General features: G+C 37.1%; 1 protein-coding gene across 1 annotated transcript; it reads right to left on the minus strand.

Annotated features, from left to right (window-relative positions):
• Positions 1-29,397: 29,397 nt before the first annotated feature.
• LOC112796869 (laccase-7) lies at positions 29,398-47,018 on the minus strand. Its single transcript, XM_025839528.2, has 6 exons — positions 46,830-47,018; positions 46,262-46,413; positions 36,075-36,319; positions 35,061-35,189; positions 30,083-31,042; positions 29,398-29,880 (listed from the first exon to the last, which is right to left on the minus strand). The coding sequence occupies exons 1-6, from the start codon at positions 46,923-46,925 to the stop codon at positions 29,690-29,692; spliced, it is 1,773 nt and encodes a 590-aa protein (XP_025695313.1). The 5' UTR covers positions 46,926-47,018; the 3' UTR covers positions 29,398-29,689.
• Positions 47,019-72,089: the final 25,071 nt, after the last annotated feature.

The following is a 72,089-nucleotide window of genomic DNA, read 5'->3' on the forward strand; positions in this document are numbered from 1 at the left end:
TTTTTTGACTAAGTCAACTCAAATTTTTGAAAATTATGAGAAAAATAAAGAAAAGATATTTTTTATTTTTGAATTTTTAATGATGAGAGAGAAAAACACAAATATGACCCAAAACATAAAAATTTTGGATCAAAACACAAGATGCATGCAAGAACACTATGAATGTCAAGATGAACACCAAGAACACTTTGAAGATCATGATGAACATCAAGAACATATTTTTGAAAAATTTTTGATGCAAAGAAAACATGCAGGACACCAAACTTAGAAATCTTTAATGCATGGACTCTAACAAACAAAAAATGCATATGAAAAACAACAAACAACACAAAATAAGAAAATATCAAGATCAAACAAGAAGACTTGTCAAGAACAACTTGAAGATCATGAAGAACACCATGAATGCATGAATTTTCGAAAAATGCAAGAAAAAATTTTAAAAGCATGCAATTGACACCAAACTTAAAAATTGACTCAAGACTCAAACAAGAAACACAAAATATTTTTTATTTTTATGATTTTATTAATTTTTTTGGATTTTTATTAATTTTTTAAAAAATATAGTTTGGAAAAACGAAAAAGAAAAGAAAAATTTTGAAAAAATTTTGAAAAGAAAATTACCTAATCTGAGCAACAAGATGAACCGTCAGTTGTCCATACTCGAACAATCCCCGGCAACGGCGCCAAAAACTTGGTGGACGAAATTGTGATCCATACTTCTTGTACTTGTATGAAATTTAATAATTGGCTCTATTTGAAGTCACAACTCCGTTCAACTAACCAGCAAGTGCACTGGGTCGTCCAAGTAATACCTTACGTGAGTAAGGGTCGATCCCACGGAGATTGTTGGTATGAAGCAAGCTATGGTCATCTTGTAAATCTCAGTTAAGTGGACTCATAAAGTCAAATGTGATTAGATTGGATAAATAAAAATAAATAAAATAAAAAGGGATAGAAATACTTATGTAAATCAATAGCGGGAATTTCAGATAGGCGTATGGAGATGTTGTGCTCCTCTTGAATCTCTACTTTCTTATTACATTCATCCAATCCTTCTTACTCTTTTCCATGGCAAGCTGTATGTAGGGCATCACCGTCGTCAATGGCTACTTTTCATCCTCTAGGGAAAATGGTCCTATGCGCTGTCACTGCATGGCTAATCGTCTGGAGGCATCACCCTTGACAATGGCTACATCACATCCTCTCAGTGAAAATGGTCCAAATGCTCTGTCACAGCACGGCTAATCATCTGTCGGTTCTCAATCAGGTTGGAATAGAATCCATTGATTCTTTTGCGTCTCTCACTAACGCCCAGCCTTCAGGAGTTTGAAGCTCGTCACAGTCATTCAATTCCGGAATCCTACTCGGAATACCACAGACAAGGTTAGACTTTCCGGATTCCCATGAATGCCGCCATCTATCTAGCTTATACCACGAAGATTCTGTTGGGGAATCTAAGAGATATGCGCCCGGCCTAAGGTAGAACGGAAGTGGTTGTCAGTCACGTGCGTTCATAGGTGAGAATGATGATGAGTGTCACGGATCATCACATTCATCAAGTTGAAGTGCAACGTATATCTTGGAATAAGAATAAAAGAGACTTGAGTAGAAAATAATAGTAATTGTATTGAAACTTGAGGTACAGCAGAGCTCCACACCCTTAATCTATGGTGTGTAGAAACTCCACCGTTGAAAATACATAAGTGAAAGGTTCAGGAATGGCCGAGAGGCCAGCCCCCTGAATGATCAAAAGACCGAATGGTCAAAAGATGACTAATACACTAGTAAAAAGTCTTATTTATACTAAACTAGCTACTAGGGTTTACATGAGTAAGTAATTGATGCATAAATCCACTTCCGGGGCCCACTTGGTGTATGTTTGGGCTGAGCTTGATCTATCCACGAGCTGAGCCTTCTCTTGGAGTTGAACGCCAAGTTATAACGTGTTTTGGGCGTTCAACTCCGGGTTGTGACGTATTTCTGGCGTTTAACTCCAGACAGCAGCATGTACTTGGAGTTGAGCGCCACTTTACGTCGTCAATTCCCGAATAAAGTATGGACTATTATATATTGCTGGAAAGCTCTGGATGTCTACTTTCCAACACCATTGAGAGCGCGCCATTTTGAGTTCTGTAGCTCCAGAAAATCCATTTTGAGTGCAGGAAGGTCAGATTCCAACAGCATCAGCAGTCCTTTGTCAGCCTCCTATCAGAGTTTTACTCAAGTCCCTCAATTTCAGCCAGAAATTACCTGAAATCACAGAAAAACACACAAACTCATAGTAAAGTCCAGAAATGTGAATTTAACATAAAAACTAATGAAAACATCCCTGAAAGTAGCTTAAACTTACTAAAAACTACCTAAAAATAATGCCAAAAAGCGTATAAATTATCCGCTCATCAAAAGCCCTGTTACAGTTCTAAATAAATTCCCGTTGATTTTGAATTTGTAACTTGCAGTTCTTATGTATTCCATAGTTAATTATACCCATTTCTCCTGAACTCCAAATGCTAGTAGCCCCTTTTCTATAAAATCACATTCTAATTTATTGTATGCTTTATTCATTTCCTAAATCATCTTATTCCCTCCTTCCCTTCCTTGTTAGCCTATGAAAAGCTTCCTGCACAATAATAATGTTATCTTGTATATATCTTCCGCCTACAAATGCACTATGAATTGGAGATGTAAGACCCAGAATTTTTGAAAAGTCTTATTATGAACTAATTTCAAATTATATATTTATTTACAATTTTAATTTTAGAAATTGTTTTATTGAAAATAATTAAAGGCAGTTTTGATTAATTTGGTTTGAAATTTGTTAAGGTTTTTATCCAAACTATATAATTATGGATTATTTTTCTATTTACAATTTAAAGTCTTAGAAATTCAAAAAATACTGATGTTTGGCTATTTAAAATAGAATTTTATCAAATTTTATAATTATTGAATTATTTTCTATATTTAAATTATAAAGTTGGTAGTTAGAAATTAATAAAATTTTTATATTGAATTGATTTAAATAATTTATATTTATATAATTTAATATTTTAAGTTTTAATGATAAAGAAAATTAATTATATTACCATGTATTTTCAATTAGAGTAATTGATTGAGAATCAATTAGTATTTTAATACAACAAATAATATTTTAAAGTAATTTCTTAGAGATTTAATTTATATTTTTTAAATTAATATTCTATGCCCCAATTTTATTAAAATTACCTTACTCTAATTACACCTAAAATCCCCAAATTGAAACCCTCAATTGACCTAAACCCTACTCATTCATCTCTCTCACCCACCCACACTCACATAGCACACACACAATGCACCCACACACACTGAAACAGAAAAGAAAGAAAGAAGAAAAGAAAGGGAAGAGAGGAGAGGGGAGTCATGGGAAAGGGAGAAGGGGGAAGAAGAGGGAGGCGGCGCGGTGGGTGTCATTGCCACCGTCGCCGTCGCTATTGACAGCGGAAGAGAGGAGATCCGAGAGAGAAGAAGAGCGCCGGTGGAGGAGGGGGGAGCTTGAGCCATCCTCGTGAACTGCCACTGCCTCGCGTCCGTTGTCATCTTCACGGGGTCCATGTCACCGCCGTCGTCCTCGCCGTAAAGCCCGTAGCCGTTGCTGCAGCTGTCCACGTCGTCTGTAACACCCTAATTACCCTAAACCTTACCTCGCGTCGTAAAGAAAAGGTTAATCAAAGGTTATGACAGTCCTAAGCTTATATATAAGATATATAGAAGGAATTTATATTATCTAGAAGCCCGATGAAGGAATATAGCTCAAAACAGGATTTCAAAAGCGTAAAGCATACTAACGAAGCTACTAACTTGAAGCACAAGAAACAAGTATAGAATAACCAATCATAGTATAATAGTAAAATATTATAAGACGCTAGCCACAACTCGCAGAGTTTAAGCCGACTAGCCGTATACAGACCATGTATGGAACTCGACAGTAAAAATAGCTTATACAAATTTTGTTCTCTCAAATACACGCCCCTAGCCAAAACAAAGTACAAAAGTGAGAGACATATTCAAAATACATCAAAGACTCAAAAGAAGTATCTGAATCTTCCGCTTCTGTCACAAACCAGACAACTCACTGAGGTGGGTTGCGACCTGCATCTAAAAAACACAACAAAATATGGTATAAGAACTGGTGGTTCTCAGTATGGTAACAGTGCCCAGTGATGTAGGATATAAGACCCCGGGACACCAAAGGCAATCCTAGACTCCATATCCATCACAAGAATTCAAGCTTAAAGCATACTAAACCAAAACCACATAATATGTAAATCCTTAACACAACTTAACCATAGTACTGTAACAGGGTAATCTATCTTAGGGAATTTCTACTCTATTCAAACACCGCTATCCTATAGCCTTCACCACCCATTCCTCCACGCGATCCCATCGCCCCCGCCTTCCGAACCTCCTCAACTCTAGTAAAGCACAAGTATATACAATACAAGTAAAACACAAGTAGAAGCATATAAGGAAATTAAGTCAAATAGCAGGTAAGCATGTTATTCAATTAGGCAAGCCATTACAAGTAATCAAAGCATATAAACTGATAGAAAATGCATATGATGAATGCCTACCCTACTGGCTGTGATATCACATTGTCGGTTCAACTACCAACCCGACACATCTCCATGGAGATGTCGCCCTTCGGATTTTCTCTTATGGGAACCCCGAGATATAGTGTCCGGATCACTGTCCAGGTACCGGCACCTGCACGCCCTATAGTTCCGAAGGGATGCGAGCGAGACCTCTTGCCTCTGTCCTCACATATAAGTGCAAGAGGGACTAACCACCGTCCTTATGCCGCCGCTGCTACCTCGACAGGCGGGATTAACCACCGTCCCTGCCAGGCGCATAGCGTCTCATAATCACAGTGAAAGCAACATATCAGTGGTTTTGGAAAAACACTTTCAATACACATAGATCCATCATCTCAATCCAAGTCCTCTACTCATCTCAACCACTGTCCATTCATAACTCAGTTTCTAAATATCAAAGTTCATTATTCCTCATCTCATGTATTCAATCATCCTTCTCCTGACGTCAAACCATTCTCAGCACACCAAAAACCTAGGCCTCCATTTTCTAATCTATCATAAAATCATGTACTAGGACCCTTAAGTTATGTCCCATGTTTTAATACCCAAAACTAGGCCCAAAGGTCTTAAAATGGTGTTATATAAGCTTACAACCTTGTTGGGGAAGTAGAATAGTTGAAAACGAAGCAAAATTTGAAAAACAGGGCGTGTGCGTCCGCACAGGGGTGTGCGTGCGCACGCCCAGGAAATTTTTAAAGGTGTGCATGCGCACAGGGGTGTGCGTGCACACAGGGGTATCAAAACATAAAAGGGTCTGTTCACTCGCACCACCTGTGCGACCGCCCCCAACAGACTGGCCTCCCCATCGTGCCTGACGTGAACGCGTAGATTGAAAGCTGCACAAATGACGCGAACGCGTGGACAACGCGTACGCGTGGCAAGAAAAATGCTGAATGATGCGTACGCATGACATGCGCGATCTGCATAAATTACAGAATACGCTGAAGACAATTTTGGGCCGCGTTTTAACCTAGATTTCGGCCCAGAAACACAGATTAAAGTCAGAAAATATGCAGAGACTCAAGATAACCCAGATTTCGGCCTAGAAATACAGATTAAAGTTAGAAAACATGCAGAGACTCAAGATATCAGATCACCACACAATTTTAGGTTTTGATATAGTTTTTAGAGAGAGAGGGTCTCTCCTCTCTCTTAGGATTTAGGATTAGGATTCCTCTTTAAGGAATTAGGATTTCATCTTCTTCATTCACTGGTTCAATGTTCCTTTTACTTATTTTCTCAATTTGGTTTATGAACTCTTTATGTTTTGATTAATTTTCTATTTTAATACAATTTGAGGTATTTCAGTTATATGATTTTTATTTAGCTTTCTATATTCTTGGCTTTGGTTGATTAATTAGTAACTCTTGAGTTGTCAAACTCATTGTGATTGATAATTGATATCTTTGCTGATTGCTATAACTCTAGTCTTTCCTTAGGAGTTGACTAGGACTTTAGGTGTTAATTTAATTTAACCACTTGACTTAGTGAGAGCAAAAATATAATTCTCATCACCATTGATAAGGATAACTGGGATAGGAATTCTAGTTCTCAGACCTTGCCGAGAGTTTAATTAATTATTAATTTATTTTTCTTGTCAATTAAATTACTTATACAACCCTTTTGAAAACCCAAAATATACCTTTGCATAACCAATAATAAGAACACCTCCCTGCAATTCCTTGAGAAGACGACCCGAGGTTTAAATACTTCGGTTATCAATTTTATCAGGGGTTTGTTACTTGTGACAAACAAACGTTTGTACGAAAGGATTTTCTGTTGGTTTAGAAGCTATACTTACAATACGATTATATTTGTGAATTTCTTTACCGATAGAAATTCGATCATCACCTATCCTATGGGTCACTAGCCTAATTGTCCATGAATATTATATACCTGATAAACCACTATTTTATGATAAATCTTGTGCTTCAATTGAATGATTTTATCAACTCTTCACCTAATTATTCATATGAATTTGCATGGTTTTACAATTCCTTACTTAGGATATGACATATGAGAAAACATGTTTCCTATGCTTTAAAATAATCAAATTTAATTATCCTTTATTACCATTCGATGCCATGATTTGTGTGTTGAGTACTTTCAGGTTTTATAGGGCAGGAATGACTTAAAGGATGGAAAGGAAACATACAAAAAGGGAAGAAAAGCACAAATCGGAGTTTTGGAGAAACTGGCAGCGACGCATCCGCATGGACGACGCGAACGCATGACGTGCGAAACACAACTGACGCGGACGTAGGACTGACGCGACCGCGTGGAAGAGCAAAACTCCAGATGACGCGATCGCGTGGCCCACGCAGACGCGTGACGTGCGCGATCTGTAGAATTTGCAGAAGTCAGCCCCAGCGACTTCTGGCCCCTTTTGGCCCAGATCCAAGCCCAGAAAACACAGATTAAAGGATTATAAATGGAGGAATCCATCCATTCATGGGGGAGACCGGATACTGGATACTGGATACAACATACAACATACATTCATAAATAATTTTAGATGTAGCTTTTAGAGAGAGATGTTCTCTCCTCTCTCTTAGGATTAGGATTTAGGACTTAGAATTTCTTTTAACCTTAGGATTATCTCATCTTCATATCAGGTTCAATATTCCTTTATTTTGACGTCTCTTATTTGTTAATTTGATATGTTGCCAAATTGGCTTATGGACCATTCATTTTATGATTTTCTCAATTAATACACATTGAGGTATTTCAGAATCATGATTGCTTCCCTTTCTTTATATAAATAATTTAGATTTTTTTTACTATTGGCTTTGGTTGATTAAGTGGTGACTCTTGAGTTGTCAAACTTATTGTGATTGATAATTATTATTTTTGCCGATTAATTTAGATTCCTATAACTCTAGTCTTTCCTTAAGGAGTTGACTAGGACTTTAGGTGTTAAATTAATTCGTCCACTTAACTGACCTTCATAGTTAGAGGTTGACTTAGTGGGAGCAAAAGTATAATTCTCATCACCATTGATAAGGATAACTAGGATCGGACTTCCAGTTTTCATACCTTGCCAAGAGTCTTATTAGTTATTAATTTATAAATTCCCTGCAATCTATTTCTCTTATTCAAACCTTTGAAAAACCCAAAAATACTGTTTTCCATAACCAATAATAAATCATACTTCCCTGCAATTCCTTGAGAAGACGACCCGAAGTTTGAATACTTCGGTTTATAAATTTTATTGGGTTTGTTACTTGTGACAACCAAACGTTTGTACGAAAGAATTTTTTGTTAGTTTAGAAGCTATACTCACAACGCGATTATATTTATAAAATTCTTTACTAGCAAAAATTCGTTCGTCAAAATGGCGTCGTTCCCGGGGAATTGCAAACGTGTGCCTTATTATTGGTTATTGTAAATATTTTTCAAAAAAAAATTTTAGATTTTTATTTTAAAATTTTTATCTTATCTTATCTTATTTCAAAATCAAATTTCAAATTTCAAATCTTTTTCAAAAAAATCATATCTTTTTCAAAATCTTATCTTATCTTTTTTTTTCAAAATCTTATCTTATCTTTTTTTTTTTCAAAAATCATATCTTTTTCAAAATATTTTCTTAGTTTCTATTTCTATTTTCTCCTACTACTATGAACTCTCACCCCTTTGGCTATGAGTCTGGTTACAATAATGTTGCAAGAAGAGGAAATTATAATGACAACATGCACCAAGGATGGAATAATCAAGGATGGGAGGAGCCACAAGGATTTGATCAACCCTCATGGCAACAACCACCTCCAATGGACTATTAACAACCGTTCTGTGATGCATATCAAGGCAATGGCTATGGTGAGCGCTCTTTTGATTATCAACAACCACCACCATATGCCTATGAACCCCCTCCTCAACATGACTTTGGACCACCATACTCACAAGCCCCTTTCCACCATTCACCTCCATATAACCCTCAACCACCATACCAACCACCTTATGAGCCATATGAACCATATATAGAACTACCCCAATTTCAACCCAATTACTCCCAAGAACCATCACATCAATATTCACCATCTCCATATCCATCAATCCAAGAGCACTATGATCCTACTTATGATAGCCGAGCGCAACAAGAATTAAGGGACCGTCTCAAGAAAATAGTGGAAAAACTTCATGTAACCCTTCGCCAACTGGATCAAGCGATAATTTGATTACCTTCCCAACGTTCGGACATTCAAGGAACCCCCATGGCTTCATATGGAGAATCTACTGAAGAACGTGGCATGAAGGAGAAGTTAGAAACTCCGGTGGACAGTGAGCAGCACGATTTTGTATTGGAACAATTGGAAGAAGCTACGCCTGCCATTGAAGAGAAAGAAGTGGTTGAAGACTTAGGAGATGCGGAACCTCCATGGGAAACTCAAGTCATAGAGCCTCCTTCTAAGACGTTTACAATTGATGTTAAGGAGGGTGTACAACCTCCAAGGCATATCATGGTTGAAGACTTTGAAGGAGACGATCAAGAGATGGATTCAATCATTAATGAATTCTTGTCTACATTTGAATCCTCTCCCATTGAACTTGATATGGAGATTAAAGAAGAAGAAGCACGACCTCACATGCCCTTGGTGAACAATGAAGAAGAAATTGAATAAGAAGAAAGCTACCAAGAGGAAGAGGTTGAAATTGAAGAAGCTTGCAAAGAGGTGGAAGATGTCAAAGAAGAGCACAAGGGAGTGGAGCTTGCACGTTCATTAGAAACACCTCCCCTTGAGTTGCCATCATCCTTCACAACATTCAAGTGGGTAAAATTTATATCCCTTAGCTTTCTAATTCCACTTGAATATGGGCTACTGGAGACGGATGGTCAACTTAGAGCTCTTTGTGGCATTAAGACTAAGAAGAAGATGGTCAGTGGTAAGAATTGTCCTGCAAGGTTCATTATGGTTGAAAGCTTTGAGTTTAAACGCAAAGGTTGGTGTAGAGCTCAACTGAATGGTTCTAGGAAGTTGTTTGGCCGCTTTAGTGAGAATTAAGATTGCCTGCCACCCGGTTGAAACGCTAATGATCAACAAGAAGACGGGTGCAAAAGCAAGGTTTGGGACCCCGGAATTCAATCTAGAAATCAATACTCTTGGGGCCTTGTCACTTGCTTTAGCTTGCTTGAAGGCTTTCTGCGCCTAGTTTGGGATTCCGGAGGCTGTGGGAATTCCAAACACTGGTGGAGACTCTTGGATGAATACAAGCACAAGCCACCATAACAAGGAGCTCACCAGAATGTCCAACTTAAGGACTTTAACTAAAAGTGCTAGATGGGAGACAACCCACCAAGGTATGATCGTTCCTTTTCCATTTTAGTCTTTTTTTTATTTTTGATTGAACCTGGAATTTTCGCATGACATTCATTGCATTTTGCATTCTGCATACTGCATTAAAAAGAGAGAGAGAGAGCACGCAACGCGACAGCGTCGCTGACGCGTCTGTGTAACAAGTGCATTAGGAAGAAAAGGAAAGTGAACAGAAAGTCGTGAGAAAGCATGGCTGGAGGTGTGCCTTTGGCACAAATTGCTCTACGCGATTGTGTCCCCCACGCGCTCGTGTCAGTTGCGAAAAATGCCTCCCACGCGTCCGCGTCACTCACGCAAACGCGTGATATGGATATCGGCGTAAAGATCCAATGCCCAGACATTTGGGCTAGAATCATGCGGCTGGTGTGCGTTTAGCACAAAACAACCCACGCGTACGCGTCCCTAACGCGAACGCGTCACTTGCACAACACCCATCTCACGCGAAAGTGTGAGCGACGCGATCGCGTCGCATGGATATTATGGCCCCTAAATTAAACGAAGAGTTGCGCGAGAACGACGCTGGAACTGTGCGTCTAGCATTCCAGTGATGCGTTCGCGTGCTTCACGCGTCCATGTCACCCATTTTTCCCCCAACCCACGCGATTGCGTCAACCAAGCATCCGTGTCAACCCTATTTCACCCTAGTCACGCGATCGCGCGCCCCACGTGTTCACGTGGATCTATATTCACTAACCCTAAGTCACGCGAAACCCTATCCATCGCGCCCCCAAACCCCAACCTCCCTTCTCCTCTCTTCTCTGCAACTCCAAACACCAACGCACCCAACCACCTTGCTCCAGCCACCGCGACTGCCGCCAATCCACCCTCGACCACCCAGGCCCACCGCGACGCCCCCTCTCCTCCTTCTTCCCTTCTTCTTTTCACCCTCCTCCGCCACTACCCCCACCGCGGCCAGCCTCAGACCGCCGCAGCCCACCTCCGCCGGCCACCACCACAACCCTCACCCCCTCTTCTCAACCATACCCACCCAACCCTCCACCATTCACCCCTTCCTACACCCCTGCCACCGCACCTGCTCCACCACCACGCCGCCGCTGTTCCCCTAGCGCCGCCACATCACCACCACCACCTCTCTGCCCTCATCTCTGTTCTATATCATTATCCTTTACACACCAGGTTTCGCCATTCTGCGATTCCTCCTTACGATTCTTTAGTTTATTTTCCAATTTTTATTCCGAATAAGCTAGATAGAGATGCATGTTTGTAGTGGATTTTAGGTGGTTAGGTAGTTAGGATGTGGTTAGTGAATTTAGGCCTGATAATTGCGTTGTTCTTGTTACCTGTTTATCTATTCTGTAATTTTAATCTGGCTGTAATACTCATCCTGTTCATATGCTATCCTTTCATGTTTGATGTTGTTGTTACACTATTCATTACTGTTCATGCTATTTGTAACTCCTTGCAGCACTTTTATTCTCATATGAACTGCCTTTTTCTTGTTGTTTATTTCCCAGAAACATCCAATTTTAGCCGGAATGCTGCCCAATTTTCTGCAAATTGTTTCCTTTTACATTCCGGAATTGGTTTTGGCATTTTTCAATTTTGCACTACTTAGCGACAACCAAACCAATTCTTGAATGCACGGGCCAGCATTCTTATTCCTTTTGATTCCCTGGTTACTAAATTCCATTATTGATGATTTCATGTTGGTTTTGCACCTTTTCTATCCATCTGAATTCTCATCAATCTCGCTTGCATATGAGTTGCTTTTTCTTTTCATTTGTGAATATTGTTAACTAGAAAACCGTTTCTCATGCCATTTACTTTGACTTTCTTTTTACTAACTCATTGCTTTAACCTCCTTTTAACTTATTAACCATTCTAACTTTCTAACCAATGGCATGACTACTGTTTTCTTAATTAACAAAAATTCTACATATCATATATTCAACTCACTTTATGCTTTTACCCCTCTTTCGTTCATCTTTTGCCTTTATGCTTATATTGCTATTATTCTATTTGCCTACTTATTTTTCTGCTTTAATTCTTCAATTATATCCTGGAACTTCTATTTTTCAGGATGTCTGATTCTCAAAGCAGGGGAAAGGGCAAAGTGACCACTGGCAAAAGGAAAAGAGGCGAATCCTCTATTTCCATCCTTGGCATCTTACATGATGATTCCTGGTGGGAGAAGAACTTTACCCCGCAGGAAAAAGCTGATCAGTTGGTACCTGCAGCTGACCCAGTTAGATTTGCAAGCAAATATTGTGAGCTGAAGTACCCAGTTTTTGCCACATCCAGGAACCTGTACCTGGAAAGGACACTCAAAATTCCAGAAGAACTCAAGCAGTACACTTCAGACCAAATTAAATAGAGAGGCTGGTTCTTCCTAGAGAGAAACTTGACTGAGATCAACTCATCATGGGTCAGAGAATTCGACTATAACTATTTTCTATCATCCCTAGATGCAGTACAGCTCAGAGGCAAGCAAGTTCTGGTTACTGAGGAAGCAATTGAAGACATCCTCCAGCTTCCACCTAAATCAGATCAGCCAGACGGTTACCAGAAAGCTGTGGAGGATATGAGATTCATGAGGTTTGATTGGGATGCAGTGAAAAGGGATATCACTCTTGACCCTACTGTTCCATGGGTCATGGGTAAGAGCACAGTGGTACCCAAGGGAATTAGGCTAATATATCTGAATAATGAGGCTCGGCTATGGCAACAGATTCTGAGTAACTATGTGATGCCGAGCACTCATGAGACAGAGGTGCCAGCTGCTATGATTACCCTCATCTGGTGTGTGATGACGGGTAAGGACTTATATCTACCCTGCTTCATCCGGCATTACATGACTAGAGTCCATGTTAGAGGCACCCTCCCCTTTCCATTCCTGATTACTTAGTTGGGTCACCGAGTTAAGGTACCTTGGGAGGTTGCTGATGAAAAGCCACCCGCCGTAGACTACTGGAAGATCATCCCTCACAGTCGGAAGTTTCAGGCTTTGGGCTACCGACCTCCATTTCTCACTGACTTTGCTGAGGCAGCTACTTCTTCAGCTGCCCCTTCTGCTTCTACTGGCCCAGCACCACCCACTGCACCCCCACCTGCTCCTGAGCCCGTCTATCTTCTGGTGTACCGACTCTTTGACCGCTTAGACCAGATGGAGCGCCGCCACCAACAGCACTTTGAGAGGTCTGAACGTCGCAACAGGCGATGTTATGATAGGTCTGAGCGTCGCCACAAGCGGCGCTATGAGCACCTCAAGCTGATGATCCAATCTGGTGGCGACATCCCCTCCAAGCCCGACACCCCCTCCGACACATCTGAGGAGGAGGTGAGCGATCATGAGGAGGAGGCACCTACACAGGCTGAGCAGGGAGGACCCGAGCACACTGTACCACATCATGAGGAGCACCACCAGCTACAGACTGCTGATCCAGACATTCCTCTACAGACAGAGCCTCTACTTCAGCAGACCGCTCCTCCTACACTCACAGAGACTGCAGACCCTCAGCTTACCACTGAGACATCGGTAGCCCATCCTTCCGGAGATGACACTTCCTCACATCCAGTTTGAGTGAGCATCGAGGACGATGCTATTATTTAACTGAGGGGAGGTCGCCATCTCTGGCATATATTAATATTTCTTTTGGTGAACCACTACAGACTCTTATCTTATTTTGTTCATTTTCTGTATTTTATTTGCACATTTTTTCTCTTTTACTTTTATTGTACTTTTGCATTCTGCACTTTGGGCTGTATATATCTTGGATATTTTAGCCTAACCTGCACCTTAGTTTACTAGTTATTTATTAAGTGGATTAATTAGTATAGTTTATCCTTTTTAGCATATGATAGTTGATTTGATTGAAAAAATAAAAAGAGTAAGCTAGGAACCATATTATAGTAAACAATCCACACACCTTGTATATATAGCATTACATGTTAGTTAGTTAACAACATTTCTTCAAGGAGAAACACTAAGATTTTAAGGGGCACCTTAAAGATTTACATTGAGTTGAATGGAAACTCTTAATTTCTACTTGCATGACATACATAACTGATATATGATTTATGAGCTTGAGAACACATAGCCTGTGAGTTTTGAGCTTAATTGTGTGGTTACATTCAAACCATAAATTTCATTCCTGTGTGTTTTGCCCTTCATTTTCATTCTGGTGTTCTTTACTTTGCTTTAATCTATATATCCAATATAGAATATAGATACATACCAAGAGATTATTAAGGCCATTATTTGTATTTATACCCAGTTGTCCCAAATAAACCTACCTTTTATGCCATCCTTGTTAGCCCCCTTGAGCTTTTTAATCCCCCTTCATTTTATAACCACATTACTAGCCTTAAGCAGAAAAACAAAATAAAAATTCCAAGTTAAATCCTTGGTTAACTTAAGATAGATAGTGTGTAAAAATTTAAGAATGGGAAATTATTTATGGGAACATGAGATGACAGAAACAAAGTAGGAATTTGTACTAAATAAAATGTTTCAATAATTTGGGAAGCATGCTCATGTGAAATCAAACAATTAAGTTACCATGTGCATTTAAAAAAATTATTCAAATAAAGGGATACAAAAATTATCCCGAATGCTATTACAAAAAAATCAATGCACATAGGACAAAAGTCAAAAATAAAATGCATGAGCATGTAACACAAAAGTGGAAAAATTTGGGTAGGTAGGTAAAGCATTTTAAATTATATAAATTATGTATATGTTAGGTGAGATCTTAGACTAATCAAGGATTCACTTATTAGCTCACTTAACCTTATACATATACCCTTACCATTACCCTGGCCCCATTACAACCTTGAAAAGACCTCATGATTTTTGTATGTCTATATTCTATATTTGTTGATTGGTTAGATGAAGAACAAAGTTATAGAAAATAAGGATAGAAAGAAGAATAAAGCGATTAACCCAAATAAACACTGAGTGACTGGAGAGTAAACACAAAATCCAGTGAGGGTTCAATAGCTCATTCTCATATGTCCATGTTTAATTATTGATTGTCTTGCAAGCTGTGAACTATCTTAACTCAACTCAATTGTAATTGTGCTTTAATATAATTTGGACCTAATTGTACAAACATGATTTCTTGAAGATATGAATTAATTTGACTACATGTATGCTTTATATATAGGTGAATAATAACTAGATTTGCATGACTCATTAGGTAGTTGCATTTAGAGTAGATTGCATTACATGTGATCCCACCATTTTACCTTTATTCTTTTCTCTTGGATTTAGCATGAGGACATGCTATTGTTTAAGTGTGGGGAGGTTGATAAACCACTATTTAATGATAAATCTTGTGCTTAAATTGAATGATTTTATCAACTCTTCACCTACTTATTCATATGAATTTGCATGGTTTTACAATTCCTTCCTTAGGATATGACATATGAGAAAACATGTTTCCTATGCTTTAAAATAATCAAATTTAATTATCCTTTATTACCATTCGATGTCGTGATTTGTGTGTTGACTACTTTCAGGTTTTATAGGGCAGGAATGACTTAAAGGATGGAAAGGAAACATACAAAAAGGGAAGAAAAGCACAAATCAGAGTTTTGGAGAAACTAGCAGCGACGCGTCCGCATGGACAACGCGTCCGCATGGACGACGCAAACGCGTGCTTTGCATGAATTAGCATCGACGCGAGCGCATGGACGACGCAAACACATGACGTGCGAAACACAACTGACGCGGACGCATGACTGACGCGACCGCGTGGAAGAGCAAAACTCCAGATGACGCGACCGCGTGGCCCACGCAAACGCATAATGTGCGCGATCTGCAGAATTTGCAGAAGTCGGCCCCAGCGACTTCTGGCCCCTTTTGGCCCATATCCAAGCCCATAAAACACAGATTAAAGGATTATAAATGGAGGAATCCATCCATTCATGGGGGAAATTGGATACTGGATACAACATACAACATACATTCATAGATAGTTTTAGATGTAGCTTTTAGAGAGAGAGGTTCTCTCCTCTCTCTTAGGATTAGAATTTAGGACTTAGAATTTCTTTTAACCTTAGGATTATCTCATCTTCATATCAGGTTCAATATTCCTTTATTTTGACTTCTCTTATTTGTTAATTTGATATGTTGCCAAATTGGCTTATGGACCATTCATGTTATGATTTTCTCAATTAATACACATTAAGGTATTTCAGACTCATGATTGCTTCCCTTCCTTTATATAAATAATTTAGATTTTTTTTTACTATTGGCTTTGGTTGATTAAGTGATGACTCTTGAGTTGTCAAACTCATCGTGATTGATAATTATTATTTTTGCCGATTAATTTAGATTCCTATAACTCTAGTCTTTCCTTAAGGAGTTGACTAGGACTTTAGGTGTTAAATTAATTCGTCCACTTAACTAATCTTCATAGTTAGAGGTTGACTTAGTGGGAGCGAAAGTACAATTCTCATCACCATTGATAAGGATAACTAGGATAGGACTTCCAGTTTTCATACCTTGCTAAGAGTCTTATTAGTTATTAATTTATAAATTCCCTGCAATCTATTTCTCTTATTCAAACCTTTCAAAAACCCAAAAATACTGTTTTCCAAAACCATACTTTCCTGCAATTCCTTGAGAAGATGACCCGAGGTTTGAATACTTTGGTTTATAAATTTTATTGGGTTTGTTACTTGTAACAACCAAACATTTGTGCGAAAGGATTTTCTGTTGGTTTAGAAGCTATACTTACAACGCGATTATATTTATAAAATTCTTTACTAGCAAAAATCTGTTCGTCAATACTACATAGAGGAAACCGAAATCATACCTTGGCCAATTTCCAATATGAATCAAATGAGATTTCAACCAAAATTCAACCACCAAGGTAACTCCAACAAGCACCAACAAGCTCCAAACTCACAATAATCAAGCTATATACATATAAATCACCACAAAATCAACCTAGGGCTCAACATAAACATAATTTCACAAGAGATCAAAGCCTCTTACCTTTCCCAATAGATTTGGATGGCAAAATTTAAAGCTAAGCAAGGATTAGAGTGAGCTTAAACACCAAGAATCACAAGAACTCACTTAGCCATAAACCCTAGGTACACGAAATTTTGAAGAGAAGAATTGGAAGAATTTCGAGCTTACCTCTAGAGTTTCTTGGATTGGTTTTGTAGAGCTCTTCGCAAGGAACGCGTAGCCACTGACGGCATGCAAATTGGAGCTCTATAGCTCAAGAGATGAGCTTGGGAAGATTGAGGTGATTAGGTTTTCTTCTTCCTCTCCTTCCCTCTCTCAAATCTGAAGTGTGTGTGTTTATGAAGGCTAGGGTTCATTAAATGAACTTTTATATATATTGGACTTGGGCCCAACTTGGGCCCGGTTCAACCCGTTAGCGTTTTTAGCCCGTTTAGCCCAACTTCGGGACAAACCTTTAAAATTAATGCCCGGTTTTCTGTTTCTAATGTCTTTCTAAGCTTTTTGACTGTTTCAACTCTTTCTTACACAGCACTAAGCAGACTTCAACCGGTTCAATCGATTCACTGTCGGTTCGTAGTTTTTTACGGTTTTTTGCAGACAGTACATTTTCTGACTCAGAACGACCCACTGAGTCCAAAAATGATGTTTAAAACCTCAAATTCTTACTCTAAATTTTTAGAACCAAATTTGGGTAATATAACCACTTAATTAACCGGTTAGATTAAATTGCGGTTCTTACATCGTCATTGTCGCCGAGGGGAGCCATCATCACCGTCGTCTGTGGGTGAAGCAGAAGAGAGAGGTTCGCGAGGAAGGTGGCTGCGACTAGTCCAACCACCACGCCCAGTCGCCGTTCGTGTCGCCGGTGCCGTCTTTGTCCGAATCGCCGCCAGATCCGCGGCCGTCGAAGATTCAGGCCGAGCCTCTGCCTCCATTGAAACCCATAGCTGGTAAGGGTTTTGAGTTTGATTTACGTTCTTTTGAGTTTTTGGGAACCTTATCGTCTCTTCATGTGTGTCTCAGTCGTCATCGCCAAAGTTTTGGTCGCCGATGTAGCTTGGGATGGCTACCGCCAAACCGGTTCAACGACCGCTGCTGTTTCGTTTTCTTATTACAGTAAGTATTTATGTTTCAAAAATCCCTGTGTTAGTATTTTGTTATGTTTGGTTATAAACTCTAAAGTTATGGTAACGTAGGATCATGTTCTGAGTGTTGCATGTCACTTTTAAGTTGCTATGATTGCTGCGAAAGTGATTAGGGCTGAGGTTTCGGTTGCCGTTGGTTACGGGCTGAGAGAAAGAGTTCCGTTGACGCGTTTGGTTTATGATTTTTGCTTGTAGAGGTAGGGGCTTTTCCTAAAAACTAATTTATTTTAAATTGGAATTGTTATAAATTGATATGATGTGCGAAATATATTTTTGGTGATTATGTAAGTCTTATGAATTGTCTGATTTGTCTAGGATGAATATGGTTGTCTATTTGATTGAAATATTGTCTGATTTTGTAAAATTGGAGATTTTTGATTGGGTTGATTTGAAATCATTTTTAATATTTGAAAGTCTAAATTTTGTTTTATTGGAAACGGATTTGGTCTTCAACTTGTTGGAAAGGATTGAGAAGAACTGAAAAGGGTGGCGAAGTCCAAGTTTTAGGGGAGGTGCTGCCAAAATTTCTATAACATCTGAGGCTTTGTTTGAAACCTTATTTTAAAAATAATGAATTATGCTTTGAATTAAATTATTGATAATTATTTTATTAAGAAAATTATTATATTTTGAATGTGATTTATCTAAGAAAAGAATTATGTATTAAAGTCGATTTAAAGATGAAAATACTTATGTTTTGGAATTTGATTAAGTAAGCATATTTAGAGGAGTTTTAGTGGATTTAAAAGAAACGTGAATTTCGATTGTCTAATTTCACTTTACGACTTTTTAGAAAGTTTGAAATATTCTTTGAAATTTTGATTTAGCAAAACTAAAATAATTTCCAAGCCTTTGGAAACGCTTCAGATTTAAGAATAAAATTGAAATTGGTTTTCGGTTTAAATGATTTGGTTTTGGTTTAAGTAAGTTGGTTTTGAAAATCGTTCAGAATATTTGGATACATGACTTGGTTTTGGTTTAAATTCTAATTTCTTTATTCAAATCAAGAAGTTACGGTTCTAGAGGTTTTCAATGAATTTAAGAAAATGAGTTAGGTTATTCTCCCCTAAAATCTTGAGACACTGCTGAGAAATTTTATGACTAAATCCTGATTTATAATGAATGATTTTGAGTTTTTCAGAAGAGATTTTAAATTTATCTTGGTTTTGAAGTCGTTTGGGAGTTTTAGAAAGATGTTGTGGGAAGTGGCTCTGTTTCAAAAGGGAATTGTATTGAGAAAAAGTGGTCCTTGAATATGTTTGTTATTGAAAGTAAATGGGGCAAGAATGGTTTTTTTTAAATAATATTTTAAGCCTGATTGATTGTGGATATTACTGAGATTGTTGATAAGTCACTAGCGCCTGGCAAGGACGGTGGTTAATCCCGCTTGTCGAGGTTGCGGAACCGGCATAAGGATGGTGGTTAATATGGCTTACGTGTAGATGTGAGGTCAGAGGCAGAGTATCTAACTCACATCCTTTTGGATCACAAGAGTGTAACCGGCACTATATCCATGGGGGGATCCCATTTATATTCGTGACCGAAAGGCGACATTCCCATGGGAATGTGTCGGGTTGGCAGTTGAATCGAAAATGTAAAATCACAGCCTGTAGGACAGACATTCATCATATGCATCTATGTGACATTGTTTGGGTGTGCATATTGTAATTAGTTTGCCTATGTGAATAATTATGTTTAACTGTTAATTGCTATACTTGATGTAACTGCTTTGATTGTGTTTGAAACTCTTTACTTATGTTTGTGACTGAAATTGTTTGGATTGTGGTGATTGGTTGATGATTAAGTTGTTTGGGCCGGGGATCGTATTTGATAATGTGATAGGCCTGAGGCCGTGGCTGATATGTGTTTGAGGTCTAGTTTTGTATAAAATATCTGACTGGTTCAACATAGACTTAATGGACCTATGCTTGGAACAAAATGATCATTTATACAGCTTAAGTAACTTCATTTATGTTTGTGGTCTAGTAAGATATGAAAAATCAAACTGGTTCATGTAACACACTACCACATAGAACTTTACGCTTAAGCCGTAAAACAGAGGTGGTCTGGTATTACGACCTCTAAAATAATATATATAATAATATTGAAAAGGATACAGTATACAAGGAGACTTGAAAAACGGATAAAACAAAATCGCAAAATAAAAAGCGCAACGCTCAGGGAACAAGATTACTTGCGTGCGAAGAAAACTAAAGATTCACAAGCGTACATAAACAGAAAGTAGAAATAGAGGGTCAAGAATACAAAATAACAAGCCCCTCACTCAGCCTGCGAAGCTAAGGCTGGCCAGAAAATATTTACATGTATATATACATAACCCAAATTCCAAAATACATATATAAAATACTAATTCTCCATAGACCTCTTAGAGGTACAAAATAACACAAGTATATATGTGAGGAGAGTCTATACACATATAGAAAAAGTCCAAAACCCCAAAATTGATCTACTTCGCTGCAAAAGCTCCAGACGCCTACCGAGGTGCCTCTCGATCTATCGAAGGTTCTCAGCATGGTAAAGGTGCCACGCACATAAGATATAAGGTCTTGGAAATGCCAGAGGTAATCCTAGAATGCCAACACTCAGATTATAAAACCTAAAGAACTAAAGTAGAAACCATAAGTCAAGGTGGTTTTTTTATGATTCCTAACTTAACCAAGTCTTAACCCTACCTAAATCTCTAACTTCCCTATCTATCCTCCGTTCCTCCAATTTCAGTGAATTTACAGGGACAAACAAATAGAAAATGGCAAACACAAATAGAATACAAGTAACATAGATAGCAAGTATAACAATTAGCATATTAAAATCATTTAGGCAATCTCAATTAATGCACAAGCAAGCAATTCAAATAATATGCACATGATGTATGTCTATCCTATGGCTGTTGATATCAACTTTCAGTTACATAGCCAGCCCGACATGTCCTGGTAACTAACCATGGGCAGCCCCTCTGTACACGCATCCCCAAGCTCAAAAATAAATCATGCGACAGAACCCAAGCTGACATGGGGGAGACAACACCCTAAGCTCAATAATATTCCATGGGATGAATCCTAAGCTGACATGGGGAAGACAACACCCCAAGTTCACAATTATATATATATGCATGCCCATCGAGGAACCTGGGAAGTTACAGTGTCCGGTCACATCTTACGTACAGGGGGTCAGCGAATGTCTCAATCATATTCAATCATAATTAGGTTACATCATTTATTCATTCATTAACTCATATGCATCTCCGGCATACTTGCAACATTATCGTACCTCATCAATAAATTGTAATCATTTAATAATCAATCATATTTCATTACTCTCAATATTGCCTGATTCTCTTAACGGCCTCATACATTACTTTCATCATCTTATTTACTCAAGTGTGCTCTTCTTACCAGAAGTTATATTTCCTAAATCTTTCTTCAAACCCAAGTTAACTACTTCTCCATAGCTTAACCTCTTCATCATACTTACAACTAAGGTGTAGGGTCTAAAAGAGTAAAAATAGAGGTTTAGAGGTTTAAAATTAAGCTTTAAAACATAAAAATCCACTTTGATGAAAACCGGGGTCACACGTACGCCTGGGCCACGCGTACGCGTGGGAGTGCATTTCTGAAAGGTCACGCATACGCGAGGGCGTACAATTTTTTATTCTCGCGTACGCGAGATACCCAACCCGAATAGGTTAGTCGCATCACGTGCAGTGGTCATGTACGCAAGTTATGCAGAACAGCAAAAATGCTTAATGCTGCAGAATTTTCAGCTTTGCAATCCAAACTTTCGACACGCATAACTTTTTGTTTTAGAACATTTTTCATCCTTTCTTCAAACGGCGTAAACTTCACAGATCCAATTTTATATAAAACAAGTTTGAAACAATTTGGGGGTCCAGAAGCCGAGTTATGGCTCGCCGAAGTTTGGCCAAAAATCAGATTTTTCATAAAATCCTCAAATTTCTATCTTTACCAATTTCTTTTACCAAACTCAAGCCTTTACCACTCAAATGACACCAACCACATCCAACATAGCCCATATCCTATCACAACCATTCATACCTCAAATTATTCATACTTATTCCAAAAATCTCAAGTATACACACACAAATCTCACTTTATCAATATCTATGTATTCTTATTCATTTTTCTCATTCATCATCATCAAAATCATCATTCAACAAAATATTTTACCACATCAACTACATTCATGCCATAAAACAAACCAATTTATCATTCCTCATCAAATCAAACATACATTGTCAACTAAATTACCAATTAAATTCCAACACTTATAATTCAACTTATCCTAAGTTGTCTAGCCTAAGTTTTCACAAGACATTATATATTAAATACGAGAAACCAAAACCATACCTTGGCCGATTTCTCTCCTAAGCCAAAGACACCCATATTGGCAAGGTCACAAGCCTCCAACACCGAAACCTCAGCACCCAAGGCTTAAACAAGCATCCAATCTCTTAACTTGAGTTCCAATCTCACATATACACTACCTAACACATATTATCACATTCACATGCACCAACTTAATGCTCATTCACAATTAACCAAGGGATTCACTATGGTTTGAAGATCCTTACCTTGTATGTGCCTTAATAAAATAAAAGCCCGCTAATTCTCCAAGCTAGATTGACCCTAGAACATCAAATTCACTAGAACCTCAACCTCTAAGCTACTAAATTTTGAAATTTAGAAGAGAGAAATTGAGAAAGAAAACGTGACTTTCTTATCTCACAATATACTGGGCTTTGTAGAGCTCGACGCTACGGTCACGTGGTTGCAAACAGTGCAGCAATCGGAGCTCCAGATCAAAAGTTATCTTGATTTTATTTAAGGGTTAGGGTTTGTAATTCTCCTCCCTCGCTTCGTGTGTTTCTAGCATTCTTCAATGAAGAAAAAAGAGGATGAGCTGAAACTCATTTATGTTAAGGGATTGGGTTGGGCCTTGGCCCAATACGAGCTTGGTTCGCCCGGTTCGGCCCGTTCGGCGCCAAATTCTTTAAAATTAGTATTAAAATTCTTATTTTAATTAGTTCTATCTCATTAAACAATAAAATTCATATTTTTAATTTCTCTAATTAATTATTAATTTATGAGCTAATTACTTATTAACTTCTCGAGTTTTACATCCTATTCACCTAATTAGGAATTTTGCCCCCAAAATTCAAGTTCAGTTATCTGAGATAGGTGCAGCAGTCGTTTCTCCTCTCGGGTTCAAGTTCTTAGATGTGTTCTTCCATCCTTGTCTCTAATCTATTTTATTACTACAATTGGCCCAATACCTCTTGGTTGTAATCCCTTAATCTTAATTGCTCACTGATCCTAATCTGTTTAAGTAATTGTTTAATACACGTAACCTCCTTCTTCGAATGATTTAGGTATTCTCTTATCTTATTCGTACCACCCTCTTTAATTGTCTCTATACCATTAGAACCTCACTCCGAATTTTGTCTAGTCTTTCTGTTGTTTCAGCTCCCTATCCCTCCGGGGTTAATTTGATACTGATGTGATTAACGTACAGTGTAATCTTACTATTTCCAAAGATATGTTCCCATCAACTCCCTTGATGGATAGTCCTCTCCAATAGGTAGAAAGTAAGTAGGCTTGTCATATAATTCACAATTACTCAATGGCATCAACCCTTCGATTACGACTCATAGTTTTCGTACTGAGGCGTCATTACAGTATCTCGATGGTTATGCCTAAGAATTGTATGCGATGCTTAACTAAGTTCGAATAGATATAAATCCTAAAGGTGATTGATTTACACAAACAGTGCTTGCTGGAAGATAAAAAGATGTCCTTTGTGGAGATTGAAGCAAGTATTAAAGATTAGCAAAAATGCACAAGAAGGGAACTAAGGTGTACTCCAAAGAGAGGAGTCCAGGCTTAATAGAGAGGGGATGAAGTGCATTAAGTTAAATAATTCTTAGTTGATTGTCAATGGAATGCAAGTTTGCTAAAGAGAGCAATCTCACTTGTAGTAAGCCCCAAGATTCAAGGATTTATACGATTACTCTAGGACAGGCTCAAGCTCCTTTTGGAAGAAACGAGACTCACGCAAGTAGGAAAAATAGGATTGGAAAGTTAATTAGTTCATTACTCAAGAAGGAATTTAAGATAGACTCCCAACATAAGTCACCAAAGGAAAAACTAGGTTGACTCATTGAGATCTGTTAATGTGCTCCCTCACATATCATTCATCCTGTTGTTATCTTCTTTTCCCTTGACATAACTGGTGCTTCATACCGGGAACACTTGATTGAACGAATTCTGTCTTCTATTTCACACTCCCTCAAGCTTCTAAGTTCTACCAATTCTAATAGTGTCGTCGCACTACTCCTAACAGTCCCAATCCCTAACCTATGACTCAAGTTGTATGCTTATTCTTTCAAGCCTCTTCTACTACATAACTCTAGTTATTATTCTCTAAGAACCTAGTCACTCCATCTAAGCCAACCAAGCGTCGTTTTGTCTCACCAATTGAAAGTCATCATTCGATCATTCCCTTGGGAATCACAATTTTCATAGTTCGGTAATGCATTATGTTGAGTACTACAGGTCATTATCATGCAACGCGGTTGGAATTTCAATTACTAACTCACCGTTACCTCTAATCGGAGCATCTGTGCTTTCAGCACCATCCACTGCCATGGTGTACACTTGTCCCACTTGCAAAGCTCTTCTAGCTTCCTGACTCTTCCTTTCCGAGCAATTCTAGGCTATATGCTCGACTCTCCTACAGTAATAACATAAATCCCAACCAACTCTACACAGAGTGTTCGGGTGATACCTTCTACACCTCCTACAAGTCAAATCGTCTTGCAAAAATTGATCCTGTTTTTCGTGTCCTCTTTCCTGGTTGTTGTTATTATTGAACCTTCGGAAGTTATTTTGACCTTGTGGAATATTGCCGCCACGCTTGAAATCTTGACCTCTATGCACAAAATTTCTTCCTTGATCTCCCCTAACAGAGGCTCAGTGATCACCCTTATCTAATGCTGCCTTTCTCAGAAAATACCTTAATATCCATCGGTGCAACAGAGCTTAGAATATCACTCTGAAGGCTTCCCTCGTATTTGATACATTTTCATTCAGCGAAATTCTCAGGAGCTCCTTGACAGATTCAGAAAAAGCGACACAATTCCTCAAACCTATTAGTGTATTCCTCAATGATCATTTGGCCTTGTTTCAGCTGCAGTAACTCAAGCTCCTTGGCATTCCTAGCTAAACTGGAAAAATACTTTTTGTAGAACTCTGTTTGGAACACTTCCCATGGTACCATAGCTCAATCTGGCTGCAGGATACGTCGTGTTCCCTGCCACCAATACTGGGCCTCACCTTGTAACTGATAAGTCTCGAATTCGACCCATTGCTCCTCGGGAACCTGCTGAGCCTGTAGTGCCCATTCCATCACCTAGATCCAGTTATCTGCCTCAGTGGAGTTTATGATTCCTTTGAAGGTTGGAAGGTGAACCTTCAGGAAAGAGGCAAGCATCATTGGACCCTCATTGCCATTATTCCCATTGTTCCCATGGTTTATTTATAACTCTGTAAAACAAACAAAGCTCCTAACCTTCAACAATAGAGGTTTAGTGACTTATGATAAAGAAGAAACTGATCCTAATGAAGAGAGATAGTGTACGATCTGATTCCCTCTTCTGTGAACCTTGTTCACTTATTTATAACCTAAGTTCAATCTAAAATTCAAATTCAAAACTAAGTCTAATTTTATCTTGAAGAATGATAAGATAACTTCCTACTTGAATTCAAATCAAATCTTAACAATAGTTCAAATCTAATCTAGAAACAAATTCTAACAATAAAATCTTTATCTTCCCAGAAGGAATTAACAATAATTAATCCCTTGCATCCTGGGAAGTTGAGGAGTCGAGCGTCGGGCATGTGTAGGAAACTTCGGCGTTGGCTAAATTGATCTTCCAAGGACACATGGACGCCCAGCTTTGGTTGATGGATGCTAGGAGTATGAGCTACTGAAGAGGGGGATGTCGGGCGTGTAGTGTAGCTGCCGGGCATGTGTGTTGGGCCTCCGGGCGTTCATGTCTGAAGCCTGGGCATTTGGTTTTGCTTCTTTTTAGGCTTGGTTAGCCCTTCCTTGGATCGTATTTGTATTTTCTTTGTTAAAACTTGATTATTTTGAGAAAAAAAACTCTTGAAAACACAATAATACTAAACATAATCCCAAACAATTGATTAATTTTGAAATTCCACTAGAAACATAAGAAATTTGATTAAAATCTAAGAAAATTAATGAAAAAGAATCCTAAAAACTACTAAAGATGCCTAGGCATCAGTTGCATGTAGGATTCGTGCGTATCACATTATATGCAAAAGTAATTAGGATAACAGTTATTTGAAAATGAATATTTGTTATGATTTAAACTACTACATTTACTCACAATAATCTGCAGACCGCTGGTCGACAAATCTCTCTTTGTTCTTTTTCATGGTGTGAGTATACTTAAAGGTCTCCACCATCGTCACATCACGATCCGTCGACTTAGACCGCACATATTGAAACAATATGTTAAATCAAGTGATAATTACATTATATGTCAATGATAAAACAAACTTAACAAAATAAAACAAGTTACATACCAACTTGACCTTTGTCTTCATAAAAGTTGCTAACCTGTCAGTATACTTTTATGACCTGCCTGATGCCCTGTTGGCTCTGTGTGTGGCTCAGTAACTTCTGAACTGTCATCAGTCTTCCAATATATGTAGAAAGCCTTCTTAATGTTCAGGCGGAGCCACTGAGTAAGGTAGTTGTGCCTCTCATGTACGTCCTCAAGCATCTGTTGAAGCTAGCGAGTCATACGATGGTTGAAGATCTTCTTAATGATGGCATCGTAAATCTTCTCTCATATAAGTTTCTCTTGCACAAGGAAACATTTAGCACTATTTAATCGAAATAAAATACCTAATAATGATAGAAACTAACTAAAGTTTGAATATGTAGAGATTTTACCGCCTACTTATAAAATCATCGTTCTTTGGTCTCAGTAGAAATTTTCTTGTAGTTCAACTAGGGGTGGTTGTACATCATCTTAAACACATTCACTTCTATGTATACGTATTGTTATCCGATACAAACCTATCAACAAAAAACTTAAGATTAGTAAATATAAAATAGGTTTAAGGACTTCAAAATAAATTTCATTTGAAACTAAATAAAATAGTACTCATGAAGTCAAACCATGAGATCAAATCATCATCCTAACTATGGTCTCACGAACCTTAATTCCCAAATACAAATACAAAATATATATCATGATTTATTAATATCCGAAGATGTCTTTTCTTTTTTCAAACTTCCACAACATTAATAACTATATCAAACTAAATTTATCAAAATAAGGCACAATATAATGCTCAACTATTACATTCTCTTTAACAAATTTAGGATCAAAGTCTATGTAAATCTCGAAGATAAAGCCAGATGCTCAACATAAACTTAGGGTTTAACTACTCTAAGGCACATTTGGTAGGAGAAAGGTCATCTAAGTTGTGAATTTTGGAACTAGCACCCATATTGAATCTCGGTGGAGGGAGAAGGTTGCTCATTGTGGCTGAGGAGAAAACTCTATTCCCACTAAGGATGGTCATGATGTTAGTTTCAAAAGCGGCTAACCTCCTCCTCATGGCAATAATAGCCTTGAAACCTGCAGCTATGTCAATTGTAAAAAGAAAAAAAGGAAGAAGGGGAGTTAGTAACATGGTAAAGTCAAAATAATAAAATTTATTAAAAAGAATAAAGTGCATTAAAAAGTATTAAACTTTACCAATAGCGCTTCCAGCAGCATATTCGTTACCTAGGATATTTCTCAGGTTAAGGGGTCGTTCATTCCACAGCTCTAGAAACATTTGGATGCTCGTCTTTTCGAAAGCACTAACACCATGAAGTTAAATTTTTGGTGAAGATACATTATAATTTCAATAAAGGTTAAATCTCTTTCATCTTCCAAAGTCATGAAAAAAGGAGTAGTGACTTCTACTTTTTCAACTTTAAAAAAAAATTTCTTTGAATATGTGATAGGATTCCTTGAAAAGATTAAAAAAAGAGAAAAAAAAATATTTTTCTTACTTGAAAAAGCGAAGAGCGTTAGTTAAATTGATGAAAATAAAGAAAGAAGACGACACTTCTTTTCCTGTGAAATTGCAATAAACACGTAAAAAATGGAGAAGTTTCTGACACTACAAGAAAATAGAGTTATTTTGACACTTTATTTTTTAACACTATAATTAAATGTCAAAATTAATATATATTTTTGATAAATATCACAAATGCCAAATTTTCTATATTTTCTTGACGAAAAATTTGACTGTAGAAAATTACTCTTCAATTTTGACACTCATTTGTTTGCAATTTACTCTACTATTTTTTTTTTTGGACTCTGTTAATTTTGACATCACACTGCTCTCAGTTTAGGATTATACTACTCATTTTTTATCTTTAAAATCTCAATTTATTCTTTAGTTTCAAGATCACATCTCATTCTTTGTTAAAATTTTTTGTTGAGAATATTTTATAGTCAATAAGTGTCAAAATAAATAGTATTTTTGACAATTAATAAATATCACAGAAAATATGTTCTCAAAATTTTCTAACAAATTATTTTTGACAGCCAATATTTATCAAAATAAGATTTAAATTTTTTTCACAATCGCTTATATGTTAAAAATATTATTTTTGACAAAACTTTTATTAACATATTTTCATAGTTAAAATAGTGTCAAAATTTATTTTTTTGACCAATTTTAATTTTTTTTTACACATTATAACCCTTAAAAATAATCTATATTGTTGTAGGGTGATGAGATAAGAGATGGAACCTCGGAGTTTCTTCTTGAAAAGTAAAAGGAGACATTTTAGAGTGTAAGTAGAAGTTGCAGTGAAGTGTATTAAATTGAAAAATAATATGGCATTGATTGATGGAAAGAGAAACTACTTTATAAAGTTCAAGAATCAAGGGTCATAACTATTCAAGGAAAACTGAAAGGTTTCCTCAAAGATTTTTAGCGTTTAAGATAAATAAAAAACAAACTGTTTAAATTTGATCCGTTAAACTCGGGTATCCTTGACAAAGTCGTTAAATAAAAAAACCCGAGTTGAGGCACTGCTCTAGACAAAGATAGCATATTGAGAACGCGACTAAATGAGAATACTATATTACGATCTCACTAAAGGGATCTCACTAAAGGTTAACAGGTATGTCATCAAAACAAATAAGTCATTAACTCACATAAGTGCTAAATCATGGTATTAAAAGTGTACATTAAAAGCAGTAAATGCCTAATAATGTTACACTGGTAAAATAGAATAATGAAAAAAGAAAACTCAGGAGATAACATATTATTCACTTTATCACCTCAAACACTACATAAGTATCGGAATACTTTTGCAAGTAACCCCAGTCTAATATTAACATTACTCAAGTTAGGGTATCCGAATTTGATAAGCTCGCTCGTTACCTTTGCAAAAGGTAGGAACAAAACTAAAGTAGCAAAATAGCAATTTTGCCTTTTATTATCATAGCATGGTATGAAAATCCTTTAAAATGCTAAAAAAAAAAATATTAAGATAATCGAAATAACTAACAACAAATTCTTAGAGAAAACAAGACGTGTTGTTGGTTTCAAGCATGCACTTGTACATGTTGGCACTGATATCGCATTCAGGCATATCAATGGGTGGTGGAGGGAGTGAAGTTGAAGGAGTTGGTCCATTTTCAACCTCAAAAGTCATGTCTAGTCCCCATTCCAAGTGATCATCCACATGGCAATGTACAAACCATACCCCTGTAAAATATATATACATTGGGAAAACAATGAATGCATAGCTAGCCATATTAGTGTGTTACATAGTTACCGTAATACTATTCCAACCTTATTAGTTGGTTTATAATTTTATGAAACTAATGCAACCACAGACACTTACTTTTTGAACTTAAAAAGCAAATCTTAAGAACCGAAAAAAAAAGGGAGAATAGAAAGTAGGTACCTGGATTATTTGCTTGAAATCGGATGACAGCCCATCCTCCAGCAGACACAGCAATTGTGTTGCGTATTTGAGGATTAATCAAATTATACTTTGCTTGATCAAGCCTAGGATTGAAATCTCCAAAGCCTTGAGCCAAAACATAGAAACTATAACCATGAATGTGCATGGGATGATTTATCTCATAAAGAAGTGCTGTATTTTGATATACAATCTCCACCGTTGAATTGAACTTAAGTCTCTTCGCCTTGGTTGATTTGGGAGCATACATGATTGCCACGTCATCACTTAGACTTTCGTTTGTGAAGTCAAACCATACTGGATGGTCAGGAAAATCAGTAGTGAACACGCCACTCATATTGTAATAGAAAGCTTCTAACATCGAGAACCTTCTTCCTTTAGGAAGCACAAAAGACTCGTTGTTCATGCTTGCAGAATATTTTTCTCCATTGGGACCTGAACACGATGCACCCTCGGGGCAATGTTCTAAGCCCAATCCAACAGTGATGAACATTCGCTCATCCACGTTAAGTGGCACAGGGACCCAATGTGGGGCCCCCACTAGGCTTGTGAGGTTACTATAAAACGTAAAAGCCGTTGCTGTGTCGTTGACGACTGGTAAAACTGGCATCACGGGTGGTGTGGTGGTTTCATTTTCATCATTGCCGTAAACGACAATGCCACGTGTTGTCGTTTTGTCAAACGCTGGCACACCGACATTGTAAGGAGAGGCAGCCATGTAGTATGAACCGTTGGATTGGTTTGCTGTGAAAAGAGCATCAACGGTTTGTCCAGGGGCAATGACAAGGATATCCGTGTGATATGGTACTGTGTATGAAGCATCAACGGCAACCACTGTGAAGCTGTGATTTGCTAATTTGAAGAAAAAATGGCTATCCAGTGCAGCATTCATCATTCGGAGCAAGTAAGTCTTTCCTTGAGTCACGTTCATCTTGTATGTCTCTGGAATATAATCATGGTGTGCATGCACAGTTACTTATTATACCAAACAAGACTAAATACAAGTGTTGAATTAATGATTAAACTAATAAACATATATATCATGTTTGAAAAGACAATGGTTTATTTAATTTTATACAGTGCAAGTGCAAAGTCATATCATAGGATTTTTTTTACATAAAATAAAAAAATCTAAGTTACAAAAATCTCCTAAATTAAATTGTTACATGCAAATCCCCTTTTACTATATGTAAACCATACATAGACTAAACATCATAAATGGTAGAACCAAATCACAATTTTTTCTCAAAGAAATTTACGTAAATCATGAATGTAACCCACAACTTTGTCTTTAAAATTTAGTAAAAATTTTAAAAATATCCTTAAATTTTATTTTTTTTATTTTGTTTTAAAAATTTTCGATTTGTATCGAATATATCTTTAATAGCTAAATTTTCAAAAAATTTAAAACCAATCCAATAAAAATACATGAAAATTATACTTGATTTACTTGTTTTGAAAGTTGTTTTTATAAAATTATTATTGAATTGGTCATAATTTTTTTAAAAAAGTTAGCCATAGCCATCATGGGTATAATTGATGCAAATTGAAAACTTCTATAACAAAATTGAAACAAAACAAAACTTAAAAGGTATTTTTAAAATTTTTGTCAAACTTTAAAGACAAAAAATATACTTTATCCTAATAATAATAATGGTAATACCTACTTAATTAATTATGTGAGGAGACATATTTATAGAAAAAAAAATAATTAAGTTATTTTCTTTTGGCATATGATATGTATTCTAAATCAAGGATTTTATTTTCGGTCAAAATATCACCGTGACTTATTATTTAAATATCAGTAGTCATAAAATTTGATAATATGTTTTAAAATTTTTAAAAAATAATTTTAGTTATTAGTATGACATTTAGCACATTTTAAATCACAAAATGGATAGTATAAAAATACTGATTACTTCATGTAATTTTATGAGTGCTCAAATATTTCGCATAATTAGGTATTAACAGAATATAATCTAATTTAATTCATTTTTTCTAAGCTAGTTATCATTTAAAATTGTTATAATGTCGCAATTTCTTATAAATAATTTATTTTGATCGAATATTATTTGGGAGATCACTGTAATTTATAATGATTGATCTCTAAATTTTTTTTGCTATAAAAGATCTAATATTTTATCATGAAATCTCTTTTCTAAAAAATTTAAAATTATAAAAAGAAATACATAAATAATTATATATCTAATACAGTGAATACCATAATTAACCATACATCTTTTAAAAAATATAAAATAGTTAGAATAATATTTAAATAGTTTAATTACATATACCCTTTAAACAAGGGTCTCTTTAGAATTGGGTTTAGGGATGGGCTGGTAAAGCGGATTATTGAGGAAGATGCAAGGGAGCTAGAGCTGATGCCAACACCTACAGAAATAAAGGAGGCAGTTTGGGATTGTGAGTCAACAAAGGCTCCAGGCAGTGATGGATATAATATGAACTTTATAAAGAAGTGCTGGGAGGAATTAGGTGGCGAATTCACTGGAGCGGTGTCAGGTTTCTTCCAGTTCGGTAAACTGCCTAGTGAGTCGAATGTCACTTGGGTGGCGCTGGCACCAAAGTTTACTGGTGCAAGAGAAATAAAGGATCTAAGGCCAATTAGTATGGTGGGGTGTGTCTATAAGGTAATTTCTAAGGTGCTGGTTCGGAGAATGAGGAGGGTAATGCCGGATCTTGTCGGTGAGACTCAAAGCGCGTTTGTGAAAGGCAGGAAAATACATGATGGAGCTTTGATTGCCTGTGAGACTGTGCACTGGTTGAAGTCAAGGAAAAGGAGTTCCGCGATAATCAAGCTAGATTTCCAAAAGGCTTATGATAGAGTCAAGTGGGCTTTTGTGGATATTGTGTTACAGAAGATGGGGTTTGGTCAGAGATGGAGGGGCTAGGTCAGGGAATGTGTTTGCTCTACCTCTATGTCGGTTCTTATCAATGGATCACCGTCGAAGCCATTTAAAATGGAGAGGGGATTGAGACAAGGAGATCCGCTATCACCTTTCCTGTTTGTTCTAGTCGTGGATGTTCTGCATAGGATGATTGGTGAGGCAGTAAGGAACGGACGTGTCTCTCCGTTGTTGGTGGGGAAGGATCGTATTGAGTTGTCTCACTTGCAGTTTGCAGATGATACCATTCTATTCTGCCCTCCTGAAGAGGCGACCATAAGGAATTATCAGCGACTGCTGCGATGTTTTGAACTGATGTCTGGCCTGAGCATAAATTTTGAGAAGTCCAACATTATCCCTGTCAACTGTGATAGGCTGTGGGTCAGCAACATGTGTCGGTTATTGGGATGTACAGAGGCGTCTCTACCGATAAGATATCTGGGCATTCCCTTGGGGGCAAATCCGAAAAGGTTGAAGACGTGGAAACCAGTAATTGACAAGGTTGAGGGAAAGCTGAGTTTGTGGAAAGCGAAGACTCTGAACAAGGCAGGCAAGTTGGTCCTAATTAAGTCGGTGCTTAGTAGCCTCCCTATTTACTACCTCAGCTTATACAAGATGCCAAAGGCAGTGGCTGAGAAGCTGATTTCTTTACAACGACAGTTCTTGTGGAGTTCAGATGGGGGAAGGCAAGGGTTACCCCTTGTAAAATGGGAAGTTATTATGGCTCCAAATGGTCTGCTCATGTACCAATATGGATCCTGCGGTAATGCTGCGTGACCAGCCTGTACCCACCCGAGGAGGTCCTTGGAAGGATATCTGTCAGCTTCAGGTCTGTGAGCCGCGACTGCGAGAAAAGATGATAAGTGGTTTGTCCAGGGTGCTCGGGAATGGCAGAACGATCCGCTTTTGGGAGGATAGCTGGTTGCCTGACGGGACGTTGAAAGCTAAGTTTCCTAGACTCTTCTCGGTCTCAGCCCTTACCGGCGCCTGCGTAGGAGATTGTGGGTTTTGGGATGGCTTGGACTGGATTTGGAGCTTCCAGTGGAGGAGGGAGTTGTTTCAGTGGGAGTTGGATCTGGTAGGACAGCTTCATGAGACACTACAGTCAGCCAAGCCTCCAAATGACAGAGAGGATACAGTGACTTGGAAATTTGATAACACAGGTGTTTATTCAACGAACTCTTTTACACAGATGTTGCAAGCGGAAGCCCTTCCGGCTGAAGTTACAAGTTATAGTTTCACGCGTGCCATTTGGAAAGGGTTCGTCCCTCCAAGGATTGAGCTCTTGTCTTGGTTTGTGCTGATTGGACGGGTGAACACTAAGGACCGGTTGTGTAGCATACGTGTTATTGATCAGAATGATACGCTGTGTGTGCTATGCTCTAAGTCTGAGGAAACAGTGTTCCATTTGTTTCTTGGTTGTGATATCACCTGGCAGGTGTGGTGTGCTTGGCTGCATGCGTTTGGTAGAAGTTGGTGCCCTCCCGGTAACCTCAAGGACCACTTCGAAAGCTGGATAAACATGGCAATATGGAAGGTGGAGAGAAAGAGGTGGTTTCTTGGATTATTTGCTGTTATCTGGACTATCTGGTTAGAAAGGAATAGCAGGCTGTTTCGAAATCACAGTACCAGTATGCGGGAAATTATAAATAAGTCATTTGCGTCTGCAGAGGAATGGATTGGCAGTGAACCCTTTAGTTGTTGACACAATGTTGAAGTTAATCAGGAGTTGTTTGTAATTTATGTTTTCATAACCTTGTGACTTTGTTTTTGCTCCACTCTATTGTGTTGAGCTCCCTTTAATTCAAAAAAAAAAAAATGTGTACAACTTACATAAATTTGGTAATGTTAAAATACAAAAAAAAAGGAGTTAAACTACACATATATTATTATATAAATACATAATAATTAATTTTAGTAGTTGAAATAATATTTTTTTTTATCAAAATCAATAACAAGCTCAAACGGTTTTGCAACTTATTTCTGATAAGGTAATACGTAAATGAAAGTTTTATATGTATATATTACAAATTAAGCATGAGAGGGAGGCAACGTACGATTTTGTGAACAATTGTAGAGATCACCCGGAAAGCCATTTATGGTGTAAGCATTTGAATAATTAGAACCATGACCCTCAGCGAGTGCTTCTATCTCGATGTCTACGATATTACCATTATACCAATCACCTGCAATTTAAAGGAAAATATATCCAAAAAATATATTTCACTTATAGTTTAATTAATTTATATTAAAAATATTAGATAACCAACAATTTTTTCTTTGTATTTGAACTAACACCAGTCAATTTTCTTTTATCTAAAAATTCCCCGTTTATATATATTCGTTGCATAAAATGCTGAAATTTGGAGACGGATTATTAGAAACAATATTCGTCCAATTTGAAATTGACGTCAATGCAAGTTGCAGAAATGCTAGTTCATGGAGAAATTATTAAAATGCTTACCATAATGAAAATATATCAAATTTATCTCACCCAAAAAAAAGACCAAGTTTATTATTATTATAATATATATTCAATAAATAAAATAATAAATTAATAAATAGATAAATAATGAATACCTATACTATTATTATGGGTGATAATATATAGTTAACAAATACAACCTACACCTCACGACCAAAATAACTCCTCTCACTCTTTTGGAATTATTCTCATGTTTCTATAGGGATTAAAAACTTATTTAAATTTTTATTTTTTATATTTAAATTAATTACTACTTTTTTATTTAAAATAATAATGCAAATTGACAATAATTTAGTACATGTGAAAGTTATATGCTAATAAAGGAAGAGTAATGCTAGAGTCTAGGAAGCTAATAATCTAAAATTATTTAATTTAATTTTATTTAATTTAATATTTATAATTACACACTCACTAAAATTAATATTATACATTTATTCAAACAATAATTAATCAATATAAATAAAAAAAAATTATAATTATTTTTGGTTCTCAAACTTTGACTCCTAAATATTTTCGTAAAGAAAAATAACATAAGAAGAAGGAAGATAGAGGCCGGGAAACAGAGAAAATAAAATATGAATAATACCAAATAATATTGGAAGTTCTTGATATGGTTGAGGAAATGGATATGATGAACCGAGTGGAGGACGAATTATGAAAGCACCATAAACAGTGCCACGTAGATCAAATGAATGAGCATGCCACCAGAGAGTTCCCTCCTGCCCGGTTACATTGAACGTATAGGTATAACTGTTTCTTGGGACAATTCCACACTGAGTTACATATTCAGTGCCATCTGCCCAACCATTAAAAAGCTGATAAACTCCATGCCTACATATAAATTCAAGCGATACTTGTTACCTATATATTGAGGCTCAATTTGTATTTATTAGCTAATGACAAAGACCTATATGTATCTCTCTATTTTTACGTAAAATTAATAGTTAATAACGATTAAATAATTTAATAATTTTTTATTAAATTATTATTTTAATAATTTTTATTAATTTTATAAAAATAATTGTATATAAACTTTTATTATAACTAATATCTAACTACACTATATAGTTTGAAAATTTTTAAATTTTTTATTTTAATAAAAATAAAATATAATTTTTATTCTTAATATTTTAGAAAAATTTTAAAAATATATTTAATATTTAATTTATTTTAATTTTATCTTTAATATTTTTAATAAATTTTAATTTTATTTTTTCTATTAAGTTTTTTTATGATTAACGATTAGTCAATTTTTTTTAATTTTTTTTATTCTAATTATCAATTTTTCTACTTTATCATCATCACTTTTTCTCTTTCCAACATCACCATCATAACTACCTACTCACAGCCAGACCCTTCTCACACTAACAAAATAGAAAAAGAAAACAAAACCTTGGTTAATTATTAATTAATTTTACAAATAATAATCTCCAATTAATTATGAACACAATCTCAAGAAAAAAAAAGCCACTATATTATATATATACTAAAAATTTAAAATTAATTATTAAAATCAATCACTAATATAAAATATATATTATAATATAAATATATATTAAAATTAAATTAAATCATATATATTTATACACAAATATATTAATAATTAATTTTAATAATTAATTTTAGTGTACAAGTATCATTTTTAAAAGACAAACTATCATAATCCGACGAGTTCATAACACCACAGGACAAGGAGTTTATATAATATAACTAAATAAATTAATTTACTTGAACTAATAATAAAATAAATTGTCATTCCTATTAATGATTCAGTGATTCATCCCTCATACTCCATATAAGAAAATTTCCCAAAACTTCATCAATACATTACACAGATATACTTCGTTGTCTTGTCTTCTTGTGATTTTAAAAATATAAATATAAATAAGTTATAATTTATTTTATAAATTAAAATTTTTTATTTTTAAAAGTTTTTTATTATCAATAATTGAATTAATTTTTATAACTATTTGAATTCAATCAAATTCATATTTTTATATATATTATGATGAAATATTTCACATAATTAAAATTATAATTCTATTAATTTATAAGTAATGAAATTTATATGTATATTTTAATTTGAATAATTAATATTTTAATTTAAAAATAAAATTTAGTTAATAATATTATTATTGAGTTCGATATCTGTAGATATGAGTAAATATCGATATTTTTTGCTGAATTTATCTTTGTTAATATTTCACCAAATACCTTTCACCCTTAAGTTATTAATGCCACTTAGATTAGTAACTCATATATTATTAACTTTATATATAAATTATTATTATTATTATAAACATTGGGTATAATTATCGTAAGTATTATATGTATTATAAATTTATATAGTTTTGCTCCCTAATATTATATATTCATTGTTATATTCACTACGTTACTATTATTATTATTATTCCCTTTCATAAAGTTTATATATATATATAAAATAAAGAAAGCCAAGGCGGCTTATAGTCTTTCTTAGTGTGTATATATATATATATATATATATATATATATATATATATATATATATATATATATATATATATATATATGTGTGTGTGTGTGAATATCGTAAGAGAGTAAAAAAGGAGAGGAAAGCATGGCCAAAAGAGAAAGAGAGAACGCAAATTCCTTTAAATTTTCGGCTTCGATTTCTTATAATTCGTAACTCTAATAAAAAATCTAATTCAGTAAAAGTATTCGTGTGTGTGTGTGTGTGTGTGTGAATATCGTAAGAGAGTAAAAAAGGAGAGGAAAGCGTGGCCAAAAGAGAAAGAGAGAACGTAAATTCTTTTAAATTTTTGGCTTCGATTTCTTATAATTCGTAACTCCAATAAAAAATCTAATCCAGTAAAAGTATTCGTATCCTTCTCCTCTACACGTTGACACTATTTTTGATTAGTGGAAGTTGACGGTGACGTAGCTCCTCTACTCTTTAAGTTCGGCCAACTGGAGTTTTAGGAGGCACAGACGATTCTAGACATTTTCTTCTTCGATAGCTCGGTCAGAAAGCTTCTCCGAAGCTTTGAATATTTTGATTCTGTACGAAGGTATGGTTTTGGTTTCTCGTAGTTAATGTTTAAAGTCACGTGAAAACTTAGGCTAGAAGATCTTAAGATAGGAATGAACTAAATGTATAATTGATGAATTGTGTATATGGAATAAAATGTGTGGTTTAGCTGTTGTTAATAATTTGCTGTTGAAGTTGGTTGGTTTTAGGAAAAGATTTAATATTGGTATTTGTTTGATTTTGAAATAATTTGTTACTGAAAATGATTTGAAGGACTGAGACGTGTTTGATTTAATAGTTGGGACTCTTGAAGGGTGGCAGAAATTCGAGTTTTAGATGAGATACTGCCAAAGTTTCTATAAGAATTGGAGTTTTGATTTGAGGTGTTATTTTAAAAAAGAAAGAGATTATTATGTCACTTGTGTATTTGAGACTATTTGTTGACCCTCTGTCGCAAGATGTGACCGGTCACTTTAACTCCCCGGATTCCCCATGGGCATATATATATATATATATATATATATATATATATATATATATATATATATATATATATATATATATATATATGAATATTGAATATTATATTTGAGCTTGGAGTTTGACTCCATGGAATAATATATTATTGAGCTTGAAGTTTAACTCCATGGAATACTATACTATTGAGCTTGGAGTGTGACTCCATGGAATATTATATTTGAGCTTGGAGTTTGACTCCATGGAATACTATTGAGCTTGGGGATGCGCGCACAGAGGGACTGTCCAATGGTTAACTACCAGGACATGTCGGGTTGGTTGTATAACCGATAGATGAGACTCATCAGCCATAGGACACGCATACATCATACGCATTTGTTTGTTTGCTTGAGTGTGCATTGTTTTGGTTTGCTTAACTGTTTAATTATGGTTATCCGCTACTTGTTCTACTTGCTGTAAATGCTTCTCTATCTGTGTTTTCCTTGCTTGAACTGTATGTGTATGTTTTCTGAGAAATCCCTCTTGACGAAGGTGTGAGGGGAGATGGTTGTTCCACCAATGTCTCAGAGGAGTGGAGGAGTCAGAAAGTGAAGAGTTAAGTTAAAGTTAGATTTAGAACTAGAGTACCTTAGATAACTTACCTAACTTTTGGTTTAGTTTATTTTCCTTAAGAATGATTCTGAGTGTCGGAGTTCTAGGAATGCCTCTAGCTCTCTCGGGACCTTTTATATTAACTATGCGGACACCTTTACCATACTGAGAACCTCCGGTTCTCATTCCACATATATTTTGTTATTTTTCAGATTCAGGTCGAGAGACACCTCGTTGAGCGTCTGGAGACCCTCCTTACAAGTGAAGAACTACCTTTTGGACTATCATATTTTGATTTTAGGCTATGCATACATGTTTATGGAATCTCCACATGTACATTTTGTGTTTTGTCCCTCCTAGAGGTCGACTTGGAGATACATGTGTTTATTTTGTAGTTTGAGTTTTGATTTGGGTTGTACATATATATAGTTATATACTCTGGCTGGCCTTAGCTTCACAGGTTGAGACTGGAGCTTGCTATCTGAGTTTTAGAACTCTGATATATATATATGTTTTCAGTTTTCTTTCGATTTTACCTGTCCGTTTTATGAATATCCATGCGAGAGTGATACGATTTTCTATTTATTGTTTCTGTTTAGCTCTTCCTTCAAGGCTCCTAGATATTATTTCATCCAACTATATTTGTGTACATATCCTTTTCTTTTAGAGGTCGTAATACCTTGCCACCTCTACTTTACGACTTAAGCGTAAGGCTCTGTGTCGTAGGGTGTTACACTTCTCTTCTTTTTCTTCTTCGCCGAAGCTCAGAACATTTTGAATCTTAGAGAGCGATGATGACGTACGGTCGCATCCCAACCTCCTCTTCTCCCTCCACAAATCTAGAGTTCCTCTCACGCGTTGCCATGGAAGCTCATGTTCAGCCTCTACTCCTTCTCCCTCCCATCGTGATAGTAATAATGCAACACCTCCTTTTAAAACCAATGCACAAAAATTGGATCGTTATGGTTAGCTACTTGACTTCCTGCTCAACTATCGAGAAGATTTTTGGTTTGAGTGTTAGCACTACAAGAAAAGTACTGAGTATCATCATCAGGTTTACCGGCAGATTTAGTGTTGTGTATTATCATCAGAAATTTACAGTCAGATTTAATTTATTGATGAAAATGAAAACTATTTTTATTGTGTTAAACTTTTACTGTCGGATTCGCTATTCCAATAGCAAAGTCGCTGGTAATAATTGGAGAGAAAAAAAAATTGGCATGGATTAGTAACCATCGGATTTATCCACCAGTAAATCCAGCAGTAACTCAATTTAGTGCGACGCAGCGTATTGGTCACCTGCAAACCGTTACCGTCAAATTTATCTGCCACTAAATTCGACGGTAACTATCCCTAAAATTCAAAGCGTGAACCTTATCTCCCTTCATTTTGAATCCCCCTCTCTCTCTACCCTCTCTTCTTCCCCGCCGCCAATGGCAGCGCCTCTGTAGTCCCCTTTTGCCGCCTCCTCTTTCCCTCACCGAAACTAGCCCCTTCTTTCATTCTCTCCCCTTCGCAACCCAACTTCAGCCGCGAAACCTTCTCTCCCTCTTTGTTCGTCTCGCCGTTTGAGCTTTCTTCAGCACCGCCATGACGCTCCACTAGTAGCGGCTGTTGCTGCCACTGTATCTCCTTTCCCTGAGTTCTTCGTGTTCTGCTCAAAGCTCAGATTCAATGATCCCTTTTTTTCTGTTTAAGTTAATTTAGAATTTAGTTATATGTTAATTTCTAGTAAGTGGAATTGGTTATCATTATTTTCTGCTGGTTAGATGATTTAGATAATAATTAGAATTTTTTATTAGAATTACTATTAGTTTATATAGTTCAACATGATGTTATGTTTCTCGAATTTGAATTTCAATTTGTTTGGACTGGATTGATTGATTTTTAGCTAACTTTCTACAATGTGCTATTGATTATTGTACCATTGATGCTAATTTGTGCGAATTGATGTTGAAATAATATTTGGTTGTGCTATTTCTTGTTATTTGATCCTTTTGCACGCCAAGTGCTCGATTATCTGCCTCTATATCTAATTTGTGTTTTAGTTGACAATTAGTATTATGCTCGAGTTAGATTTAATTTTTATTTTTAGCTAGAGAATTTAAGTTATTAAGATAGGTTAAATTTAAAGTATTAGGTTGTACTCATTTACTATGTCAATGAAAGTGCATTATTTTTTATAGGATTATTCTAATTCATTGTATAATTATTTTTAGGATCATTTGGGGTCGTGGTAGATGGAGGGTTTAATTACTATCAGTACCTCAGGGACATCTCAGTCATCGCTCTCTACCCCGACTACCCTGTTGACCCATGTGATGTCACAGGCGGGTCTACTAGACCAGTAGTACATCATGATCTCGAACCCCAACTACGACCCCCTCCAACTCTAGTGACAGAGATAACGGTGCGTGATTCCTCTAATGCATCTAGCCAGATTTTCCTCCACCACCGTTCATCATATGGATGATAATTTGGCTTGATGGCATACAGGCGTGAGTACTATTTTAATGTCTTTTATCCACAATCTATTTGAATTTGGTAAATTTTATTTGTTTTTATGTGTTTGCTAATTTTAAGTTTTTTATTGATAAGTTTGCACCAAACAATAATGCATGTACACAGGAGATCTCTAATGTGATTAAGTCTATATATGACAATCCAAGGCCAAGCTACACGAAGATCTCTGCTGAGACCAGAGAGCGATGGTTTCAGAAGTTGACGGTAAGAACCCAATGTTGTTTAATTAACCATATTTTATTTCGGCTAACTAATGTTATTGAATTACTTTATACAGGAGAAATTTATATGGGATAGAAAACATGATATCTTGATCAGAAAAATATACGACCACTAGATAGTTAGATAACTTCAGCAAATGATGCAGGACATTTTTGAGGGGCGCAACCACCTCACGACTTGACTCCATCCAAATATTAAGAAGGAACTGAATGTCTATTTTAGTATTAATGAGGAGTTTAAACTCTAAAAGGAGTGTGGATAAATCCAATAACTTGTGAGAACGGTGGTTTCATCCCGATCACAGAATAACGAGGTTGATTGTTAATGAATGAATAAGGTTAGTAAATAATCTAATAAGTTGTGGTGATTATTGATTAATTACCTAGGTAAGATGTAAGGATTGTGGTTTGTCCCACTTACTCTGGGTTTAGAATTTGAAACACTTGGGTAAGATACAAAAGTTGTGGTTTGTTCCACTTGTTCCAGATTAAGATTTTAAACACTTGCTTGGATAAGATACAAAGATCGTGGCTCCGTCCCACTTGCTCCGGGTTAAGTGGGAATGGTGGCCTTGTCCTGCCCACAGTGAAGATGGCGGTGTTATCATTCTCATGAGAAAACAAAATTAATTACTTCATAAAGAATTGAGATTAATGAATCTAAGTTTGATAAATTGAAAAATGATTATGGTTAATAAATATAATAACTTAGGAAATTGGTTAAAGACATTGATGTCGACTGATTGTGGCTTGAATGGTTGGATTGGCAAGGTCGGAGGTTTGTTCTGCTTACGTGGCAAGGTCGTTATCTTCGTCATACTTGCGTATTTGGTTTGGCACTTGTACCCCACAAGGACGGAGGTCTCATCCTGCTTATTTGTGGTTATGGAGTGACGTGGGAAAGGTGATTGGGTATTCTCCCTCTGAGACAGAATGATACCGCAATGAGAAAGTAACCGGACACTATTTCTTTGCGGCAGGTGATAAGACACTCTCCCTCTGAGACTAGCTTGTGATAAACTTAGAAAGCTCCTTTTGGGGATGTGGTGGGTTGTTTGCCCACGTTCTATTTGATTGCAAGGTGACAAAGCATTCTTCCTCTAAGACAAGTGAGAGGACACTCTCCCTTTGAGATTGGCTTGTGATAAGTCCAGGTATTTTCTTCCTAGGGGGCGCAATCAAGAGACAATATCTGGGTTAGCTACCGAATGTGTCGAATTTTGATAATTTAACCCACACGTAAGCTCATGGCCAGTAAGATAGGCATGCATTATGTGTATTTATTTGCTATTGTTTGATTGTGTGTATTATTTTGACTTACCTAATTGTATATTTCTGCTAATTGCTAATTGAAATACTTGCTATACATGCTCTCTAATTGTGTTTGACTTGTATTATTTATTACTTGTATTTGCTACTATTGAATATTGAACGAATCATTGAAAAGATTGGGAATTGAAGATACTGAGGCTAAATATTGAGAATAAACTGATACTATTAAGATTAAATTCTGATAATGATAATTGTTTAAGACTGAAAACACATGACTGGATTAGAACAATTAAATGCATGATTAAGAGACATTAAAATTGAGCAAAGATAATGGTGATTTACTTGAAACGAATGAGACTAGGGGAATATGTATAGTTGAGATTTAGAAGGTTGACCCTGTTTGGATTAGAAAGAATCCTAAGTTTAAACTTTGTGAGTTTGGAGACTAGGATTGTTACCTCGTGGATTCATGTAGTTTTACATAGTCTCTATTAGACACTATTACACTACCAGGAATCTTTGATTTCTTACTTATTGTGGAATTTGTTGATTTTCAGATACAGAATGTGACACACCTCTCTAAGCGTGTAGGAATCCTTGTGACGAAAGCCAAGACTTATGTTTTGGATTTTATTTTGTACGTAGATATTTATTCTTCACTTTTGACATGTAGTTGTATATCCCCCTTAAAAGTTTTATTATATAGAAGCAGGATATATTTTGTATACTTTGAGCTGCTGTAATATTGTTTAGCCGACCTTTTTTTTACAGGTCGAGACTAGTATTACTTATCTATCTATTCTGAATCTTCTGTATATATTTATGTCCCTATTGTTATGTATCTAATACTTTTATCTTTAACGCTTCGTGAATGATATAATTATTGTTTTATTATCTTTTTTCTACAGGCATCTAGTTATATTATATTTGAGTAAACTACCATTTGTATCCACGAAAGTTGAAAACGCTTACATATCTACCTATAGAAAAAAGAAATTACCATTTGTACCCATAAAAAATTTTTACAGGAAAAATTATCCAAACTCTAAAAAATTATCTAAAATTCCTAAATTACCCTTCTCTCTATACTATCATCTCCTTCCTCCCTCCTCTCTCTCTCTCAATGTTCTCAGCCATCTAATCCTAGTATCAACCACAAACCACCGTCTCACCCTTCTCATCATTGTTCACCCTTCTCCACCAGCAACGTCGCGGACCTCCGCCAGCCCAGGAGCACCGCGCCAGCTTCTCCTCACCACCATCACCATCGGCCTCAAACCAGAGACTACCGCGTCAGAGATCTTCACGCTACCTTATCGCCACCATAGCCAACCCTCTTCACCTCTTTCTGCGTCGTAGAACCACCACCGTCGCTGCCCTTCTAGTTGGGAGGAACAGCGACGAGGTCGTGGTTGTTGAAACTCTCTCTGTCAGGACAGGTGTCAATGACTCCAATGACGATATCTAAACCGAAATTCGTCCCCTTGAGGAGGCCGGCCTTGTCGAAAGTTTTGAGGCCCAAGAACTGCGGCGAGCGGGTAGTGTGGAGTTGGCGGACCTGCTCTAGGATCACTGCGATGACGTGGGACAGGGATTCCAACTTCTGGGCCTCTAAAGGTGAGAGCTTTGCTGAGAAGCCATGAAAGACAGTGTTGTAAGTGTGAAGGACGGCGGCGGAGGAGGCGGCGGTGGTGGTTTCAGCTGCAGTGGCATGGTTGATAATAGAAGCGAGAGAGGATTCGTACTAGTGCTTGTGGGTTGGGAAGATGGAGGGCTTGGCTTCATGGTGGACTTGCACCGTGAAGGTGCTCTTCTTCTCCGGGGAAGCGGCAACAAGTGTTGTTGTGACTGTGAGGATGAAAGAGAGGAGGGTGTGGCAAGGAGCCATTGGAGCAGCGATGGGAACTGAGTGGGAAGTAATGGTGAGAGTGTGTTAGAAAGAGAAAGAGGGGTGATGGCTGGGTGAAGAGGATGGTGGTGGAATTTGAGATTAGAAAGGGAAAGAGGGATGGTGGTTGGGTGAAGAGAGTTAGGGTTAGAAAGGTGATTGAGTGAAGGAGGTGGTGTGGTGAAGATAAAGGTAATTTAAGGATTTTAGATAATTTTTTAGGGTTTGGATAATTTTGCCTATAAAAATAATTTTTTATGGGTACAAATAATAATTTCTTTTTTCTATGAGTAGATATATCAGCGTTTTTAACTTTCGTGGGTATAAATGATAGTTTACTCTATTATATTTCTTCGAATATTATGTATGTATATTTTTTTATTTTTAGATGTCATTATAAATATTTATAACTTAAACATATAATTCTATATAGTAGGGTGTTACATATTTCATTTTCTTTGTATTTGCGTCTCTAAAACAAACTTCAAACACAACCTATGAAATATTTAATTAGAATATTTTTAATATGTTGTATTTTTACTATTTAAAAGAAGTTTATTTGACTATAAAAAGTTTTATTTTATTTTAATAACGTGTCAGTACATATAATATACTTATGTGATAAACAGTGTAAATTTAAACTTTTTTTTTCATAAGAAGTCTTGAAAATTCACATTCCCCTTTGTTTTGAACCCGGGCTTCGCTTCTCATATATGATAATTCCAAGCAAACTTTTGACAACAACAATTAAAATATTTCCATAAATTATATTCAAGGAGAGGGTTATTTACCAATGAATAGTGATATTATAGGGCGACTGGTTGAGTACATGAACTATGACAGTGTCACCTTCTCTTACATCAATGGTTGGTCCAGGGAGACTTCCATTAACTACAACTATGGATTCCTCATGGCACAACCGTTGCATGCTTGTATTTTCAATCTGCAAAATATGAAATCTCATTTTTATGGAAATTCAAATATTTCTATTCCTTTTCATTTATCTTATCCGTTACGGCCACTTTATCCTTTAACACATTAATTAAGTAATTTTTTAATTAAAATATTATAAGACTAAAAAATTTTTTGTTTTTAGACAACAATAAATTCTATTAGTCTTTGAATTTTTTTATTTTTTAATTAATAATTAATTACAAAACTTTACTTAGATATCCCTATATATTCTAATGTAAAGGGTAGATGTTTATTTATTTATTTTACCCTATAGACAATATAGAGGACGTAAATCAAATCTAAAGTCACTCTAGTAATTATTCAGTTAAATATATAAAATAAAAATGTAAAAGCAACAAATAGAGGATACAAAAAGAGAGAGAGAGAGTCAGAAATGCTAATTACGTTAAAAGTGTATTCCACCGTTGAGGATAAAGCCAATAATAAGGAAGAAGTTAAAAGAAGAAAGCCCCATTGTAGTGGAAAAATGAGGAGATTCATATTGACGAAGCTGCTGACCAAAAAGAACGAAAAGAAAATATATGAGAAACCTTTTTCTTTGAAAGTAAACAATATTGTCGCGATAGCATTGATGAGGAAATTAAACTGAAGTTTTCTGTCCAGCCATGCATAAATATATATATCAAGAAAAAGGTAGAGGAAAACTAAGCATATCCGACTTTCCGTATGAGTATTAGATGACAACTACCCTTCTATAGTTTTACTTCTTCTATTCCCTCTACATATATCTCTCTCTCTCTTGCATATATGAACGTCAACATGTGAATCACGTTTGCAATATATAACTTCTTTTCGCACTACAACAAATTTTATCTATATAGCAACATGTATTCTAAGCAATAATTTTAAATATTGTCTAAAATAATAAAAACCAACTCTTAATATTTATTAAAAAAAAAAGACTATTATAACTTTCTTTAATCAACATATTATAAGTGTTTTTTTAATTAATTAAAAAATATATAAAAATGTTGTTTTAATAAATTAAATAGGCAATATTTACTGTATTTATATATTATATTTTATAAAGTTACTTTTAAAATTTTAATAAATATCAACTTATAAGTGTTGCTTAAAATAAATTAATTTTTTTAAATTATAATTTTTTCTCTAAATATTTTAACAAAAAATATTTTTTTCTTAAAAAAAAAAACCAATTTAATTCATCATTTTCATCTTTCACTGAAACAAAATTCCAATCTTAATTTTTGAAATTACAAACACAAAATCATCTTCATATTCATCTTTCTCTCTTCAATAATGGCAATGGAAGAGACATTGACATGCATTTTTCTTTATCAAATCATCTTCATCTTCCTCAGACATTGATGTGCATTCTTCTCTGTTAAATCATCCTCATCTTCATCTTCTTCTCTTTGATGATGGCAATAGAGAAGACATTGACATGTGTTCTTCTCTGTTCATTCATCATTATTGTTCTTTAGTTTTAAGCTTTGATTTTTTCTGTTCGTGTTCGACTTTCGATTCTCTCTATTCGCGGTTCGAGCTTCGATCCTCTTCACTCGTATTCCGAGCTTCGATCTTCTCTACTCGTATTTGTTCATCACCGCTAGTTATTATTTTGCAAGTATCGATGATTCTGTCTATTTCTTTTCTTTTTTCATTTTTGTACATTGAATCTTAATTTTGATAATGTTATTCTTGCTATTATAATGTTGTTGTTTCGAGCTTCTCTAATTTATGATAGCAGTTCATATCTGATCATACATATCCTCTTTTTTCCGTAATGATACTTGTTTTTACCCTAACTTCGTGTTCATTGTATCATTTTCTAGTCATTACCAAGGTATTAATGCACATAATATACTTATATTCTTGTTAGACTTCTCTGATTTTGCTTTTATACACAATAATTCACATAAGCACCTTGTGATATATTAGTATTAGTCATTTCCAAATATTGAAGTGTTATGATAGCAAAATTTAATCTAATTAACCACCTATGTAGTAATTTGTAATATATATATTATGTGATTAGTTGAGTAGTTGTAGGCTCAAGCCTTGTTCTGTTTTTTTTTTGGCTAAATTGTGTCTCCCATTTAAATATGGCATCTTGGTGGCAATCCATCCACTTAATTATTAAACCCCCAATTAAAGAAATTTTTAAAATTTTGCGGTATTATGAGTATGTATTTGGTGCGAAATTAGAATGTCTACAACTGAACTGACAAGTGAACTGGGTGGTACTAAGTAATATCTTAGGCGAGTGAAGGTCGATCTCATGAGATTGATGGACTGGACAACAATAGTCGAACGAATCACTTAGTCAGACAAACAGAAAATGATGTTTTAAGGTTCAAAAGCATTAAACAGAAATTCAGAGAATAAGAAAAGCAAACAGTGAAATTGGTGTGAAAGATATGTGAGAAGATAGACAAGGTTGTGGAGTTGTTTACTCTTCCAGATTACAATTTTTTACCAACTATTTTAATCATGCCAAATTTATTTCATAGCAAATCGTAATTGACTAAACCTTAATTCCTTAGTAATTTAGTCTCCTATAACCTAATCAACCACTAATTCCTTGGTCACTTAATACAGATTAGAGGGTTAGGTTCAATTCTAATTTATTAGCCACAAAAATCCTAATTACCCAAATATAAAAGGATTATTTGTCATGTATCCCGTTAAGTCCAAGCAATTAGCAGTTTAAGAGGAATTTACTTTCAAGTTCATATTCAAGTGAGATAACTTTTTCAAGAATCAACAAGAATCCATGTAAAATGAGAATTATTTTCCAATATATTCAATTCATGTAGAATAAGAATTATTTTCCAATATATTCAAGAACAAAAGTAATCCTTGAAATTGAAATCAATACATTAATCAAAATAGATTGGTAATAGTTGAAATAAATAGAACTCTTAACCTTAACCAAGGAGGTTTAGTGGCTCATGACTCAAAAAGAAAACTAGGGTTCAGAAAAGGATAAACTGTAGAATGAAGTCCATAAGAGAGAAGATTCCTCGAAGGGCTAAATCTTTTTTCTTTTATATCTAACCTAATTTTGATTTGAAACTAAAATAAAAAAAATAAATTCTAGACCTAAAAGATTTTATTTGTAAATAAAAATAACTAAAACAAAAAATACAATAATTAAAAGGCAAATCCAACTAAAGATGCTCCTTTGGTAAAGCTTGATCTGCGTTGCTAGCATTTAGCGCCCTAGAGGGCAGAAAGTCTCCTTTCAATTCTGGCTTGCTGGCGCTAAACCCCAGGTTTGGCGTTTAGCGCCCTAGTGGTCAGAGAGCTTCTTTGTGTTTCTGAATTGCTGGCGCTAAACACACAGGTCCACGTTTAGTGCCAGCATGGCAGATTCATTTTTCTTCTCTCTTTTTTTGCATACGAACTTTGCCAAACTTATCCAAACTTCATCTAAAATGATTAAAACACCAAAGCAACTCAAAGTAGCATCCAAAGGGGTTTCAAACACTAAAATAAAATTAAAATCTTATTAAATTCTAACTTAAAATAAACAGAAAACAAAGAAAAAATGCTCACGTATCACAACACCAAACTTGAACTATTGCTTTTCTTCAAACAACTAAAAATAATATAGGACTGAGAAGAGAAATCACCTAAGACTTAAGTGTTCATTTAAGCTCCTATCAAATTACTGAGGGTTAATGACACTGTGATTCTGAATAGGTTTGGCATCTCACTATCATTTGAAGCTTAGAAATGTTGATGCCCTTCAGAACTAGAAGTCGAATAATATTATGGATTATCTTTCTCTTCAAGATCTGATTAATCCTTGAACACAGCTTTTTCTTGCCTTTTCTTTGGTGCTTTGCACCTTGATCCTAGCCGTGACTCTAAGTGTTTTCTCTCAAGCTTAACGTGACACAAAAACACCACAAGCACTTAACAAGAAAATTCTTTAAGTTTTAATTTTTCTTTTACTTTAATTGCACTTGGTCTCGACTCTTAGTGCTATGTCTCAAGAGTTACTTGACACATTCATGCCACAAGCGCATGGTTAGGAAAACAAATATTCGAGATTTTAATCATACTTAAACTTTCTAGCCATTGATGCTCAGAGCCTTGTACTTTTCTTTTTATTTTGTTTTTGCTTCAATGATCAATTTCTTACTCAATTTAGAGAGTCCATAATATTTTTCTAAGTTCTTGTACCCCAAGAATCAACATTCTTAACTTCAATGTCAATTATGCACTATTCAAATCATACATTCAGAATCATAGATAATACCACCACAGCAAAATAATTGACACAACTTAGAATATATAACTCAAGTCTCATGCAATTTTCCTACTTCTTTTCCATATTTTTTTATAAGCTTGATGAGCATTACATGAGACACTTTTCAACAAAAACATAGATTACTAACGAATCAACTAAACTAAAGAAAATGGAAATACTACTGATTATGCAAAGAGATTTAAATAGATAATAGAATACAAGATAAAATAACTAGAAAAATAGGAAATAAGTAAAGTAGCAAATAATAAAACTCAACCACCTCAGTCTTGGTGGCTGCTCTCTCCGGGAATCCTCTCCAGCACCTCAGCTCCTCTAACTCTCGCCTCTGACTCTGCTGCTCCTCTACTAGCTGATAGAGGAGGATAGATTGGTCCTGATGCTCTATCTTTAACTGATTGACTGATGATGTCAGCTACCCAATAGATGTAGTCAACTGATCCCAATAATCATGAGGAGGGAAGTAGTATCCCTAGGACATCTCAGGTTGCTTCTGCTGAGGAGGAAAACTAGCTCCTAAGGCGGTGCTCGTCCAAGCTATTTGGTATACTCCATACCACTCTGAGTGATTGGCCTATCAACATCAATAGGAGTGTCTCAATCAATGCGAACTCGAGCAGCCTCACACAAACGGAAGATCAGGTGAGGAAAGGCCAATCTAGCAGAAGTGGAGGGCTTCGCAGGTATGTTGTACAGCTCCTGAGGGATTACAAGATACACCTCCACCTCATTTCCAAGCATGATGCAGTGATTCATCACAGCTTGGTCAATAGTATCATCGGACCGGTTACTCGTAGGGATGATGGAGTGCTAAATGAACTCCAGCCATCCCTGAGCAATTGGTTTCAGATCATGCCTTCCTAGCTGATATGGCTGCCCCTTGGAATCACGCCTCCACTGTGCTCTGGGGAGGAATATGTCAGTGAGGATCTAGTCTAGTCTCTGATCAATGTTGATGCTTCTAGTGTAAGAGTGAGGGTCATCTCTGGATGGTGGTAATTGAAGTATATCCCCCATCCTCTCTAAACTGAACTCTAGGATAATCCCTTGGACCATAGTGCGCCAGTTCTTTGGTGCAAGGTTCATACCCTTGACTGCTTGTAAATCATCCAAGTATTGGCGTAGAACTCCCTAACCATCAAAACACTAACATCAATCATGGGGTTGCACATAACTCCCCAATCCCTCCTCAGAATTTGTTCCCAGATATCTAAATATTCATCCGGTTGCAAATTAAATTGGACCTCTGGAATCACCTTCTTTTTGCTCACAACTTTGTTAAAGTGATCTTCGTGGGTCTTGGAAAAGAATCGGTTATAGTCAAATGGACCGGTTGTAGGAGCCTTCTTCTTTTTCTTCCTTGAAGAGGATTCTCCACTTTTGGATGCCATATGAAATATGATAAAGAAGAAAAGTAGTGCCCCAATACCAAACTTAAAAATTTTGTTCATCCTCGAGTAAAGAAAAAGAGAACAAGAAAATGAAATAGGAGAACGGAAAAGATGAAAGAAATAGTGAAGGGGAATAGAAAATAAAGAGGGGTATGAGAATATAATAGAGAATGGAAGGTTGGGTAAAGAGAGAAAGGAACTTGTAAGAAGTGTAAAAGAAGGGTGGAGTGTGATTGTGGTGGTGTGGTTAAAGAGTAAATGGGAGTTGTATTTTATAGAGGGGGAGGGGTGGGAGTTCGGGTATGAGGGAGGGGATGGGGTAAATTGAAAAAAAAAATTGGAATTGAATTGAATAGGGATGGGGGTAACGGTTGGGAAACAGGAAAGAAATATTTGGTGGGATTGATGGGATATAATAGGGTGATGGGAGGTGTGATTGGTATATGGGGAGGAATGGGAATGGAAAATAGGGTAGGAAAAAAGAGGGAGTGGGAGGTGTGGATGTGATGGTCAAATTGGGTGAAACCCATTATTGTTACCATTGGCAATGTTTAAACCCTTTTTCAAAATCAAATTCTGCATTGCTAGCGCTAAATACCAACCTCGGTGTTTAGCGCCACAACGCTATAAAATTTGTGCCATCTGGGGTGTTAAACATCCTTCCTGGCGTTTAACGCCAGTATTGCAAATTATTTTTTTAAAATTGAGGGATGAGGCCTTTAGCGCCCTATAAGGCATATGCTCCTTGGGTTTTGTACCATCCAGGGCATTAAACGCCCTCCCTGGCTTTTAACACCAGCACCCTTAGCTGCCAATTCAGGCGCTAAATGCGCAGCCTGATGTTTAGTTCCCAAATTATTGTAATTCTACCTCGATTTGTGTGCTCTTCGATGATAAATGCCCAGCCTGCCGTTTAGCGCCACCCATCAGAGAGCTCATTGATAATTACGCCATCTCTAGTGCTGAACATCCATTTTGGCATTTAGCGCCATATCACTCAAGTAAAATACTCTTCAGAGTGTTATGTTTCTCTTCCAGATTTCTCTTGTTCCTATTTTAACACTTTGTATGACCATAAACAGAATTAGACCAAGGAAAACAAAAAAAATATCAAAAATAAATAACAATGAATGAAAAATCAAACTGAGCATGAAATCAAAGGATACTAAGGGTTGAGCTGTCTCCTAGCAAGCGCTTGTTTACTGTCACTAGCTTGATGGTCAGCTCTGCTAAGGTGAGGGTTGATCATAGTGCTTTAGCTCCTCATCTCTCACTGTGAATCTTTTTCCTGTGTTCTCATGGATTAACTCAATATGCTCAAAAGATAGAATCATGTTTATTGTATGAGGCAACCTTGGGCTTTTAGTCAACACCACTTTTATTCTTGGTGAGAAATCTTCAGTGTAGATCTTTTTGTTTCTCCATTCCTTGGGTATTTTCTTCTTGAAAACTTTCTCCTTGGTGGATGATGTGCACCCAACACCAAACTTAGGTTTGATGTCAGGGAGAATAGTATTGAGTCCCACCAAAGGAGGCTTGAGCTGCACACTTTGTTTTACCTCATTAAGGGATTCTTGAAGACTTGAATTAATGAGTTCATCCTTCATGTATCTATCTTTTTCACTTGAGTGTTTTTCATGGATTTAAAAACCTTGAAGATTAAAAATTTCTCATGCACCCTCAGAACAAATATGACTTTTTTCACATCAATCAAAGCTCTCCCAGTGGTTAGGAATGGTCTTCCTAGGATTATAGAGGCGTTTTCATCCTCTCTCATGTCAAGGATCACGAAATCTGCTGGGAGGAAGAATTTTCCCACCTTGACCAAGACATTCTCCACTATTCCATATGCATATCTTAGAGACTTGTCTGCCATTTGTAATGCTATCCTTATTGGTTGTGCCTCTTTGATTTGCAACTTCTTCATCACAAACAAGGGCATTACGTTGATACTTGCACCCAGATCACATAAAGCTTTGTCAAAGGTCGTGCTCCTAATGGTGCATGGAATCTGAAAGCTCCTTGGATCTGGAATCTTCCTTGGCAGTTTGTGACGTTGGGATTTTTGCTAGTAAAGAATTTTGTAAAAATATAGTCGCGTTGCGAGTATAGATTCTAAACCAATAGAAAATCCCTTTGTACAAACATTTTCGTTGTCACAAGTAACAAACCCCTTTAAAATTGATAACCGAAGTTTTTAAACCTCGGGTCGTCTTCTCAAGGAATTGCAGGGAGGTATGTTCTTATTATTGGTTATGCAAAGGTATATTTTGGGGTTTTCAAAAGGGTTGAACAAGTAATGTAAAATAACAAGTCGTCAAAATAATAACTAGTAAAGCTCTTGGCAAGGTATGAGAACTGGAAGTCCTATCCCAGTTATCCTTATCAATTGTGATGAGAATTGGATTTTTTTCTCCCACTAAGTCAACCTCTAACTATGAAGGTAAGTTAAGTGGATGAATTAATTTTAATTCCTCAAGTCCTAGTCTTTCCTTGGAAAAGGCTAGAGTTAGTGGAACTCGAATTAATTCTTGAAGAATTCCAATTTTTAGTCAACAATGAGTTTGATAACTCAAGAGTCACCAATCAATCAACCAGAGCCAAAAGGTAGAAAAATCTAAATTATTTATATCATAAATAAAAGAAACAAATCATAGATCTGAAAATACCTCAAATTATATTAACCAAAGAAAATCATAACATGAATGGTCATTAAACAAATAAAGGAGAAAATAAATAAATAAGAACATTGAACCCGAGATGAAGAAGAAATATTCCTAATTTCTAAAAATCCTAATCCTAATCCTAAGAGAGAGGAGAGAGCCTCTCTCTCTAAAAACTACATCTAAAACCTAAAATTGAATTATGATTTGATATGAATTCCTCCTTTGAGTCTCTGCATGTTCCCTGACTTTAATCTGTGTTTCTGGGCTAAAAACTGGGTTGAAATGTGGCCCAGAATCTCTTCCAGTGACTTTTGTAATTCTGCAGATCGCGCACGTCACGCGGCCGTGTCGTCCACGCGTTCGCGTCACTCAGCATTTCTCATACCACGCGTGCGCGTTGTCCACGCTTTCGCGTCGTTCGTACAGCTTCCAATCTGCGCGGTCGCGTCAGGCACGCGAGCGCATCACGGTAATTCCTTCTATTTCACGCGGTCGTGTGAGCCATGCGACCGCATGACTTCTCGCTGGTCATCTCCTCAATTCCTTGTGTTCCTTCCATTTTTGCATGCTTCCTCTTCATTCCTTACGCCATTCATGCCCTATGAAGCTTGAAACACTTAACATACAAATCACGACATCGAATGGTACGAAGGAAGATAAAATATACAACTAAAAGGTCCTTAGGAAGCAAGTTATTAATCATAGGATATTTTTAGGAAGGAATTGTAAATACATGCAAATCATATGAATAAGTGGATGAAAATCTTGATAAAACCACTCAATAAAACACAATATAAACCATAAAATAGTGGTTTATCAACCTCCCCATACTTAAACATTAGCATGTCCTCATGTTAAACTCAAGGAGACTAAATAAATGAGTAGAAAAAGGCAAGACTCATGCAATGCAACCTATGAATGTGAATGCAACTACATGCTAAAATGATTCTATCTACTTGGTGAAAAAGTAAATAAATCCTTCAAGAATAAATATGAACTGGATTTCACTAATTTAAACCACAAAATACAATACAAATAACTTGCAAGAAGAAGATGGCTCATGAAAGTAGGGAACATAGAATTAAGCGCCGAACCCTTATTGGTAGTGTATATCATTCTAACTCTCAAGTGTCTAGGGTTAATTCTCTCAATTCTCTACTAATCTTGTTTTCTATAGCTTGCTCTTCATCTAACAATCAACAAAAATTTAATGCATAGATACACATATCAAGAGGTCTTTTAAGGGTTGTAATGGGGCTAGGGTCAAGGTAGGATTGTATTTGGCCAAGTGGACTAAGATCTGAATCCTTAATTAACATAAACTTTCCACCTAACTTAGGACAATCCATGTAATCATAATATAGAATCAATAACTACCCATTAACTGCGTTTACTACATATTTATGCATTCCAAGTTTTGAGTACAGTACATGTGCATTGCTATCACTATTTACCTTGGGGCATTTTGTCCCCTTTTATTTTTATGTTCTTCTTTTTTTTTCTTGTTTCTCTTTTTTTTTTCTATTTTTCTTTTCTTAATAATAATTTTTTTTCAATGCATATGATCAAGGTATTGAATGCATAAACATGTTCTTAACATTTTTCACATTTTCACACAAAGTCTAACATACTCAATTCCCAAACCAAACGTTTCCAAACCCACTTTCCCCACACTTAATTCATGAGCACTCTCACTAGTCTAAGCTAATCAAGGATTAAAATTAAGGACATTATTGTTTTCCACTTAGAGTTAGTGATGAGCTAAAGTAAAGAACAAAGGGGTATAATAGGCTCAACATTGGTTTACAAAGGATAATGAAAGGTAAGGCCATATAGGTATGTAAGTTCAGTGAAATAAGGCCTCAATCATATAAGTGCATGCATACATCAAATAGTGGAAATATAGAATTAAGCAAGACAAAGATTACAATTTTAGAGAGAATAACACACAAAAATAAAATATATTGGTTGATAAAATGCAACCAATCAAATGGGCTCAAAATCTCACTGGTTTTGTGTGTTCGAGCTCTAAACTATGTTCTAAAATAATATTTTTTCATACAAGTTTTTTTTTCAAAAAGTTTTTAATTCAAATTAGTGAAATACTATAAAAAGTTTCTTGAAAAAGAAAATATTACTTCAACCAAATGGTAAAATATGCACAAAATCAAACAAACATGCAATCAAACATGCAAATGCAACAATGAAAAACAAAAATTGGTGTTGAGAAGGGACTAACTAACCCATGGAGATCCGTATCGATCTCCCCACACTTAAAGATTGCACCGTCCTCGGTGCATGCAAAGATGTGCAGGTGGCGGAGGTTGTGGTTCCTCAGCTGTTGCTCGTTGTAGAGGCTTTCTCCTTACCCATCCTGGTGGCCATCCTGAAAAGGGAGAAGAGAAAGGGACATGAAGTCAAAGGTATAGAGCAAGGGAGATGGCATTACTAGTAATAATCATGCCAAAATAAAGAAAAATGTCGTTAACACATGATCGCGACTCCATGAAATTAGGACAACAATGGAAACAGGGCATGAAAAATTGAGGCAATTAAATGCAAGATGTTTATTGGCATGATGGAAAAGGCATGAGTAGCGTAAATCAAGCATTAAAAGCCTTAATGTATTATTAGTCGTGAGAAAATAACAATAACGTTTGTATTGACAATTATATTTAATTAATAAAATATTGAAAAGGGTTTTGTGAAAAACATGCATTAGAGTAGAAGGATAGAATAATTAAGAATGCACAATGCCATACGGGCTTTTTCAAAAACACAAAGCATGCATATTAAATAAGGTATGGAAAGTATTAAATTGAACATGCAAGCACCCTTAAAAAAAATGATATAATTGTCAAACAATTCCTTAACAATCCACAAGAAAAATAATGACCCAAATAAATTTCCAACACCAATAGAAAGGAAAAGAAGAAAGAAAAAAGAAAGGAAGGAAGAAAGAAATAAGAAGGGAAAGAAAAAATTTAGATTTGGGGAAGAAAAGATAAGATATTTGGCTGATTTGGATAAGCTGTGCGGTGTAGGCGACGCGAGCGCATGGGGCACGCGGTCGCGTGGGTCGCGCTTTGATGAAGTGACGCTAACGCGTGTGGCACGCGACGCGTGACTCGATATGTGCTAGTGGCGCGAGTGCAACCTTGCGTTTGCACAACTCTCTGTTTAAATGCATTTTGCCAAAAATCTGGGTGACGCGATCGCGTGGTTGACGCGATCGCGTGGATGGCCAGAATTTGAAAACGGTGCGGACGCGTGGGGCACGCGTACACGTGGCAAAGCTTGTGCTTCTAGCATGAGTCCAACCCAATTCTAGCTCAACTTTCAGCCATACATCCTTTTTACGTCGATTTTGAGGTACACGTTTGCATGGGTGACGCGAACGCGTGGGAGGCGTTTTTCCCACATGACGTAGACGCGTCAGTGACGTGGTCGCGTGGACCAATTTGTGCCAAAGGTACGCCTCCAGCCACGCTTTCGCATGACTCTCTGTTCACTTTTCTTTTCCTCCTGACGCATGATGTGTGGAAAACGATCCAACACAAAACTCACCGGCAAGTGTACCGGGTCGCATCAAGTAATAATAACTCACATGAGTGAGGTCGATCCCACAGGGATTGAAGGATTGAGCAATTTTAGTTTAGTGGGTGATTTAGTCAGGCGAATCAAGTTTTGGTTGAGTGATTTGTGTTTAACAGGAAGTAAATGACAGTAAATGTAAAGGGGGAAGGGAGAAGTGCAGTAAATTGAAGAACAGAATTGTAAATGTGCAGAATCTTAAAGAGCAAGAAAGTAAATGACTGAAACTTAAAGTGCAAGAAAATTAAATTGCAGTAACTTAAATGGCAAGAAAGGTAAATGGCTTGAATATAAAAGGGAATTGAGGAATGGGATTGCAAGATATAAACAAAGCAGAAGTAAACTGCAGCAAGAGATTGAGCAGAATTTAAATTAGAAGCAACAAGCACTCAAACAGAATTGAAAGGAGATGCTGCAGAGGTTCACAGAAGAACCCAAAATGAGTTGTGATCTCAGGATCCCAAGGGCTTAGGTAGCAGAGCCTAAAACCCAATTTCCTTCCCAGATCTGAATTATCTAAGCAATTGACAGAAAATTAAAGAAGAAGCAAGAGAAGAACAGAATTTGGATTGAATTATGCAGAAAATTAAATGCAAAGAGCTTGAATGGGAATTGGGACAGAATTTCCCCAATTTCACACACCCAATACTCAGAAAACAGAAGAGTAGAATTGCCCAAGGGAAATGAGGAAGAAGATCTGCCAATTCTTCCTTGATCCTCTTAGTGCTCGGTCAATTCTCTCAAGAAAGCTCAAAGACAAAATTCCAAAGCTCAAAATGAAAGCAAAAATTTGAAAGCTTAAAGTAAAGGTAGCTAAAAGTGTTAATTACATCAAACTAAGTCCTATTTATACACTTTCTATTCTTGGATAATGGGATTTGGATGGGCTTTTGGATTGGTGAAGAAATGAATTCAAAATAATTTTTAATTTGAATTTTGGCCCAAAAACCACTCCCAGGAGGCTGCCCTGCCCTTGTGGAGGGCAGGGCAGAAAATTGATGCTTGGTGCTTGGAGTTGGTGCGGCCATGTTGCATGTTGGTGCGAGTTGGTGCGCGTTTGGCGTGAGTTGGTGCGGCCAGAGGCTGCCCTGCCCATGCCAAGGGCAGGGCTGGAAGGCTGATGCGCCAGGATGAGACGTGCGCGCGCTTGGTGCTGCCAGATGCGAAGGTTGGTGCGCCAGGAAAGGAAATTGGCACGCCAGGATGTGCGTTGGTGTGTGGGAGGCTGCCCTGCCCGCGCCAAGGGCAGGGCAGGATCGGTTTGGTGCGCCAGGGAGGGAACGCGCGCGCCAGGATCGTGCCAAGGAAGGAATTGGTGCGCCAGGAATCAATTTTGGTGCGCCAGAAAATTTTGTGTGGTGCGCTATTCCAATTGCTGCCCTGCCCGCGCCAAGGGCAGGGCAGGATCCTTCCTTCAAGTCGTGGGTTCGATCCTGGGGGCTTGCAAACACGCTACTTTTTTCTTTTGATTTCTTGGCACGCTAGTCACCCTTAAGGCTTGGCTTCCTCATGGTTCTTGGTTCGAACCTTGTGGCATGCATGGGAGCTATTTTTCCTTGGATTTTCTTTCTTGAGGTGCCCGATCCTGCTCTCCACAAGGGCAGGGCAATGTTCTCTTCTCTTGGCTCCAAGGCACCATTTTGTGCTCTGCCCTTGGAGTGGGCAGGGCAAGGTTGTCTTTTCTTGTTTGGTCACCAAATGTTGCCCTCCTAGAGAGCAGTCTGCCCTTGTGGAGGGCAAGGTTGCTTCTCCATTGTAATGCGGCACGCTTCCCCTTTCCTTTGCCACGCTTTCCTTTTCTTGCATCACACTTCTTAGGCTACGCTTTTCATTTTCTTTCCTTTTCTTCACCTAAAATAAACCAAACAACCACTCAAAGTATCACTAAATTCAAGAGGCTTATAAATCAATTAAAATGCAATTAAAATTAGCTCAAACCTCATGATTTAACATTAATTTCATGGTGGTTGCTTGATTTAGAGATGTTGTGCATTTTCATTCCAAATCACTTACTTAGAATGCAAGAAAGTGCATAAATGCTAACTAAACAAGTGAAATTAGCTTGAAAAATGGGTATATGATGACTTGTCATCACAACACCAAACTTAAACCTTGCTTGTCCCCAAGCAAGCATCAAGACTAAGAGAAAATGGAATGAATAAGAAAAGTGTATATATCCTTATTATGCAGATAGCAGAACTTGATCTATGGGGCATTTATGCAGACAATGACACTCATTTATTGTTGCTGCTGCATAATATACATTTTACATCAAAGGTTTGCTAAACTTGCTGTTATAAAACTCTTCTTTTGATCACTCCCTTGGTAACTCTTCTTGGCTTATAATGCTTTAACAAGCTTATTACTTTCTTATAGGTTGGGTGTCAAATGCTGCAGCATAGCCTTTGGCTTTATTTTCTTTTCTTTTGCTCAACATCTTTCCACCACAGACACTTAGCTCATTAATTCTTCCTAGGATCATTGATGCCCAGCATCTCTTTGGATCACTAAGTGCTTTGTATCTAAGTTGCTCTTTATTGTGGATTTTCAATTGGCCATCCCAAATCAGTTGATCTAAGTGACCGGGTTTCAAAATACCCCTTAGAATTTACTCATCCAAGCAGATCTCAGTACAAGAACACCATAGACATTTGTCCTAAGGTTCAAGCCATTGGTGTCCAACCTTTATTCTTTGTTTTTCTTGCCATTTTGGCTTTTTCTTTCCTTTTTCTTTCTGTTTTTGTTACCAAGGGTTGTCTCATTATTAATAGGCATCTCTGTAACAGCAAGCTAACTCACAATTAATGAGAATGATATTATGCAACACTTATTCCATGAGTCATGCATTTAATCAAACACATATGCCACCACCAACTTCCATTCATACTCATGCAACATTGGAAATTTTACTTTTCAATTCAAACCAAACTCTTTTATTTAAGCAATTGGGAAACAAAGCAATATTTAAAGCTAAGTGATGGATACAAGCATTATGCAGACTTGACATTTTCACAAACAATTTCACTTGTAGCTAAATGAACACTTTAGCTAGAAATACAATGGCTTCCAGATTCGAAACATCACACAGCAGCAAGGATTAAGTTCAGATACAACCTTTGAAGTTGCAGCCCTTTGATTTTTCTTTCTGCTATGTCCTCTTTGAGTTACAATGCATAATGTCTTCAAATGTTGGCTTATATCCTGCATAGTTCTCAAAGTTGCTTGATTCTCAAGCCCTTAATTATATGGTTAGTAAGCATAAATTGAGTGTGGCTTTTAGGATTTATTTTGGTGTGTGAACACCAAACTTAAGTGTTTTGCCACTGTCTCAGATTTACCAAGTTAACCATATTTGAAACCATGTATCCTTGCTAAAGGTTAATGAAACTAAAGCTAGAAAACTATTTTAACAGTTGAATAATGTGGTTAATTACTTGGAGATAGGATCATGCAAGAGGTGAGAATGTATTAAATGAAATTTTTGGTGGAACACCAAACTTAAAAGTTCTCATTCTCCCTCAAATTGTTTTGGTGTGCAACACCAAACTTAGCTCCTTGCAATACATACCAATTGTTCAACATTTTTATTGAAAACAAACTATGAAAAGAAACTACCTCAGGTTGGGTTGCCTCCCAACAAGCGCTCTTTTATTGTCATTAGCTTGACATCTTCATTTTTTTTGCTTCAAGAAGGATTCAGGTTCTGGACCTCCTTCTCCTTGTTCCATTGCCCTCCTAGGTACAATTTTGCTCTATGACCATTTGCTGTAAATTGATTCTTTGTTGCTTCATCTAGTAATTCAATGCTCCCATAAGGAAAAACCTTGGTCACCAAGTATGGACCAGTCCATTTAGACTTAAGCTTGCCAGGGAATATCTTGAGCCGTGAATTATACAAGAGCACTTGTTGTCCTGGTTCGAATTCTTTCTTCAAAATCTTCCTGTCATGCCATCTCTTAGCTTTCTCCTTGTATATCTTGGTATTTTCATAGGCTTCTAGCCTAAACTCATCTAGCTCATTAAGCTGCAACAATCTTTTCTCTCCTGCTGCTTCAGAATCCAAATTTAGAAGTTTAGTGGCCCAAAAGGCTTTGTGTTCAAGCTCTACAGGGAGATGACAGGCTTTGCCATATAACAGTTGAAATGGAGACTTCCCAATAGGAGTTTTAAAAGCTGTTCTATATGCCCAAAGTGCATCTTCCAACTTCCGAGCCCAATCCTTTCTTGTGCTACCAACTGTTTTCTCTAGGATCTTCTTTAGTTCCCTATTTGCTAATTCCGCTTGCCCATTAGTTTGGGGATGATATGGTGTGGCTACCTTATGAATGACTCCATATTTGTGGAGAAGTTTCTCCATTTGTCTATTACAAAAATGACCACCACCATCACTGATGAGACCCTTGGGCACTCCATATCTAGTGAAGATGTGCTTTTTCAGAAATTGAAGAACAACTTGTGCATCACAGGTAGTTGTGGCTATGGCTTCCACCCATTTTGAAACATACTCTACTGCTACTAAGATATATTTGAAGGAATAAGAAGGAGGAAAGGGTCCCATGAAATCAACGCCCCACAGATCAAACAATTCTACTTCCAAAATGAAGTTCTGTGGCATCTCATTCCTTTTTGTTAGTCCTCCTGCCCTTTGACATTCATTACATTGGTGGACAAATTCCCTAGCATCTTTGAAGATGGTAGGCCAATAGAAACCACTTTGTAACACCTTTGCTGCTGTTCTTTCTGGACCAAAGTGTCCACCATAAGCTGATCCATGGCAATGCCACAATATGTCTCTTATTTCACCTTCAGGGATACATCTTCTGATTATTCCATCAGAACATCTTCTGAACAGATAAGGTTCATCCCACAAGAACTTCTTTGCTTCATTGATTAGTTTCCTCACTTGTTGCTTAGTGAATTCCTGTGGTATCTTTCTCCCTACTTTGTAGTTTGCTATATCAGCAAACCATGGTGTTCGTTGGATTTGCATGAGATGTTCATCTGGGAAGCTTTCATTCACAGGTAATGAAGTCTGTTGAATTGTTTCTGGTGGCAACCTTGACAAATGATCAGCGACTAGATTTTCAGTGCCTTTCCTGTCCCTCACCTCAATGTCAAATTCTTGTAAGAGTAGAATCCATCTGATAAGCCTTGGTTTAGCATCCTGCTTTGACATCAAATACTTGAGAGCAGCATGATCAGTATAAACCACAATTTTAGATCCTATCAAGTATGATCTAAACTTATCAAATGCATAGACTACAGCTAACAGTTCCTTCTCTGTTGTGGTGTAATTTTTTTGAGCTTCATTCAACACTTTGCTTGCATAGTATATAACATGATGCAAGTTTCCCTTCTTCTGTCCAAGTACAGCACCAATTGCAATTTCACTTGCATCACACATGAGTTCAAATGGTAAATTCCAATCCGGGGGTGTGATGATTGGTGCTGTTGTGAGTTTCTGTTTTAAAGTTTCAAAAGCATGCTGACAATTTTTATCAAAAACAAAAGGTTGATCATTCATCAAGAGGTTACTCAAAGGTTTGGCTATTTTAGAAAAATCTTTGATAAACCTTCTATAAAATCCTGCATGCCCCAAGAAACTTCTAACAGATTTCACATTAGTTGGTGGAGGAAGTTTTTCTATTATTTCAACTTTTGCCTTGTCAACCTCTATTCCTCTTCTTGAAACTTTATGACCAAGAACAATCCCCTCAGGTACCATGAAATGGCACTTCTCCCAATTCAAAACCAAATTAGTTTCTTGGCACCATTTCAAAACAAGAGTTAGATGGTTTAAGCAAGTATTGAAATTATCACCAAAAACAGAGAAGTCATCCATGAAAACCTCTAAGAATTTTTCAACCATATCTGAGAAAATGGAAAGCATACACCTTTGAAAAGTGGCTGGGGCGTTGCATAATCCGAATGGCATTCTTCTATAGGCAAAAACTCCAACTGGGCATGTGAATGAAGTCTTTTCTTGGTCTTTTGGATCCACCACTATTTGATTATACCCAGAGTAGCCATCAAGGAAGCAATAATAAGCATGGCCAGCCAACCTTTCAAGCATTTGATCAATGAAAGGAAGTGGGAAGTGGTCTTTGCGTGTGGCATCATTCAACCTTCTATAGTCAATGCACATCCTCCACCCTGTCACCGTTCTGGTGGGAATGAGCTCATTCTTTTCATTAGTAATGACTGTCATCCCTCCTTTCTTTGGTACCACTTGGACTGGACTTATCCATGAGCTATCGGAAATGGGATATATGATTCCTGCATTCCATAGCTTCATCACTTCCTTCTGGACAACTTCCTTCATCGCAGGGTTTAATCTTCTCTGAGGTTGAATTACTGCTTTGGAATTGTCTTCCAAAAGAATCTTATGCATGCATAGTGTAGGGCTGATGCCTTTTAAATCATCAATGGTCCATCCTAAGGCATCCTTGTGGGCTCTGAGAACATCAAGAAGCTCTCCTTCTTCTTTCTTTGTCAAGGATGAATTGATGATCACCGGGAGGCTTTCTGAAGTCCCAAGAAATGCATATTTGAGATGAGAAGGTAATGGCTTCAATTCTTGCTTTTGCACCTCTTCTTTCTTGCTTGGTTCTACTTCTTTGTTTATGAAAACTTCAGCCACATGTTCCTCTATTGTTTCTTGATTGTCTTTTTCTTGCTCATGTTGATCAATGTCTAACATTTCTTCCACCAAGCCTTCTATCATATCCACCCTCAAATGATCTTCCTTCTCTGGGGGGTGTTGCATTGACTTAAAAACATTGATGATCATTTGCTCATTGTGTACTCTGAAAATCATTTCCCCTTTTTCCACGTCAATAATGGCTCTTGCAGTTGCTAGAAATGGTCTGCCCAAGATGATTGAATTGTTGCCTTCCTCATCAGTATCTAGGATTACAAAATCTGCAGGGAAGATGAACTTTCCAACTTTTACTAGCAGATTTTCCACAATTCCATTTGGTATCTTGATTGATCTATCTGCCATGACTAGTGACATCTTGGTGGGTTTGAGTTATTCTATTGCCAACTTCTTCATCATGGACAAAGGCATTAAGTTGATACTAGCTCCTAGATCACAAAGAGCTTTATCCAAGGATAGTTTGCCTATAGTGCATGACACTACAAAACTCCCTGGATCTTTGAGTTTTGGTGGGATTCCCTTTTGGAGCACGGCACTACATTCCTCACTAAGCATCACCGTTTCCTTCTCATTCCAATCTCGTTTCTTGTTGATGAGCTCCTTTAGAAACTTAGCATACAGGGGCATTTGCTCCAAAGCCTCTGCCAAAGGTATGTTGATTTCCAACTTCTTGAAAGTCTCAAGAAATTTGTGGAAGTGCTGGTCCTTTGTTTCCTTGTGAAATCTTTGTGGGTAAGGCAGTGTTGGTGTTGAGCTCTTCACCACTTGATGCTGTTTTGGAGTTGGTTCATCCAAGATCTTCTTTCTTTTCTCCAAATTCTGTGGTTTGTTGTCTTCCTCTGTGAGCTTTTCTGAAGCACTCTTGCTTGTCTTGTCTTGGTTGATGGTTTCATCCTTCTTTGTTGGCTCAGTGTCATTCTCCATAAGCTTCTTTGTTGCTCCTTGGTTACCATCTGTCAACACCCTTCCACTTCTCAGTTGCACCACCTTGCATTCTTCCTTTGGGTTGGGAATGGTATCACTAGGTAGTGAACTTGATGGCTTCTCAACAGAGATCTTCTTAGAGATTTGTCCAATCTGCCTCTCTAGGTTCTTCATGGAGGCTTCTTGATTTTTGTTTGTCAATTCTTGGCTTTTCATTAGTTTCTCCATGAGTAATTCTAGATTGGTGATTCTCTGTGAATCTTGTGTGATGGGTTGGTTTTGGGTTGTTGATGGATGAAGATAGGTGTTTTGGTTAGCAGGGTGGTTATTGGTTGGATATTGGTTAGAATTTGGGTAGTTGTTTTGTGGTTTTCTGTAGGAGTTTTGGTTAGTGTTTGGCTGAGGGTTATGGTTTGTGTTTTTCCAATTGTTTTGGCCTGTGTTTCTTTGCCATGGTTGTTGGTTTTGGTTATGGTTGTCTCCCCATCTAAGGTTGGGATGGTTCTTCCAAGATGGATTGTAGGTATCCCCATAGACTTCATTTGTTCCAGGATTTTGGTTGTGCATGTATTGAACCTGCTCTTGTTGTTGCTCTTCTTGAGTTTCTTCACTTTGCACCCAAGTGGTTGGAGATTGGCTTGTGGTGCTCACTGCTGCTACTTGCAAACCATCAATTCTCTTAGCCATTTGTTCAAATTGTTGTTGAATCTACTGCTGCATCATCTTGTTTTGAGCTAAGATTGAATCAACTCCTTCCAACTCCATGACTCCTCTTCTCTGTGATGGTTGGCGTTGTCTTTGATGAGCAAAGAAATATTGGTTGTTGGCCACCATCTCAATAAGGTTTTGAGCTTCCTCTGTGGTCTTCATGAGTTGTAGAGAGCCTCCGACAGAGTGATCAAGAGCTTCTTGAGCTTTAAGAGTGAGTCCCTCATAGAAGTTTTGCAACTTATCCCACTCAGTGAACATCTCTGGTGGACACTTCCTCAATAGAGCCTTATATCTCTCCCATGCTTCATATAAGTTCTCGGCCTCCATTTGAGTGAATGTTTGAACCTCTGTTTTCAACCTTAGGACTCTTTGAGGGGGGTAGAATTTGGCAAGAAACTTGCTCACCAAGTCATCCCAAGTGTTGATGCTTTCTTTTGGAAAGGTTTCTAGCCATTGAGTTGCTTTATCCCTGAGAGAGAATGGGAAGAGTAGCAACTTGTAGCTATCAGGGGGCACACCATTTGTCTTCACTGTGTCACAGATTCTCAAGAAAGTGGACAAATGTTGGTTTGGATCCTCCAAAGGCCCTCCTCCAAAAGAGCAATTGTTTTGCACCAGAGTGATGAGTTGTGGCTTGAGTTCAAAGTTGTTTGCATTGACATTGGGAGGAAGAATGCTACTCCCACAATGCCTAGCATTTGCAAATGTGTATGAAGCCAAAACTCTTCTCTGTTGGTTATTGTTGGCTCCTCCTCCTGGTTGACTGGTATCTCCTTCCATATCTTGGAATTCTTCTTCAGATTCTTCTTCTTCCCCAACAATGAACTTCCCTCTTTCAGCTCTTCTTATTCTCCGAAGAGTCCTTGGATCAATTTCAGAGATGATAGGAGAGGATCTCCCTATACCTGACATACAAACACACAGCAATAAACACACAAACCCAGAAAGCTAATGCAACTTCAATCTATTGCTAGAATGAGGTTTTGGTTAGTTTAAGCCAAAATTCAAACGGTTAGTGTGTTAGTAAGAGTTAAAGTAACAGAAAAGGAAAAATGCTTAATCTAGATCTCCACTTCACTTAATCATTGTCAATCTATTTCAATCCCCGGCAACGGCGCCAAAAACTTGATGTGTGGAAAACGATCCAACACAAAACTCACCGGCAAGTGTACCGGGTCGCATCAAGTAATAATAACTCACATGAGTGAGGTCGATCCCACAGGGATTGAAGGATTGAGCAATTTTAGTTTAGTGGGTGATTTAGTCAAGCGAATCAAGTTTTGGTTGAGTGATTTGTGTTTAACAGGAAGTAAATGACAGTAAATGTAAAGGGGGAAGGGAGAAGTGCAGTAAATTGAAGAACAGAATTGTAAATGTGCAGAATCTTAAAGAGCAAGAAAGTAAATGACTGAAACTTAAAGTGCAAGAAAATTAAATTGCAGTAACTTAAATGGCAAGAAAGGTAAATGGCTTGAATATAAAAGGGAATTGAGGAATGGGATTGCAAGATATAAACAAAGCAGAAGTAAACTGCAGCAAGAGATTGAGCAGAATTTAAATTAGAAGCAACAAGCACTCAAACAGAATTGAAAGGAGATGCTGCAGAGGTTCACAGAAGAACCCAAAATGAGTTGTGATCTCAGGATCCCAAGGGCTTAGGTAGCAGAGCCTAAAACCCAATTTCCTTCCCAGATCTGAATTATCTAAGCAATTGACAGAAAATTAAAGAAGAAGCAAGAGAAGAACAGAATTTGGATTGAATTATGCAGAAAATTAAATGCAAAGAGCTTGAATGGGAATTGGGACAGAATTTCCCCAATTTCACACACCCAATACTCAGAAAACAGAAGAGTAGAATTGCCCAAGGGAAATGAGGAAGAAGATCTGCCAATTCTTCCTTGATCCTCTTAGTGCTCGGTCAATTCTCTCAAGAAAGCTCAAAGACAAAATTCCAAAGCTCAAAATGAAAGCAAAAATTCGAAAGCTTAAAGTAAAGGTAGCTAAAAGTGTTAATTACATCAAACTAAGTCCTATTTATACACTTTTTATTCTTGGATAATGGGATTTGGATGGGCTTTTGGATTGGTGAAGAAATGAATTCAAAATAATTTTTAATTTGAATTTTGGCCCAAAAACCACTCCCAGGAGGCTGCCCTGCCCTTGTGGAGGGCAGGGCAGAAAATTGATGCTTGGTGCTTGGAGTTGGTGCGGCCATGTTGCATGTTGGTGCGAGTTGGTGCGCGTTTGGCGTGAGTTGGTGCGGCCAGAGGCTGCCCTGCCCATGCCAAGGGCAGGGCTGGAAGGCTGATGCGCCAGGATGAGACGTGCGCGCGCTTGGTGCTGCCAGATGCGAAGGTTGGTGCGCCAGGAAAGGAAATTGGCACGCCAGGATGTGCGTTGGTGTGTGGGAGGCTGCCCTGCCCGCGCCAAGGGCAGGGCAGGATCGGTTTGGTGCGCCAGGGAGGGAACACGCGCGCCAGGATCGTGCCAAGGAAGGAATTGGTGCGCCAGGAATCAATTTTGGTGCGCCAGAAAATTTTGTGTGGTGCGCTATTCCAATTGCTGCCCTGCCCGCGCCAAGGGCAGGGCAGGATCCTTCCTTCAAGTCGTGGGTTCGATCCTGGGGGCTTGCAAACACGCTACTTTTTTCTTTTGATTTCTTGGCACGCTAGTCACCCTTAAGGCTTGGCTTCCTCATGGTTCTTGGTTCGAACCTTGTGGCATGCATGGGAGCTATTTTTCCTTGGATTTTCTTTCTTGATGTGCCCGATCCTGCTCTCCACAAGGGCAGGGCAATGTTCTCTTCTCTTGGCTCCAAGGCACCATTTTGTGCTCTGCCCTTGGAGTGGGCAGGGCAAGGTTGTCTTTTCTTGTTTGGTCACCAAATGTTGCCCTCCTAGAGAGCAGTCTGCCCTTGTGGAGGGCAAGGTTGCTTCTCCATTGTAATGCGGCACGCTTCCCCTTTCCTTTGCCACACTTTCCTTTTCTTGCGTCACACTTCTTAGGCTACGCTTTTCATTTTCTTTCCTTTTCTTCACCTAAAATAAACCAAACAACCACTCAAAGTATCACTAAATTCAAGAGGCTTATAAATCAATTAAAATGCAATTAAAATTAGCTCAAACCTCATGATTTAACATTAATTTCATGGTGGTTGCTTGATTTAGAGATGTTGTGCATTTTCATTCCAAATCACTTACTTAGAATGCAAGAAAGTGCATAAATGCTAACTAAACAAGTGAAATTAGCTTGAAAAATGGGTATATGATGACTTGTCATCAACGCACATATGACGCGGACGCATCAGTGACCCTTACGCGTCGTGTGCATTTTTCTTTAATATGCAAGATGCAAAATGTAGTATGCAGATGCAGATGCAAATGTTATGAACAATTCCAGGTTCAATAAGAGAAAATAAAACTCAAAAACAAACAATTTGGTGGGTTGTCTCCCACCCAGCACTTTTAGTTAAAGTCCTTAAGTTGGACATTTGGTGAGCTCCCTGTTATGGCGGCTTGTGCTTTTATTGATCCAGGAATCCCCACCAATGTTTATACGTCCAATATCCTCTGGGATCCCAAACCTTGCTTGTGCACCCGTCTTCTTGTTGATCATCATGATTCCATCCGAGTGGCAAGCAGTCTGAATTCTCACTGAAGTGGCCAAACAACATCTTAGACCCATGCAATTGAGCTCTATACCAACCCTTGCGTTTAAACTTAAAGCTTCCAACCATGATGAACTTTGCAGGACAATTCTTACCACTGACCATCTTCCTCTTACTCTTAATGCCAAAAAGAGCTCTAAGCTGACCATCCGTCTCTAGTAGCTCGTACACAAGTGGAATTAGAAAACTAAAGGATATGAATTTTACCCATTTGAATGTTGTGAAGGATGATGGCAACTTAGGGGGAGGTGTTTCTAATGAATGTGCAAGCTCCACTCCCTTGTGCTCTTCTTTGACCTCTTCCACCTCTTTGCAAGCTTCTTCAATTTCAAACTCTTCCTCTTGGTAGCTTTTTTTAGATTTAATTTCTTCTTTATTATTCACCAAGGGCATGGAAGGTTGTGCTTCTTCTTCTTTAATCTCCATGTCAAGTCCAATGGAAGAGGATTCAAATATAGATAAAAATTCATCAATGATTGAATCTATCTCTTGATCATCTCCTTTAAAGTCTTCAATCATGAGATGCCTTGGAGGTTGTACACCCTCCTTAACATCAGTTTCAAATGTCTTTGAAGGAGGCTCTATAACTTGACTTTCCCATGGAGGTTCCGCATCTCCTAAGTCTTCAACCACTTCTTCCTCTTCAATGGCAGGCATAGCTTCTTCTAATTGTTCTAATACCAAATCGTGCTGCTCACTGTCCACCGGAGTTTCTAACTTCTCCTTCATGCCACGTTCTTCAGTAGATTCTCCACATAAAGCCATGGGGGTTCCTTGAATGTCTGAACGTCGGGAAGGTAATCAATTTATTGCTTGATCCAGTTGGCAAAGGGTTGCATGAAATTTTTCCACTGTTTCCTTGAGACGATCCCTTGATTCTTGTTGCGCTCGGCTATCATAAGTAAGATCATAGTGCTCTTGGATTGATGGATATGGAGATGGTGTATATTGAGGTGGTGGTTCATGGGAGTAATTGGGGTGGAATTGGGGTGGTTCTATATATGGTTCATACGGTTCATAGGGTGGCTGGTATGGTGGAATTGGGTTGGGGTCATATGGAGGTGAATGGCGGAAAGGGGCTTGTGAGTATGGTGGTCCAAAGTCATGTTGAGGAGGGGGTTGGTGCACGAAATCATAATCACACTTTTGCAATTCCACACAACTAACCAGCAAGTGCACTGGGTCATCCAAGTAATACCTTACGTGAGTAAGGGTCGATCCCACGAAGATTGTTGGCTTGAAGCAAGCTATGGTTATCTTGTAACTCTTAGTTAGGATATCAATAATTCTCAGGTTTAATTGTAAAAAGTGAAAGAACATGAAATAAATACTTGTTTTGCAGTAATGAAGAACAGGTTGAGGTTTTGGAGATGCTCTATCTTCTGAATCTTTGCTTTCCTACTGTCTTCTTCTTCATGCATGCAAGGCTCCTTCTATGGCAAGCTGTATGTTGGGTTTCACCGTTGTTAATGGCTACCTCCCGTCCTCTCAGTGAAAATGTTCAACGCGCTCTGTCACAGCACGACTAATCATCTGTCGGATCTCGATCATGCTGGAATAGGATCCATTGATCCTTTTGTGTTTGTCATTACGCCCAACGCTCGTGATTTTGAAGCTCGTCACAGTCATTCAGTCCTTGAATCCTACTTAAAATACCACAGACAAGGTTTAGACCTTCTGGATTCTCAAGAATGGCCGCCAATGGATTTTAGCTTATACCACGAAGATTCTGATTAAGGAATCCAAGAGATATCCACTCAATCTAAGGTAGAACGGAGGTGGTTGTCAGGCAC

Source organism: Arachis hypogaea, chromosome 4 (assembly GCF_003086295.3).
Source record: "Arachis hypogaea cultivar Tifrunner chromosome 4, arahy.Tifrunner.gnm2.J5K5, whole genome shotgun sequence".
In the NCBI taxonomy this organism is placed as follows: Eukaryota; Viridiplantae; Streptophyta; class Magnoliopsida; order Fabales; family Fabaceae; genus Arachis; species Arachis hypogaea.

What these genes read in the sequence shown, in the direction of transcription:
- LOC112796869 (XM_025839528.2), bottom strand. Translation starts at nt 46,925, where the DNA reads ATGAATCTCCTCATTTTTCCACTACAATGGGGCTTTCTTCTTTTAACT. An exon ending in CGGTGGAATACACTTTTAAC is followed by an intron (nt 46,414 to 46,829) that starts GTAATTAGCATT and finishes CATATTTTGCAG; the next exon opens with ATTGAAAATACAAGCATGCA. An exon ending in CTACAATTGTTCACAAAATC is followed by an intron (nt 31,043 to 35,060) that starts GTACGTTGCCTC and finishes ATTATATTCCAG; the next exon opens with AGACATACAAGATGAACGTG.